The sequence below is a fragment of the Rutidosis leptorrhynchoides genome, chromosome 3 (assembly GCF_046630445.1).
Source record: "Rutidosis leptorrhynchoides isolate AG116_Rl617_1_P2 chromosome 3, CSIRO_AGI_Rlap_v1, whole genome shotgun sequence".
Classification (NCBI taxonomy): Eukaryota; Viridiplantae; Streptophyta; class Magnoliopsida; order Asterales; family Asteraceae; genus Rutidosis; species Rutidosis leptorrhynchoides.
In genome coordinates this window covers 34,092,199-34,164,287 of record NC_092335.1, presented here as the reverse complement: position 1 = coordinate 34,164,287, position 72,089 = coordinate 34,092,199, and the positions used below count along the sequence as shown (strand labels likewise).

At 32.4% G+C, this 72,089-nt stretch overlaps 4 protein-coding genes across 4 annotated transcripts; 3 read left to right on the top strand and 1 right to left on the bottom strand.

Moving 5' to 3' along the window:
* Nucleotides 1-24,919: 24,919 nt before the first annotated feature.
* On the bottom strand, nt 24,920-28,539 carry LOC139899852 (putative BTB/POZ domain-containing protein At5g13600). The gene is made up of 4 exons (XM_071882681.1): nt 28,475-28,539; nt 27,542-27,611; nt 26,038-27,279; nt 24,920-25,477 (listed from the first exon to the last, which is right to left on the bottom strand). Exons 1-4 carry the CDS (start codon nt 28,537-28,539, stop codon nt 24,920-24,922), a joined length of 1,935 nt encoding a protein of 644 aa, XP_071738782.1.
* Nucleotides 28,540-32,624: 4,085 nt separating this feature from the next.
* LOC139899851 (dolichyl-diphosphooligosaccharide--protein glycosyltransferase subunit 1B-like) lies at nt 32,625-36,175 on the top strand. Its single transcript, XM_071882680.1, has 9 exons — nt 32,625-32,753; nt 33,051-33,069; nt 33,156-33,840; nt 34,027-34,174; nt 34,487-34,666; nt 34,760-34,828; nt 34,969-35,058; nt 35,324-35,461; nt 35,923-36,175. The coding sequence occupies exons 1-8, from the start codon at nt 32,625-32,627 to the stop codon at nt 35,444-35,446; spliced, it is 1,443 nt and encodes a 480-aa protein (XP_071738781.1). The 3' UTR covers nt 35,447-35,461; nt 35,923-36,175.
* Nucleotides 36,176-48,519: 12,344 nt separating this feature from the next.
* On the top strand, nt 48,520-49,062 carry LOC139899850 (uncharacterized). Its single transcript, XM_071882679.1, has one exon. It carries the CDS (start codon nt 48,520-48,522, stop codon nt 49,060-49,062), a length of 543 nt encoding a protein of 180 aa, XP_071738780.1.
* Nucleotides 49,063-49,090: 28 nt separating this feature from the next.
* Nucleotides 49,091-51,995, top strand: LOC139899849 (uncharacterized). The gene is made up of 3 exons (XM_071882678.1): nt 49,091-49,627; nt 49,837-50,893; nt 51,250-51,995. Exons 1-3 carry the CDS (start codon nt 49,091-49,093, stop codon nt 51,993-51,995), a joined length of 2,340 nt encoding a protein of 779 aa, XP_071738779.1.
* Nucleotides 51,996-72,089: the final 20,094 nt, after the last annotated feature.

Sequence of the window (72,089 nt, the reverse complement as noted above, 5' to 3'; positions counted from 1 at the left end):
TAATATCATGGTTGTTATCATAGTTATAGAAATAGAAATAACCACAACACGCGCACATACTTATGATAAAAAATCATACATCATACATAGCATCTAACATACATGAACTATATTACACATATAATATAACATGCAAAGAGTCTCAACACCGGAATATAATCATGATAATGATAAATAAACAGATGATATAAAAGAAAATAATCATCCATAACATAAATGAAAATATCCCATAACAAAATTTCCTCAGCAAAAACGCCGTACATCACCAAAATGAATGTATAAAGGACAATAAGTCTATGAAATAAAGAAATCACTCATGAAATATCACATCACATCTGTTTGGAGCGGGTGTGATAAGCTGGTCCGGTATGAGGCTCTTCGGGAGTCTCATACTTCCTCAACTTACCCTTAACTGTCTCCAACTCCGTCTTGAGGCCACGTATCTCACTCTATAAGGCCTCGAACCTAGCGTCCACCTCACGGTTATGCTTACGAATCCCGAACTCAACATTATTCTTGAAGCTAATGAACCCATCCATGGCACCCTGAATCTCATCAAGTCTCTCCACATGCGGCAAAGCATGCATGCAGTCACTTAGAGCATCAATACGAGTCTTCGGCTGGAAGGCTCGAGTCATATGGGTAACGGTGGACATGTAGTAGTTCACCGGGTCATCTATTCGGGGCTGACGCGCACGACGTCGAACAGTAGACGGCGAAACGGGAGCAGGAACCGAATTATTACTTGAAGCCGACATATGCAAACAGAAAAACCACATACCACATACAAATCATAGAGAAACAACATAAGCAATAACTTATAAGTATTTCTCATATGAAATGAAATGCATAATAATACTATATCAAGAAAGTTCGGTCTGTAGACTAAACTCTAATGCTCCCTAATGACCAAGGGTTGACCACATTATGACCGCCTAGTTCCCTACAACGCCGACCTATAAATAAAGCAGATCGATATTAATAACTAACTTAGGTCAAGTCTTAGTGTGATAGCTATAATACTTGTTGCAAATAAGCATAGAACAACACTCAGTATGTTTCAGTATGAACAGGACATCGTATAACACATACTTTCTATTTTTAGAAAGTTTCTATTTTTAGCAGGTTTTCATTTTTGGAAAGTTTCTATTTTGGAAAGTTTCTATTTTGAGAAAGTTTCTATTTTTGAAAAGTTTTTAACTTAGGAAAGTTTCCTTAATTAGAAAAGTCAACTGAAAGTCAAAGTCAACCGAAAGTCACTTAGTTAGAAATAATTACTTTTATGTCATTATGTAATTAATAAATGATATAATTAATATATATCATAAGTCTTCATTAAAAATAATTACTTTTATGTCATAAGTAATTTAATAATAATGAAATCATTATTTATATCATAAGTTCAAATTTTATAACCATAAGTATAATTAAACATTCGTCGGGTCATAACTTGAGCCCCGGGTGTCGATTTTCGACGAGTCTTATATATATCCTCGTTTAACCAAACCACCCGACACCTTAATGTACTCAAGAACACCCTAAAGTCAGTCCCCAAGTCGTGACCTACAACAATGAATCAACTTAGAACATTAATCCGTTCAAAATCTAGTTTTGGCCATTTCGGGTGATCCGTGGCTCGAATTTTGATGACCCGAACATGAATGTTCATCCAATCATCAATCCTAACCCACCCTAGAGCCTTCAAAAATGGTCACAAAGTCAGACCTCAACTGATTACATTCGTTTTTATATTTTAATCTCATGAAAACACTAAATCAAGCACAACTTTTGATCCGAAACTCGAAATAACATGAATCCAAAGTCCAAAATTAGTCTTGATGAGAGGAACTCATCTAAACACTTTATTTCATCATAAACAACAGCCAAGTGTACTGATTTCATCAAAAAATCCGATGTCCCAATTTAATTAAACCGAAAACATACACAATTGAGTATTTCTACGCATACAATCATCAATACAACACTACACAAGTACTATACAATCATAATATCATCAAAATCAGTAAAATTGAATGAAAATAAAAAAGCTAGGGTTAGGGTTTATACCCTAATCGAGAATCAAATGGTATGAACGCGTAGAGGAGAACGAGAGGAATCCGTTTAGGTGTAAAGCCCTATGATCCAAGCACTTGATTGAATGAAGATGATGATGATGTTGATGATGGTTGGCAACGGCACAAGGAGGAAAGGAGAAGGAAGAAAAAAAATAAAGTGGTAGGTTAAAATGAGGGAGTAGTGAGAAAATGCTCAAGTAATTACAAGTTTACAAAATTTGCACCTACACCCCTCCCCTTAAGGGGTTCGGCCGAGTTTTACATGGGGGTGGGCCCCATTGGCCCAATTTTTGATAATTGATAAATTACTTGTGTGACAACCCGGAAATTTCCGAACAAATTTAAACTTGATCTTTATATGTTTCCGACACGATAAGCAAAATCTGTAATGTTGAAATCTCAAAAACTTTGAACTGTTTTCATGTATTTATTTACCCTTCGACTGTTCTTGATGATTCACGAACAATTATGTGTAATATATATATATATATATATATATATATATATATATATATATATATATATATATATATATATATATATATATATATATAACAATTAACGATTTGGTTGATATGATAATAAGTTATGAAATTAACGATTTGGTAGAATAGTGATGTGAAAAGAAAGAAGTTAGATGATTTAGAACAGGCGAGGAAGGTATACAAAGAACAAGTGAAAGAAGTGGATGTTTTAATTGAAAAGAACAAGAAAATTCGACATGAGAAACTGCTCGTTGAGAAAGAAAGAAAAGAATCTGAGCTGAAGAAGAAGAAACTCCGAGCCGAGCTAGCTAAAGCCGAGGCATGGAATGAGATTAATGAATGGTTCAAACGTGAAAGGGTACAAAATAATAATGGTGAAATTTTTTTTTAACTGGTAGGTAATACCCGAGGAATAATTAGATTTCATCTTAATAAGTTACATTGTACATTCGTCGAAGCTAATTCAACAGTCATTTTCTATCCTACTTACAACCACCGATATACGTATCCGTTCACCGCAGAATAACCATTTTCATTCAATTTCATATTTGGATTTTGACTTCCCAGAATCCAACAAGTGGCATAAGAAGAAAACATATGACAAAATAAAATCTGTTAGAAACAAACAAATTAACTATGAAAAATTTTGTTAAGAATCCACGCTAACTGTTCCAGCTAACTGTTCCTAGCTAACTGATTACATTTTATTTATCGCAGTTTATTTATGTCACGACCCGGAAATTTCCGACCAAATTTAAACCTTAAACTCTATATGTTTCCGACACGATAAGCAAAAACCTTAATGTTGAGTCTAGAAAGTTTGAAATCTATATTCGGATAATCAGTTACCCTTTGACTACTTCCGACGATTCACAAACAATTAATTATAAATATATATATATATATATATATATATATATATATATATGGGAAATGTATATATAGATGAGTATATATGAAAATAAGTATATCTTATAAATTAAACTATTTTGTGATTTAATTGTCATGAAGATGACTCAAGATTAGTTAAAACTGTTTATTTAATTATAAAAAGTATATTAAATGTAAAAGTTTATGGACATAATTTGTCAACGATAATAATGTATGAAATGTAAACTTGGGGTTTATTTGATTCAATATATAAATATAATATACTTATTTAGGTAATACAATTTATTAAAAATGTAAGTATAGATATGTTAACTTGAAAATATAAGCATAAATATTATGTTATGTAAATGGATAACTATTAAATAATACAAAATTAATAAATTGTAATATTAATTGTAATTACAAGATAAAATATAATTATTATAAAAGCTTTATTTTTACATTAATAATATTGATATCGGTACTATTTTTAATATTATAATATATAGATGTGAATTTGGTCAAGCATGAATTGCTATGTCAAATATTATTAGAGTTATCTTTATTTATATCATTATTAATGTTGTTAAATATTATCATTTATATAATTACTTGTATTATTATTAAAATTATCAAGTAATACAATTATTAATATTTTTATTAATATTATCGAATTTAGTTATCATTAATATCATTATTATTATTATGTTATTACTTATTAGTGTTTTATGTATTATTATTATTATTATGTTATTAATTATTAATATTATTAATTAAATTCAATAATCTATAAACAGAGTTATAGTCAGTAACTGTAATATTTTTTTTTAAACAAGCTTGTATTCGGTATCCATCTTTATCAAACACATTTTTAATATTTTTTTTTTCTTCCCAAACTGTATACCCGTGATTTAAGTGATGAAGGAATCTTCCTATAAGTAAATCAATTGTATTGAAAATAAAAACCATTTTTTTTAAGAACACAAAACCGGTATCGGTATTCATCCCTTTTTAGCCAAAGTTACAAATCAAACCATTTATCAAAATCCTTAAATGCAACATTGTTAGGAATCATGCACTCAATCTTTCTTCAAAATTTCAAAAACTAATTCATTGTATCGAGTGCGAATTCATGGGTCAAAGTTTTTGAACTAAAAAGTCAAACAATTGTTCTTGATTAAATTCGAAATCGTTGTTACGTTTTGAGTTTAATAGATGATGGAGAAAGTTTTTAGGAAGGATTTGAAATATAATTTGTGTTATAATCTTTGTCTAATTCATAGCCTATCGAAAAATCAAATTTTTTTTAAAACAACCGAAGGCAGCAGCGATATTGCTGTTTCTTTTTATTATTTTTTTTATTTTTTTATTTTTTTTTTTATGTCTGTCAATTTAAACCGCGACTAAGTGATAATTCTGAGTTAATATTACATCGAATGAGAATTTGTGTTAGGAATTAGTGTGGTCTGTCGATTTGGCTATTAGGGAAGGAGATGAAGTCTATAAACATAAAAACAGATACGGGATAAATGTAATTGAGTCTTGAGTTATAACAGAAAAACAGAAATGGTTTGGGGGTTCAAGGTGTTAGTGGGTATCCAGGGGGTCTCGGGTTCGAGCCCGGTCGCGTGCAAATCTTTTTACAGCATCTTTAAAGGGGTATAAACTTTTATATTTTTTTATTACGATTATTATCAATTTTAATATTATTATGGTTGCTATTGATATGTTAAAGTTATTATTAATAATTGTTATTATTACAAGTATTATTAATACTCTTATTAATATCATTAGAATTATTATTAATATATTTATTATTATTATTATTATTATTATTATTATTATTATCGTTAAATATTAGGTATTGTTATCAAAAATTATTATTCTCATTACAATTATTATTAAGTTTATCATTTTTATTAAAAACCACTAATTATTATTAAGACTAACATTTATATTAATAGAATTACTAATGTTATTATCATTAATATTAATATTAGTATTATCATTACTATAACTATTTCTGCTAAAAATTATATTAATATTATTATAATTACTTTCATTATAAGCAAAAGATATATATATATATATACTCATCAATATATTTAATACTTATAACCTAATAAATATTAATATCTTTAAGTATTTAAAATATAAAGAATGAATAAAGTTTTTAATTATATAACTTTGATCAACTATAGTCGTGTGTATTAATAAATATCCAAATGATATAGGTTTGTGAATCGAAGGTCAACCTTATAAGTTACCAATGGTGTTATATGTATTTTTACTACAAAATACATTAGGTGAGTATATAGTCCCTTTTAAACTTTAAATATTTTGGGCTGAGAATACATGCGCTGTTTTTATAAATGATTTATGTTATGGACACAAATGTTTAAAAATGATATTCTGCGGATTGATGTGCTAGGTAATTTAGTTATATGTTATAATAGCATGTAAGCGCGAATCCTAAAGATAGATCTATCGGGTTTAACACCCCCATCCAGTAGGCTGCACTAGACATAAGAACTAGTGGGCGGATGTTTAGTACTTCGAGGATTATTTATACACTTGCGAGTGTACATATCCATCTTTGCGAAGATGACTTATTATATTATTGTTAAGGTTGGTTACTGAGGCCTCAACATAAGCAGAATGATTTTATACACTTGCGAGTGTATTATATTTTTATATATGAAATCTTGTGGTCCATAGTTATTACGCTGCTAGCATTAAACCTATATATCTCACCAACTTTATGTTGACGTTTTAAAGCATGTTATTCTCAGGTACGAATTAAGTCTTCCGCTGTGCATTTGCTCATTTTAAGGACATTACTTGGAGTTGATCAACGCAATGGGACCAACTGTTGAAGATTCCGTCCGGGAGGATTAGTCGCGGACGTTTCAGTTGGTATCAGAGCATTGGTCTTAGCGAACCAGGTCACCCATTAGTGTGTCTAACTGGTAGTTGTTAGGATACATTAGTGAGTCTGGACTTTGACCGTGTCTACCTGTCAAAAAGTTTTGCTTATCAATTTTAGTCGGAAATCGTCTACTTATCATCCTTAGGAAATTTCTTGCTTATCATTCTTAAGTCTAGACACGTCTTACTGCATTTAGTGCATCGATAGTGTATAGACAAAAATTCATATCTTAGCGTATCTGTTACTGTAGAATTGCCTGACATATGTCGTAAATTCCTCCGTAGCCTACGGAATCTTTTAATATTCTATGAAGTTAGAATATCATCCTTTATCCGAAAATCATTTTACATCGAGGATCCTTTTTCATTCACCAAATTGCCCTCTTGTAAATGAACCTGAAGCATTTATCGGCGAACCTGTTCGAGAAACCATTTTCCCTCTCATTTCTAGAGTATCCCGTCATGACTATATACTATCCCATATTTCGAATCTTATTCATCCACTCGTTTCAATCGTCAATCATCCCGACATAATATAAGAAGTTAACGAACTACATGCTCGAGTAATGGCTTTGGAGAATCTGGTGCGAAGATTACAAGCACCAGTAGCAGCACCAGCAGCAGCACCAGCAGCATAATTCATACTACTATCATCAACGTCGACAGTACCCTTATCACCCCTATACCACAACCGCGTTGTAAACCTCAACATCATAACCTGTACCTCGAATATCAACATTACAGGCCTCAATATCACCATCTGTACTTCAAGTATGAACTTCGTTCTACACATTGATCTACATCGATTATCTTCGCTTTACGAATCATTCTAACTCATTTTTCTCATTCGAGAGGGTGATTATGTAATTTCTAAAGTTTTAGAGATTATGTAATCTAGTATTAACAATAAATCAAATGAGTTTTTGACTCATTAAATCCATAATTACATCTGACGAAAATATATATGCAAGTATATTTTCATAAAGATTGTAATTAAAAATTCTTTTGTACAAACTGTTAATGATGAAAATATTTTAACGGGTGGGTAGTACCCGAGGAATATTTAGATTTCACATTAATAAGTTACACTGTACATTCTTCGAATCTGATTCAACGATCATTTACTATCCTACTTACAACTACCGATATACGTATCCGTTCACCACAGAATAACCATTTCTATTAAAATTTCATATTTGGATTTTGACCTATCAGAATTCAACAAGTGGCATAACGAAGAAAACATTGGACAAAAATAAAAAGTGTTAGAAACAAACGAATTAATTAATTGGAATTGTGATAGGATTTCACGCTAACTGTTCCGGCTAACTGTTCCCAGCTAACTGATTAACATTTAATTTATCGCAATTTACATTATCGCAATTTTATTTATCGTCATTTAATTTCTGTTATTTACTTTTACGCACTATAAATAACAGGACACGTATGCAAGGTTTCGACTTATCATATCGACCCATCTATATATATATTTCGGAACAACCGTAGACACTCTATATGTGAAGGTGGGAGTTGGCTATACAGGGTCGGAGTTGATTCCAAAATATATATATACTTTGAGTTGTGATCGACACTGAGACCGGTACACGGGTCACGATAAGTATTAATTATGTATATTAAATTATATATGAATATATTGAATTGTTATTGGACCATTGGACAATCGGACAATAGACTGCTAGCTATGGACAAGTAAAATGAATTAAAATATTGATTATAACATATGAAACTAAACAATTCTTCAAGTTTGCCACTTGATTTTATCCTAAACCTCATTTGTACCTCGACAATTACAATTTGCGTTTAAATCTTTCATGATTCTTGAAAACACCTCGATCGAGAAGTTGAACCAGCCGCACCTCGTATATGGAAGAAAGATTCATGCATACAGTTATGCACCTGAAAAACTTTCAAAACCGAAGTTATAGATAAAACCTATCCGCGTCGAATCCCTTATCATTCATTAGCAAAAACAACCATACGATTCCTTTCAAAGTAGCCAAATTTTGTTACAGCTCCATTTCGACTTCTCAGTAAGACTGCTCTTATTATAATCTCGATGTATACGTTATTCTTTCGCCGTCATTACCAAAGAACCTTTTATTCTGTGACGTCATCAAGAGACGTACCAGCAGCTCGTCATTCCTTTGGGCGAGATTAACAATCAGTATTTTGAAAAATCTCGTAAAACTTCTCTAGTCATACCTATAATGCCTACCCCTAAGAATTACATATTTCGGATGTGAAGTTTCTGAAAAACACCCTGAACTATGAAGTAGTTCTTGAGATGCTGATGAAACAGCAAAAACTGTAAACGACTTTAACAGTCAAAAGATTGACGATAAAGTACAGTATGTTGGTAAAGCTCAGAAAAAGAGAAGGTTGAGAATTGGAAAAACGAATTAAGTAAAGTATGAAGGAGGTTGTGAACACTTCAAAAATTCAAACGATTCAGTGCCTGCTGAAACCATTAGTAAGAACTCTACTTCTTATTTTAAACCTTTCCAGATGATATTCTTCATTATCATCTTATCTTAAACATTATAAGATATCTTCGTATCTTCCATTATACATATTCTCCATCTTTTTAGGAGATATTTTCACAACTATTCTTATCTGAGATCATGTATCTCTCCGTAATGTCTGCATTACAACATAAAAGAAACTGTGTTAGTTTCTAAAACCTTCGATTTAAAATATGAATGTTTTGAAGTAATGTTGGGAACTGATGCATGAATTAGTATAATATAATGAAACTTGATCAACTTCATTATATTACAGTAAGTCATGTTAAGTTTCTAATGGAATATGATGATTCACAGTACCATCATCATGTGCCATGTTACACGGCTCTTACATTCTATTCAATCTCCAAACGTATTAGGAACATATCATCTTGATAGTTCTATTTTCCAGGGTATTTTGGTAATTTAACGAATCAAAATCGTACCAATACCAATTCTTTCTTAGAGCATTACCTATGTTCATTCTGAATTTCATACCTACGAATTTCGAACTATTGATCGCTTGACTCAAGGACGGGAAGATATCAAACTCAACAACCACCCAGGATTTACAAACCGTGTATATCAATACGTAATGCAACGTAAAGACACGGGAGTATTAAAAACATTATAATTCCAAGGAAAGGATAAAAGAGAATAGATTCTTCTGGCGATAGATGAAAGAGAAGAATGAAAGATATGAAAGTTAGAAGTATAACAAGGATTAGAATGGGATGGAGCATATTGGCGAATGTCTTAAAGTAGGAATTAAATAGAAAGAATAGAAGATGTGGGATATGGAAATAAGGAAACGAATGGAGTAGTTTTATAGTGAAATATTCGACAGAGAAATCAAAACAGATGGCCGCATTAAATCAAAGAAGATCCTGATTGCCGAAAAACCGAATCTTATTACGTAAGATTTTTCCTAAATTCTTTAAAATCCGGAAATTTATCATAACCACGTCATCGGTTAAAACAATTCCATATATACTCATTTCACTCTTTTGTGATAGCTTCACTCGTGCGCTTCATATGATCAAATCATTTTATGTATACCTCTCAAAAATTATAAAACTCCATTATTACCTCATATTTGTCATAAAAACATTCTTATTGTTATTTATGACAACCTCTACCAAATTTCGGGGACGAAATTTCTTTAACGGGTGGGTACTGTCACGACCCGGAAATTTCCGACCAAATTTAAACCTTAAACTCTATATGTTTCCGACACGATAAGCAAAAACCTTAATGTTGAGTCTAGAAAGTTTGAAATCTATATTCGGATAATCAGTTACCCTTTGACTACTTCCGACGATTCACAAACAATTAATTATAAATATATATATATATATATATATATGGGAAATGTATATATAGATGAGTATATATGAAAATAAGTATATCTTATAAATTAAACTATTTTGTGATTTAATTGTCATGAAGATGACTCAAGATTAGTTAAAACTGTTTATTTAATTATAAAAAGTATATTAAATGTAAAAGTTTATGGACATAATTTGTCAACGATAATAATGTATGAAATGTAAACTTGGGGTTTATTTGATTCAATATATAAATATAATATACTTATTTAGGTAATACAATTTATTAAAAATGTAAGTATAGATATGTTAACTTGAAAATATAAGCATAAATATTATGTTATGTAAATGGATAACTATTAAATAATACAAAATTAATAAATTGTAATATTAATTGTAATTACAAGATAAAATATAATTATTATAAAAGCTTTATTTTTACATTAATAATATTGATATCGGTACTATTTTTAATATTATAATATATAGATGTGAATTTGGTCAAGCATGAATTGCTATGTCAAATATTATTAGAGTTATCTTTATTTATATCATTATTAATGTTGTTAAATATTATCATTTATATAATTACTTGTATTATTATTAAAATTATCAAGTAATACAATTATTAATATTTTTATTAATATTATCGAATTTAGTTATCATTAATATCATTATTATTATTATGTTATTACTTATTAGTGTTTTATGTATTATTATTATTATTATGTTATTAATTATTAATATTATTAATTAAATTCAATAATCTATAAACAGAGTTATAGTCAGTAACTGTAATATTTTTTTTTAAACAAGCTTGTATTCGGTATCCATCTTTATCAAACACATTTTTAATATTATTTTTTTTTCTTCCCAAACTGTATACCCGTGATTTAAGTGATGAAGGAATCTTCCTATAAGTAAATCAATTGTATTGAAAATAAAAACCATTTTTTTTAAGAACACAAAACCGGTATCGGTATTCATCCCTTTTTAGCCAAAGTTACAAATCAAACCATTTATCAAAATCCTTAAATGCAACATTGTTAGGAATCATGCACTCAATCTTTCTTCAAAATTTCAAAAACTAATTCATTGTATCGAGTGCGAATTCATGGGTCAAAGTTTTTGAACTAAAAAGTCAAACAATTGTTCTTGATTAAATTCGAAATCGTTGTTACGTTTTGAGTTTAATAGATGATGGAGAAAGTTTTTAGGAAGGATTTGAAATATAATTTGTGTTATAATCTTTGTCTAATTCATAGCCTATCGAAAAATCAAATTTTTTTTAAAACAACCGAAGGCAGCAGCGATATTGCTGTTTCTTTTTATTTTTTTTTATTTTTTTATTTTTTTTTTATGTCTGTCAATTTAAACCGCGACTAAGTGATAATTCTGAGTTAATATTACATCGAATGAGAATTTGTGTTAGGAATTAGTGTGGTCTGTCGATTTGGCTATTAGGGAAGGAGATGAAGTCTATAAACATAAAAACAGATACGGGATAAATGTAACTGAGTCTTGAGTTATAACAGAAAAACAGAAATGGTTTGGGGGTTCAAGGTGTTAGTGGGTATCCAGGGGGTCTCGGGTTCGAGCCCGGTCGCGTGCAAATCTTTTTACAGCATCTTTTAAGGGGTATAAACTTTTATATTTTTTTATTACGATTATTATCAATTTTAATATTATTATGGTTGCTATTGATATGTTAAAGTTATTATTAATAATTGTTATTATTACAAGTATTATTAATACTCTTATTAATATCATTAGAATTATTATTAATATATTTATTATCATTATTATTATTATTATTATTATTATTATTATTATTATCGTTAAATATTAGGTATTGTTATCAAAAATTATTATTCTCATTACAATTATTATTAAGTTTATCATTTTTATTAAAAACCACTAATTATTATTAAGACTAACATTTATATTAATAGAATTACTAATGTTATTATCATTAATATTAATATTAGTATTATCATTACTATAACTATTTCTGCTAAAAATTATATTAATATTATTATAATTACTTTCATTATAAGCAAAAGATATATATATATATATACTCATCAATATATTTAATACTTATAACCTAATAAATATTAATATCTTTAAGTATTTAAAATATAAAGAATGAATAAAGTTTTTAATTATATAACTTTGATCAACTATAGTCGTGTGTATTAATAAATATCCAAATGATATAGGTTTGTGAATCGAAGGTCAACCTTATAAGTTACCAATGGTGTTATATGTATTTTTACTACAAAATACATTAGGTGAGTATATAGTCCCTTTTAAACTTTAAATATTTTGGGCTGAGAATACATGCGCTGTTTTTATAAATGATTTATGTTATGGACACAAATGTTTAAAAATGATATTCTGCGGATTGATGTGCTAGGTAATTTAGTTATATGTTATAATAGCATGTAAGCGCGAATCCTAAAGATAGATCTATCAGGTTTAACACCCCCATCCAGTAGGCTGCACTAGACATAAGAACTAGTGGGCGGATGTTTAGTACTTCGAGGATTATTTATACACTTGCGAGTGTACATATCCATCTTTGCGAAGATGACTTATTATATTATTGTTAAGGTTGGTTACTGAGGCCTCAACATAAGCAGAATGATTTTATACACTTGCGAGTGTATTATATTTTTATATATGAAATCTTGTGGTCCATAGTTATTACGCTGCTAGCATTAAACCTATATATCTCACCAACTTTATGTTGACGTTTTAAAGCATGTTATTCTCAGGTACGAATTAAGTCTTCCGCTGTGCATTTGCTCATTTTAAGGACATTACTTGGAGTTGATCAACGCAATGGGACCAACTGTTGAAGATTCCGTCCGGGAGGATTAGTCGCGGACGTTTCAATTTATCGCAATTTAATTATCGCACTTTTATTTATCGTCATTTAATTTCTGTAATTATTTTACGCACTTTAAATATCGGGACACGTATACAATGTTTTGACATATCATATCGACGCATCTATATATATTATTTGGAATCACCATAGACACTCTATATGCAGTAATGATCGAGTTCTCTATACAGGGTTGAGGTTGATTCTACAATAATATATATATAGTTTGAGTTGTGATCGAGTCTGAGACGTATACGGGTCACGACACGTATTAATTAATTCGTATATTATATATTAAACTATATATGAATTATTGGACTGTTACTGTGGACTAATGACATTGGACAATTAAAATGAATTAAAATATTGATTATAACATATGAAACTAAAATTTCTTCAAGATTGCCACTTGATTTCATCTTAAACCTCATTGTATCTCGACGATTACAATCAGCGTTCAAATCTATCATGATTCTTAAAAATACCTCAATCGAGAGGATAAACCAACCGCACTTCATCTACGAAAGAAAAGATTGATGCATATAGTTATGCACCTGAAAAACCCTCGGAAACTGAGTAAACGTTTGACACGTATCTGTTCTAGTTCCTTTGACATTGTTATTACCGAAGATCGTTTTGCAATCCCTTTCCAAAGTAGCTAATTTTGTCACAGCTCCAGCAAGTCAACTCCGACTTTTCATCCGAAACAACTTTATTATAACCGCGATATATATGCGTACTCTTTATTGTTACTGGGGAACCTTTTATATTCCACAATATTACCATCAGCGATTAATCATTCTAAAAAAACACAATTCTCCTGAAACTACCTCGATTTGATAACCGATGACTCAGATCGGTTAACTTTGAAAATGCTGACGAAGCAGCATGTTGTAGATGATCTTAATGGTCAAAAGTTTGATGATAAAGAAAGGAGTGTTAGGAACGCTCGATAGAAAAGTTAGTACCGAAAAGCGAATTATGCGAAACTATGAAGAAAGCCGTGGACAAATCACAAAGAATAAGTTTGCCTTCAAAGAATCCAAATGATTCTGTGCCTGCTGAAATCGGTAGCAAACATCTTATTTCTCATTCTAAACCTTCACAGACAAATCTTCTTCATCATCCATTGATATTAGAAATTCTAAGATATTCTCGTATGTTCTATTATAAATATCCTCCATATTTCTGGCGATATTTTCACAACTATTCTTATCTGAGATCATTTATCTCTCCGTAATATCTGCAACATAAAAGAAACTGTGTTAGTTTCTAAATTCTAAAACCTTCGAGTTTAAAATATGAATGTTTTGAAGTAGTGTTGGGAACTGAAGCATGGATTAGTATAATATAATGACACTTGATCAACGTCATTATATTACAGTAAGTCATGATGAGTTTCTAATGAAGCATGATGATTCACAGTACCATCATCATGTGCCATTTACAGGACTCTTACATTCTATCTAATCTCTAAACATATCAAGAGAATATTTTTCTGGATGACTCGGTCTTCTCCAGGGTATTCTGGTAATTTAACAAATCAAAATCGTTCTATTACCATTTTCTTCTTAGAGCATTAGCTATGCTCATTCTGAATTTCATATCTACGAATTCCGGACCATTACTCGCTTGACTCGAAGTCGGGAAGAGAAAACGAAAGCATGAAGCTCCGAAAAATAATGAAGAATATAAACTTCGATAATAATCCCGAAATTACAAACCGTGTATATCGATGCAGATAGCAATATAGAGACACGGGAGAATTAGAAACACTATAAACACAAGAGTATAGTAGAAGTAAATAGATTCTTCTGGTGGTAGATGAAAAAGAAGAATGACAGATATAAAAGTTAGGAGTATATCAAGAATCAGGACTGGATGGAGCATATTGATGAATGCTTTAAAGTAAGAATCAAGGGAGAAAGAATAGAAGGTGTGAGTCGTGGAAAATAAGGAAACGAAGGGGTGAATTTATAGTGAAATATCCGACAGAGCAATCGAAACAGATTATTACATATAATCAAAGAAGATCCTGATTTCCTTAATCACCAAAGAACCAAATCTTATTGCGTAAGATTCTCTTTAAATCCCTTAAATACCGGAAATCAATCATAACTACGTCATCGGTTAAGACGAATATATTTTACTCATCTCACTCTTTTACGATAGTCTCATTTATATTCTTCGCATAATCGAATCGTTTTATCTACATTACTCAATGATGATAAAACTCCATTATCACCTTATATTTGTCATGAAAACCTTCTTATTGTTATCCATAACAACCTCTATCAAATTTCGGGGATGAAATTTCTTTAACGGGTAGGTACTGTAATGACCCGGAATTTTTCGACCAAATTATACTTATGAGATTAATAATTACATAAATTAAACCATACCAACATGATAAGCAATCCAAATTGTTGAGACTTGTGTTTTTGAAAAGGGTTTTACACAATGTTTGACCGTCCAACATGACCGATGGTATCACGAACTATATAACATACGATAATTATATGTTTGTGTATATATATGTATTTATATATATTTAACATGATCTAAGGATGGTTTAACATCTCATTGTGTACTAATGACAATGAGTTATAAGTATATTTTGAAATTACTAACTTAAGTTTTCAAAACGATAACTATACGTAACATTCTTTGATATATATACTTATAATCTATAATGCTTATACATGTATCGTATATATAATGTATTTAATCACTTTTTAAGGACTTAAATACATAAAACAATATAAGTATATTCACAAAAGATAGCTATATTTGAATTCTCGTTCCGTTTCCTCAAGATTTCTATACGTATATCTAGGGTATATGTACCCGTATCATACCCAGCTTCTATACGTATTTACTATTGGTATATACACATCAAATCAACATCTTAATCAACATTATTACTGCCCTAGATATGAGGTAACTAGAATTTGTCAAGTAGTATGAATTATTAGTAAGAAAACAAAATTAGGAATCCTTTTCTTTCTTTATAAACTAAAAACGTTTTTATAAATGAACACCATTTCTTCACTCCATTTTCTCATACCTACACCCTCATTTCTCTCTCAAAATACTCCTAACTTCATACTTGATCATCTCCAAGCATTTTCCCCATCATTTAGCTTCAATTACAAGCCTTAAACACCATAATAAAACTCTTTCAAGAACACATCAAAATAACCACTCATTTGAAGAAGTTTACTTCCAACCTTTTGATCTAACTCCACCACTCTTTGATTCCAAGATTATTTCTTATCTTTTGCAGTAACTTTGTCCAAGTAACTTGAGGTAGTAACCTTGTTCATAATCTTATTCAATTCATATTCATATAGCTATCTTATTTTGTGGTATAAAATTTTAACAACAAGAACATAGTTTGAATGATTTCAAACTTGTTCGCAAACTAAATAGATCCTTCTAACTTGACTTTTAAAACACTTCAAGACCTGTAATATATCATAAGGATATGCTAACCTAACAAAATATAACTTGGTTTTACAAAGAACATCTTAAAAACTGAATCTACGTCGTCGGAGTGCAACTGGGGGCTGTTTTGGGTTGGATAATTAAAAACCATCTTGAACTTTGAATTGGAAGTTCATGTTCTGGAAAAATGATATTTCTTATGAATATGTTAACACATAAAAATTTCATGGTTTAACTCAAAGTGTAAGTATTTTTAGAAAAATGATCATTAAATGTTGTTTTTATGATGGAAAATGATCACTTTCATAAGTTTCACCAAAGTTTGACCTATAACCTATGATTTTGAATACAAACTAAGGTATTTTCAGTTCATATTCTTAAAATTTGACTCGATCCAAGGAAGTGGCAAGTTGAACCAACAAAAACGAAGTTGTAATGAAGAAACTACGACTAAAACAAGATTGGGTATCCGAAGCTAGTTTAGCGACGAAAATATTTGGAGAAAAAGTAAATTAATCATATCTTTTCTAAGTAATATGATATTTTATATATAATTACTTATGATTTGATTTTATATATTTCAGGACCACCCGTAAACAACACGAGAAGATTAATCATAAGACCTCATGATTGTACGCAACACGTCATTTGACAACACGGTACTTTATGTACGCAACACGTCATTTGACAACATTGTACCATGGGTCGAGATTAATTCTGATCAATACGAATACAATGGGGTCTTTATTTATTTTATTTAAACAACTAATTGTGGACCACTAACATCGGACTGCTAACTACGGACTAAGAAAATATTAAAAGTATTAAAAGTATATATATATGTAACGATTACTTAAAAAGAAAATATGTTGATATATTATATATATGGTTAGGTTCGTGATATCTATCGGAGACCAAGTCGAATTAAATACCTTCAAGGCAAAATGTGAGTTTCATTTGCTCCCTTTTTAATTGCTTTTGCAATATATATTTTTAGGCTAAGAATACATGCGCTGCTTTTATAAATGTTTACAAAATAGACACAAGTACTTAAAAATATATTCTACGTTGAGTTGTACCACTGGCATATTTCCCTTTAGCTTGGTAACTACTATTTACATGGGTATTGTAAACGCGAATCCTGTTGATAGATCTATCGAGCCTGACAACCCCAACCGGATTGGACGACCAGTATTCAACGGTTGCACAGTACTTCGTTTTGGTGACTACACTTAGTACGGTGTAGTGAGATTTCATAATAAAGAGAATATGCGACGTTGATTAAATGTTAAGTATGGTTACCAAGTGCTCAACCACTTAGAATGCTTTACATACACTTGCGAGTGTATTATGTTTATGATTATGAAATCTTGTGGTCTATTAACATATTGAAATGATTGTTATGATAAACCTATGAACTCACCAACCTTTTGGTTGACACTTTAAAGCATGTTTATTCTCAGGTACGAATTAAGTCTTCCGCTGTGCATTTGCTCAATATAAGGACATTACTTGGAGCCGATCATTGCAATGGGACCAAATGTTGATGACTTCGTCCAGGTGGATTAGGACGGGTCCTCTCACGTAGAAACTAACAAACTTCGGCTCGAGTTCTGGCTTATTCAACTGATCAGGGTTAACGACGTTCTGTTTCCACCAACTCTGACGGATCTCGTCTTCTTCAACGTTTTTGTTAACTTTAACCCTATCACGTTTGAACCATTCATTAATCTCATTCCATGCCTCGGCTTTAGCTAGCTCGGCTCGGAGTTTCTTCTTCTTCAGCTCAGATTCTTTTCTTTCTTTCTCAACGAGCAGTTTCTCATGTCGGATTTTCTTGTTCTTTTCAATTAAAACATCCACTTCTTTCACTTGTTCTTTGTATACCTTCCTCGCCTGTTCTAAATCATCTAACTTCTTTCTTTTCACATCACTACTCAAATTGAAAAAGTCACTTAAGGTGTTGAGTGACGGATTCGAGTATGGCTCAAGCGAAGGCATAACACATCAAATTTTCACAAATTTTCACACATTGACGTGCGAGTGAGCCACTTAGATGTGTGAAAATTTGTGAAAATTTGAAATTGCATAAATGGCTCACTCGCACGTTTGATGTGTGAACCGTACGAGTAACCACACGTGTGAGGTTAACCGTACGGATGACCCTGTTCAATAGTGTCCTAAGACATTTGGGTCACACGCACGAGTGATTAAGGTGATACGCGCGGTTGATGGTGGATCGTGTGATCAACCGTACGGTTGATCACGAGAGTATAAATAGGGGTGACGAGCACAGAAGCTCACACTTGTGCACCCAACCCATTTTTCTCTCAAAAATTCGATCATCACCAAATCAAATTTCCACCGCAGCGTTTGCTTACCACTTTTAGCTGACCACAGCACCACCATCTAGGTATGATTTCATCGAGTTTAAGTTGGTTAATTTGTTGTTTGAATGCATCGAAACCCTAAGGGTTTGTAAATCGAATTTTGTGAAATTGATGCTCGTTTTGATCGTTATTTGTTATTGTTTTGAGTTAAACGGAACCTACACATGCTATTGTGATGTAAATCAGTCCCTAAAACGATCAGACATGTAATCTATGTAATTTGAAAAGGCATTTAATACGGGTTTCATCAGACATGCACGAGTGACATCACTCGCACGCGTGAGACATGACTCGCACGAGTCAGTACACGGTTGATGATCAACCGTGTGAACCCTTGAGCTCACTAGTTAAATTTGATTTGGTTGCTCACTCACTTGACAAAGCTGACACGTGTGATTAACCGCACGAGTCACCACACGGTTGACTCACTTGCTTATGAACAGTACCTCAACCGTGTACCATGTCTGAAACCATATTACTGCTCAAACGTGTCAAAAGTGACACGAGTGACTAGATCACTCGCACGGTTGATCACTCAGCCGCACGTGTAACATTATCACTCGCACGGTTTACCATGTTAACAAGTTTATGACACTTTGATGTGAATGCTTTGATATTTTATGATATGTGGGTCGTATTTCTAACATTTCTGTTAATGTTTCAGTTTGTTAAGATATCATCAATGGCTGATCAACAAGTCAATGTTCCAATTGTTAACGTAGAAGGATAGGGGGAGCAACAAGCTAATCCTCAAGTGAATCCAGTTAACCCACCTGCTCAGCAAGAGATTCCTCTAAAGAAGGGTGAACTGAACAATCAAGTTGCTCTCTATGACACTACTCTAGAGAGAGGTGATCATTTTACAGAGATTATAGCTTTCCTTCAGCGTTCAAGATACATACAGCTATTTCTACTCCATGCACGGCCTACTACAGCCATCAAAGAGAATTCTGGAGAAATGCTGTACTTGACGTATCAGAAGATGATGCTAAGATTGTTAGTAAGGTTCGAGAGCATGAGATCATTGTTTCTAAGACAGTGATAAGAAGGATTTTGGGTTTTAATGACGAGAACTGTTCTCACATGACGATCAGTCGAGAAAGAATTCATGGTTGCTTCAAGAGATGTGTTTATTCTGGGTATATTGCTGGCAAATCTGAACTGATGAAGACGCTTCTGCCTCCACAGTTAAGATATCTTGCTCACGTGATCATGCACTGCTTGAGTGGACGCAAATCGGGTTTTGATAAGTTGAATGAAAATTTGCAGAGTATGTTTGTGGCACTTGTCCTAAAGGCTCCATATGATTTCTTAGGATTTGTCTTACACTACTTCAAAGCGAATCTTTTCAGTTCTACTCAGAGATATCTCATTTATGCCCGTTTTCTTCAATTGATCATTAATGACGTTACACCTGATCTACCTAAGCTTGAAGAGGATATTATCCACCTTAAGCCAATGAATCCGATAACTTTTCGAAGAATGGAGGAAACAAGAAATGAGGGTTTAAAGCCTGACTTTAACAGAAAGCTTATTTGTCATCTTGCCAAGGAGAATTATCGATGTCCATCAGGTAATGCTTGGAGGAATGAGGATTCAGACTCTGACTACGAAGTTTCTGATAAGGAAGGTGAGGGTGATAATCAACGAGCTACTGGTGAAGTTCAAGGAGGAGGTAATGTTGATGATGAAATTATTGAAGGTGATGATGAAGCGACAGAGGAAGATGTTAGTTTGATTCAGAGAAAAAGGAAAGGGAAGGAAGCGATGACTTCAGAACAGCCCAAGAAGAAGGAGAAGAGAACGAAACATCATTTTGATTCATCTCAAAAATCATCACAGGGAGGTTCGAAACAACAGGCTTAGAGACAACCTTCCGGTTTCATGAAGGATGCAAGAGCAGCTGTTACATCACCAAAACCTGCCACCACAACAACTCAGGTCACGCCAGCTGAATTCAAGACACAGCAAAATCTACTGTTGTCTTTGATCACGAAAATAACCAATTTAGAGAATCAAGCCATTGAGGAGAAGAAGATCAGTGAAGCTAAGATTGAGTCGTTGGTAGAAGAAAACAAAAGGTTATCTGATAGACTAGACCGTCAGAAGGGAAGGACGGAGAAGTTGAAGAAGAAGGTATTGGCGATTAAGAGTGAGAATAAGGAGAAATTGAAGGAGTTGAACAATAAGATCGAATCGATTACCTCTGGTAAAACAAATGAGTAGGCAGACAGTGGCATATCATGAAGTCTTACGAAATTTATTGAAGTGAATTAAAGCAGACATTTTGCATCGACAAACTCATCATGGAGATAACACAAATAGGGATGGCAATGGATCTAAAAAATTCCGAGATCCGCGGATACCCGCGCCCGTGATGGGTGGATAAAATTCAAAATCTTTACCGGCGGGTGGGCGATGGATGTAATTTTGTACCCGCAGACGGGTCGCGGGTGGGTGATGGATGTAATAGATCTGTTGCGGGTAAAATCCGATCCGAAAATCCGTAATACCCGTTTGAATAATCCGCGGATATACCCGTTCTAAATGAGTGAAAATAACTCTAGTAATTCGTCAACGTACTTTATGATTAGTTTTAGCAACTAAATCTTAATTGTTAATTTTAAACATTTTAACTTCGCATATATTAGTAAGAAAAGTATAACTAATATTATATGTTTTCTCATTTTATTATATCATAAACATGAATATATTATTGGATGATGTTTTTTATGTCACTTTGAATTACGTAATGATATTTATTTTTAAATATTTTAATTTACATATATTTCATGAATAAGATCCGCGGGTAAACCCGTGACCCGCGAATATCCGTGAATACGGGTGATGGATCTAAAAATAAATCACAAGCTCCTTCCCTCAACGATGTTGAAAAGACTTACCTGGAGTCGATCAAAGATTTGGCAATTCCCCAACATCCTTATCCTAAACACATCCTTGTGATGGGTGGAGTAAGGAATGGGAAATTCCTGGCTATATTCATGTTTTGTTTCATGATGGTGAAAGTAGGATTTAATCCTATTCCGATTTATACTTTTGTCTAGACTAATTTTAGACATTTTGTTTCGTTCTTTTTTGCAATGATGTAGCTCAATACTGCCATGGTTTTTTGAAGATCTTGATGACTTCACCCAAGGTAGGGTTGTCCAGCCTAATGCTCCTCAGGTTGCTAATCTTGACTTGGAGGTTGAGGGGTATATTAAAGAGCATCCAAAAGAGCAGGCTGAAGAGGGGGTTGAACAGCACGTTGAGGAGTAAAATATTGTGCTCGCTGATGCTGATGTGCTGGAAATTAAGCCTCCCCTTTCCATCCTTGCCAAAAAGCATAAAGGGGATGGGTTGATTTCTTTAGCCAAGAAAAATAGAGGTACTTTTTCTTGTTATTTTGCATATATTCCTTTTTCTCTTTTTTTTTTTTTTTAAAAAAAAAAAAACTTGCATGTTTACACACAGTATGGTGATCCTAACAAGGGTTAGGAAAGCACAATTTTGGGTGTCGATAATTTCGTGTTTTAGATGTGTAAAGCAATAAAGAGGGTGTAATATTGGGGAGAGGGGGTATAAATGGTGAAAGAGTAAAGATTAGATGGTTAGGGCTCTTTGTTAATTTTTTGTGTGGTTCAAATGATCATCCTTAATTTTTAGAGGTTATGTATATAAGGAGATATGGTTTTAAGTTTGTAATTGTGGGTGAATGGTTTGTTCTTTCTCGACATAAAAGTTTCAGTCTTATCTATGTCCTATTAATGTAATTCTTTCACAAATATATGTCTCCATTATCAGTTTTTTTGTAATTTGTATCCGTGTATGTAATTTTTATCTATGTATGTAATTTATGTATTGTATGCATTCTCTCGTTGCAAACTCAGCAACAAGGCGGGGGTTTTTATGAAGTTGACCTTTTCACGTACTATTGGTGGGGATTCTCCCAGGGTTGTTTTGTCTATCCGATCGCAGATTGGTACTTACTCAATGGGCTCGTTTTTTAGGTTTATCAGATACGGGGGATTTCTTTGATTTGCATGCCTCGGGTTAAGTGTTCTTAGGTTGCCCGGTGATCGTTTTGGTTGTGCAGTTCTGAGGAGTGATAGATGAGGGGTTAAATACGGGATCGAGTTTATATGTTGTTTTAGGTTTGATGTTTGGTGGTTGTTGTCTGAATATTTCTTTCAATTGCAATTCAATTTTATTAATACTCACTCTGGTTTCAATGTTGTAGTCCAGTTTGTACGGAAGCAAAGAGCAAGGGTCTTTGAATTTTGGTCGGTTGTGACCAAGTACTCCAACTACAGATCGTTAGTATCTGCAATGTTGTACCACCAGTTCATTGGACCTTATATACATATATATATATATATATATATATATATATATATATATATATATATATATATATATATATATATATATATATATATATATATATATATATATATATATATATTCACCGAAAAATAAAAACTAAGCATTTGACATTATTCAGCCATAATACAAACCAGTTATATAAATGTGTTTAATTAGGGGTGTTCATCGGTTCGATTTTCGATTTGTTCGATTTATTCAGTTTTGAAATATTTTTGAACAAAACCGAACCGAAAACAGAATTTAAAACTGAAACCGAATTCGGTTCAGTGTCCGTTAAAACCGAAAATCCTAAATAAATATAAACTTAAACCAAAATGATCGATTATACCACCTTTTTGATAGCAAGCACAAAATCCTCCATGAAAAACTTAATAGAGCGGAGAAGTATAGCAATTATGCCACTTTAGAACTACAAACTCATGGAATACACGAAAAATTAAATATCAGTAAATGCTATGGAAGCTTGACAATAATATAGTGCATACAATTATAGAAAACAAACCTACCACTCCGTATAACCACAAGCCAATGCAATTCACTGTATATGAACAATTAAAATGCAAATAATAAACTTTAAGAGATTATATGAAAAAGAATGAATCTGAAGATAAGAATAAACATATGCATACCTGATACCAACTTTCCAAACCATACTTTTGGGTTACTGTATCTTTTTCAGAAAATCGTAGATGATTTAATTTGGTGTTTGCATATTAAGTAAGTGTGTTTGAATTGAGTTTTGGGTTTGGTGAAATATATATATATATATATATATATATATATATATATATATATATATATATATAGTAGTATAATACAGACTACAGAGTACTCTTTAAAAATTTGGGAGACCGCGTCAGTAAAATGAGCGGGATCTGAATATATTTTGGTCAAAAGTTACCGCCAAATAATAAAAAATAATAAATAATAAAAAGTAATATAATATATACTCCGTATATTATTAATATTATTATATTATTTTGAATTCGATTTAACCGAATTTCAAAAATTTCAAAACCGTACCCAAGATCGAATTATAAATTCGGTTTCGATTTTAAACAATTCGAAAACCGTTTATAAAATTCGGTTTACTTTTTATCATTGAATACAATCCTGTTAACGTTTACTTTCTTTAACCTTATTGACCATCTTTATTTTTGTTGTTAAAATATGATCAGTAACATGTTCAGATTTGATATATTTACTCGTGTACTAAGCATTAGACATAATTCAGCCATAATACAAACCAGTGAAGGTGTTTATATAGATGTTGTTAATGACTCAAAAACTTCATTCAATCCAATATGCATGTTCTGAAATATCATTCATCCATGTCTATTTTCTTGAACTTGTTTGCCGAAAACTATTATCTTTCTTATATGGTTTTCTAAATTCAAAAGTTTTAACAAATTAATAACAACACCTGAGAAAAATAGTATTAAATTTACTTAAATAAGATCCAAAATCAACTAGTTAATTACACCAGCAATCCAACATATCAATTTAGAATTGATGACTCCCAGTTTACTTTAGAATCACATTACAAAAAAGTTAACGTGATAATTATTTAATCCTGATTCTAATCCCCCCTAAACTCAATTACCCAACTGAACAATTTCTTGACATTGATACTTTCCTTTTTGAACATCCTTTATTCTTGATGATTGCGAGTGCCTCTTGCTGCCATGATCATTGCTCGATACAAAACCATCTCGAGACTTGGATTTCAACCTTAGCCCAACCCCAAACATCTTACACATATTGTTCCAATTGACCCCTTTAGTCTTCACCAGCTTATCGATATCTTTCTTCATAGCCAAACACTCTTTCTCGAGCTCAGAAACCCGACCCCGCATATCATCCACTGCCACGACCTGCCGATCGCTTTCTCCATTGGTTAGAATCTGCACATTTCCACTTTGTGGGCCCACCATGCTGCTGCTTAGGTGAGTATGTGAGTTTTCAGAGACGTATAAGCATCCGGCTACAGAGGTGCGTAGCCGAAGCTGTTCGAAAAAGAGAACTTGGATTATGAAACGTAGCGGTAGTCTCTCATTCTGGGCAGCATGTGTGCTGGCTTCTAGTGTCAGTTTCTGGCAGTCCATCAGCCTACAGAGTAGCTCCCGGTCTGAATCTGTTAGCCATTCATGTGCCTGCAACTCATGTTAGTTTCTATTGAAATAACATAATTAATGTTTGTATTCATATTTGAATCTAGCTATATATGATAAGTAAGGGTGCGTTTGATAAATTGAATAAATTAAGCACGTTGAATGGTTCATTTCTGAATGATTCAAAGGTTCTAAATGAATCTCGTTCTGAATGACAATAACATGTTTGTTAATCATTCTGACTGAACACTCTCAATGACGTATAATTACCCTATTAGCTTTTAAGATGAATAAATAAAAAAATAGCGAGTATAATCGTTTGATAAATGATCTGAATAATTTAATAAGGATCTTAAAAAATGAAGGTGCTTAATGATTAAAAAGATATATTCAACTATGAATGGTTCAGAACAAATTTTTGTCTCATCCAGCACCACATGTCATTTAGAGGTTATAAACAAACATGTTGAAATGTTGAACAATTCAGCACTGAATCATTCCATTAAGAAGAGACAATCAAACGCACCCTAAAAAACTTATGAAAAGAAAGTTTATGGGTTAGCCCAAATATTTAACCCTTCTAGTCCTGTGCTTTATGTTACCTTGAGATATATATCGATGGAGCGGTATATTCCATCGTCCATTGGCCGTGCATATTCAGGAATGGTAGCAGCCAAAGACTGAAACTTTTCAAGCTTTAAGTTAACATCAGAAGCCACCTCAGCAAGGTAGTTGTCAACAAGATTAGCCACCATGGTCATTGGTGTGAGTGAGCGAGAATTCCCTATCAACTCATCATCATCGTTGTCTTCATTGAAGCCCGATTCCGTAATTTCACTTCCAGCGTGATCCTGATCCCGAACCATGACCATGAAGTGATCAAGAATCCTTTGGACACAGTCGATTTCATAAAGTGTCTCACTTGTATAACCGATATTAGGAATAAGTATATCTTCAATTGAAGCTTGATCCAACTGCATCCCAATTCGTCTTTCCAAATTCTCACGACACAACGGGCTACATTGTAGAATCATGGATGTCCTTAGCATCCTAAGGAGGAGTTTTGTTGGTATAACTTGTTTTTGGCTCGGAAGCAAGCTAACTATCTCTTCAAGAAGATTCTTTTGATCTAAATTTGAATCAAACGAAGAAGAATAAAGATTCCCATTTGAAAATGTTGATTCTCTACCAAGTAAAGGAAGATGCATTTTAGCATAGAACATGAGGGACCCGGCTATCCGTTCTTGATCAAGATTAATTGACTTAATCGCTAAGATGAATCGTCTGTAAAGAGGTAACTTAAGTTTTGAAACGTCCTCGTACCACCAATCTTGACTTGTGGAAGTGGTTTGGATCCCGTTCCAAATGACAGTAGCAAAATGGTTATCTTTTGTAGTTGAAACGGGCCAACCGAACAAATCTTTGTCAAATGCACAAGCTTTTGATGCAAGAGACTTAATGCATCTCGAAACTATATGAAGCTTTTCCGCAAACTCTATAACCTGTTCGCACGATTCAAGCGCTTTTAAGGTATCACTCCAGCTGTCGAACACTTCACCGAGGAAAGATTCCATATGATTAATCAGATTTCCTTCTCCATATTCTTCGGTCATTTGAAGATACTCGGATGCACATCGAAGAGAAACTATATTACTTGAGTTGACTTCTAGTTTGACTCCATAGCAGAATTTAGCAATGAGCAAAAAGATTTTTGGCCCTCCTGGTAGATCATGAAGTTTAAGAACACAAGATCGTTTTTCATTATCAACTTTCGTCTTTTTCTCATCATCAGAAGATTCCTCGATGAGATTTTCCAATGTTTTGCTCCTGGATAATAACGGGAACTGCAAGTTATGCCGAGCAACATATGGTTATTTCCGTTCCGTATTATGATTCATCATAATCAAAGTTGAGTATGCACATCTAAATACCTTTTAATGGTTACGATAGTTACACAGTTAGGACGATAGTTTTCCTTAATATGTGTGTGTGTACATAGCTAAATTTGCAAAATATTAGTGAAGAACAAATAACTGAAGTCTATCTGATTTTTGTTTTGTTACAACTAATATGTTATTGATCCTAAAAAAATGAGTAGAAACATACCTTGTGAAGAAGGAATGAAACATCTCCAACTTCAATGGTAACATCACTTGGAAGGCCAGATGAGCAGATCCTGCAAGAAATAGATGTAATTTATGTTGCTTTAACACTTTGGGGGGTATGTAAATGTAACAAAAGTACCTCTAGTTTTAGATCATACAAAATGCGACAAAATTCGATATATTATGAAACGTTAACACACAAAGCAAATTTATTATGTATGCTTCTCAATATGTGCTTCATATTTTGATCATTATGCCACATTCAAATGAAAACATAAAACCTGTAACTAATGTTTTATGCTTAGAGAGCTTCCTTTCTGTTCATGACATTTAAACACCCTGATCAGTTTGACTATCTAAAGTCAAAGTTAGTCATTTCGAATGAAGCTTAATATGTACTTTATTTCAAATTTATCAATCATGTGTATAAATTCTCATGACTTTATTATAGGTATCAATAAAAATTCCTATAATTTTTTAAGTCTGAACTGGTAGAACCAAAATTTCATGCAAACAAGAATCTGTTTGACTTAATAGTGTAACTTAATTTCTAAAATGGTGATACTAACATTCCCAGTCAATGAAAATGTATATACATATATTCCTAATTGTTCTAAAAAATTACTGCTTAATTAATAAAAATGTTCCCAAATTAAAGCCACAATGCTAGAACACTGATCATGAATCTGTAGCAAACCCTGAAAACAAATAGATGAATAAACGAAATTCGACTTCTAATGTGGGTAAGAAAACAAGCCCATAAAACAATTAAATGAAAACATCTAAAACCCCGGTAATAGGGCATCGAATTCACAATTTGGGACAACAACAAAAACGAAAACTTTAAAAGTGGGTATCAATCAAATCGATAAACATGAAATACCCCATTAATCAATATTCTCAAAATGATCACAAATTAAGAAAACCAACTTACCAGGTATTGGAATCTCGATCGAAATGAAAAATTTCTGATTTCGACCCTAACTTGATACATGACATCGCTATTGTACGTAACGTTTCAAGCTTTAAGTATAATTTATAAATGCAATGCTGTTGGAATTGGTATTTTAATATATTACGGAGTAGTACTTAGTATATATACACAAAAGAAATAAAGAAAGAAAGATGGTGTGCGTGTGTGATAGATATGATGAATAAGAATGTGTGGGGAGCAAGGGGGCAAAGTGTAATGAGTAAAAACGCACTCTTTATGTGTTTATGTAATTTTATCTTTCTTGTGGGTTGTGAGGATTGAGGTAGGTGATGGTCCCTAGTCTACAGGGGAAATATATTAGAATCCCAGAGGGATAGAACAATCTGTGCTTGCTATTGCAGTTTTGCATTCCCATTTGCACCATTGTTATATCCAGAACCATTTTTCTGTTTTTTCCCTCGATAAATAACTAAATAGCAAATTTAGTCCTTTTGAGAACTTTTACTTCTATTTTAGTCCGTAGATACATTCTTTTCCCTTTTGGGCAAGTTCAGACTCGCTTTGTGAACCGACTAATTTCGAGCTGACAACATGCTTTGCAAGTTGTCCGGAGTTGTGTATATTTCGCGGCATGAATGCTCGTAGATACATTATGAGTGATATAGTTCTAGTAATAGTACATTAATTGATGCTTAAAACAAATAGAAATGATATAATTTTCATTATAGTGGGGGAAAAAACTTCTACATACTCAACGACTCTTGGATATGTATTTTCTGTTTAGAAAAGCAAGAAATTTTACCAAATATCAAGATATATAATTTCATCTGCGCACTGGCGGAACTAGAATTGTTTTCATCGGGGCAAAAAAAATTAAAACCCTACTAAATTTTTGAAAAGATGGATATTTTTGGTCAAAAAATTGAGTTGTTTAGGCAAATTATGGAGTTTTTGAGTAAAATTTGACGGTTTTTGAGTAAAATTTGACGGTTTTTGAGCAAAATTTGACGGTTTTGGAGCAAAATATGTAGATTTTAGGGGGAAAATCCACTGGGGGCGGGCGCCCCACCCTGGCCCAAGTAGTTTCGCCCATACATCTGTGTGGCTTGGCCCAGTAGACAGTCGAGAGGCCCAACTGACATAACAAATAATATTATAAAAATGGGATATATGTGCAGGCATGTAAACATGTGCAGGCGTCTCTATTGTCCTTAGATGTACGAGCCGAAGTACGAACTCAACCAATACTGATACGTTAATTTGTTGACGAGACGTAAAACCGAGGTTGATTAGTCATTGATGTCACATAATCGAAGCTTAATTTCTTTAATCTTTTTGATATCCAGTTAAACGTTTGAAGTTGATTTTTGAAGAAGATCATGTTAGGGGATCACTACTTGTTACGAAAAACTTTTGCGTTTCTAGATTTCCAAATAATGTAAACACATGTCCACTTTGTAGCTTGTCATATGATTTTTCTTATTGCTGTTTGCCATATGGTTTTCCCGACTAAATGATGAGGTCTACAATACCTACAGCTTAAAAACTTTCAGACATTGCTAAATAAATTAAATTAACTTAAAGAGGTTTTTAACATAAATTTGACTTTTTTTTATTTGATGCAAGTACAAAATTTATTTTTTATGTGAGTTATGATGAAGTTTTTAGATTGAAAGATGAACCTTTTTATGGTCTGATAGCTTCACGGTGGTGATCATTTAATGATTATACTGTAGTAAATAGCAAATGTGTAATGGTAGTATATACATATATAGATTTCATAACATAATTTATATACTTTACTGTATTTCCTAGTGCTTTTAGTTTTAGTCATGCAAGTTCAAAAAAAAAAAAAAAAGCAACGTTAAAAGTTAATCGATTTTTTTACAAGCTAACCCAAGCTTTTAGGAAACATAATAATATGACAAACCAAGTAACCAACATATGACTGTAAATTATGAAGTTCTATAAATTAAGTTTTGATTTTTGGTAAATAAATGTCAAAATAGATTTTATAACATAATTTATATACTTTGCTGTATTTCCTAGTGCTTTTAGTTTTAGTCATGCAAGTTCAAAAAAATAAAAAGCAACGTTAAAAGTTAATCGATTTTTTTACAAGCTAACCCAAGCTTTTAGGAAACATAATAATATGACAAACCAACATATGACTGTAAATTATGAAGTTCTATAAATTAAGTTTTGATTTTTTGTAAATAAGTGTCAAACAATATGCTGATTTCATTATCGATAATCGGGTTGAAGAGGCCACCCGTTGTCGGAGCATGTGGGGGGACCAAACAAGCCTTTTTGTAAAAAGGTGGGTCTTGTAATTTGTAAATGGCACCTTTGTAAATTAAGGACATTGGGTCTTACCATTTTATTTTAGCCCGTAATTCATTAACTTGATTAGTTTATAGGATTTTTATAGTTTCTATTAGAATTCTATAGTGATGATGTCATTATTAGACTAATTTATTTGTTAAAAAAAATGAAAATAAAAATAAAATCTAAGCTCTTAAGTTGATATCACTGATCTAGCTAAATAAATTAAATCTACATATTTAGTTATTTCAAGCTTTTAGGGAAAAAAAATTCGCTCTCATTAATTATTAATTATTACGAGTAATTGTTCACACATGCATTAAGCTAAATGAAAATATAGATCAATAATTAGAAATTTATTGAATTAAGAAGGTGTGTGTATGAGCTAAATTAGTATTTTAATTCGATGATTAAATGTATGACCGACGATATTGTGTGTAAATTTTTATACATTGGGCATGGGGATTATTGATTTGTTGACTTGTGAAGTTGACTTACCTCAATGATCATATTTACAATATTTGAAGCCTTATGTACAACCATATAATAAAACACGACCATATATACAAACTTTAAAAAACACGACCATATATACAAACTTTAAAATAAGTTATACAATCTTTTACAAAACACTCCATAAACACATTTACAAACTCTGAAGCATATTGTGCAACCTTCATATAATAATTGTATTTTAATTTTTGATAAAATTCAAGAGGCATTTGATATTACTAATAATTATTATTAAAAATAAAAATACTCAATTATGAGCCAACTTTATTATTATTATTATTATTATTATTATTATTATTATTATTATTATTATTATTATTATTATTATTATTTATAATTGTAATTATAATTATAATTATAATTATTATTATATTATTATTATTCAAATTCAAATATGAATGATTAATTACGTTATATATGTATGCAAAATAACGTCTTAATAAAAGGTTGTAATGTAGACTTTTATGATAAGAAAAATAGCAATTGTAATAAAAATTTGAAGATGATAGTGAGAGAATAAATGTAGTTCATTTATTCCGATCAAGTTAAATACATCAATGTGTTTGTAAAACTACGATAAGTTTCTTAGACGGAATTCATCGGGTCATTAAACTAAATGAATTTAGCGTTTAAATTCACTTAATACCTAAAATATATCATTAAACTATTTCGTTTAAACAAACTCGTGATTCCACGGGTCATTTTACTAGTATTAAATTAAATGATTAAAAAATTATACAGAATCAATTTTTACCCTTTCGCAATTAAATATGATTAATAATATTGTGTTGTACAATATAAAAGATTTAATCAATTTTTATCCGTTTGCAATTAAATATGATTAATAATATTGTCTTGTACAATATAAAGGATTTTTCTAAACATTGTCCTTAGGACTATGATTAAAAATTAAATTAAGACATAAATAACTTGCACATTGATGTAGTTATGAGTAGTGAGTGGTTGATTATTATGAAAGTACAAATAATATGTGCATGTCTAAGTTTTTTAAAGATACCGTTAGAGAGAAAAATCCATTAATAAAATATGTTTCATCATTGAATTAAAAGTCTCTGTCTTGGTGTTCAAAGTGGTGTAGATTTTGAAAGTGTGTTGAGTTTTCGTACACAAACAATTGTAAAACAAAGTCGAATTTGTAACATCATAATTTACATAATCTGTTTGTGGGTCAAGTTGACCTCACCCACTCCAGCCCATAAGATAAATAAGTTTGGGTCAACTTTAGCCCATAGTCATGATCAATGCTTCAACGACTTGAGTCAATTCAGTTACTGCTGAGAGACAAACAAAAATGGAGGTTTACAAAGCCAGATCTCATTTAACCCTAAATTTTGCACTGCTCGCTTCGTTATCCTTATGTTTCCTATCGTCTTCTTCACTCGCTTGGCCGGAACTTCAGATTGTCACTGCCGAACGCAGAGTAAGATTCCGTTAATTAATCATCATTTCTGTTATTAGTTCGCTAATTCGATTTTACATGTTACGATTTTGATTCAAATATGATTAATTGAACTGATCAGTGCTGGATTTTCGAAAATAACTAATTCAATTTTGAACTGATTGATACAATATTTCGTTTATGATTTGCGATATGTTTGTGTAGTTATTGTAATGAACTAATGATAATATGAATATGGTATATATCATATGGATGTGGTAGCTCGTTTTAATAGTTCTGATTGCTGTTGCAGATTGATTTGGCTTCACACATTATTAGGGTTGTATTGACTTAGAAGGTACTCTTCTATATAGCTACAACTTATTCCCTCAATACATATATGTTATATCTATCTATACATTGAGCCTTATTGTGTCTCTGCAGATATCAACTGCTTATTTTTAATCATTTTTTTAATTAAATGTTGGACTTTTCAGGTACAAAATGATGGTGCATCACCTGCTTCAGATGTTTTTCTTGCCTTTCCGCCGCAACAAGTGAAGCATCTGTCACTAATTCAAGCTGCTGAAGTTGCTGGAAAAAAGAGGAAGAAATCTGTACATCAACTTGATGTGAAGTCAAGCGACCAAGTTAACGGGCCAAATGGAGCCAAACTCTACTCCATTTCGTTGAGGAATCCGTTGAGCACTGGTGGATCTGTCTCACTCGAAGTTTCATATGTATTGACCCAATTACTTGAACCTTTCCCTGTAGAGATAAGTCAATCAGAACCACAATTGGTTTTATACCGTGACAGTGCCTCAATATTATCACCGTATGTAATCAAACAACAGACAACGGTTATTAGGATTCCAACTACAAAAGTGGAATCATTTACAAGAGTCGAACCGTCTACCCATATGCGTTCTGAGCTGAAATATGGCCCTTATGAGGACAAGCCTTCGTATTCGTATACTCCTATAGTTGTTCATTTTCAGAATAACAATCCATTTGCTGTGGTTGAGGAACTTGTGCGAGAAATTGAAATTTCTCACTGGGGCAACCTCCAATTTACAGAGCATTACACGTTGGTGCATAACGGTGCTAAACATAAAGGCGGGTTCTCAAGGTCAGGTCACTATTAAGTACACATGATATATGAGGCCATACTTGTGTAACATATTGCTCATTCATTGTACAAATTTTTGTGCCGTCGTTGAGTGTTTTTAATATTTACCTCCACCCTGATTTATTATGTATTGTTACCTTTTTTACTTCTAGCAGCTTTTGACCTTTTCCACTCTAAATTTTGCAGGGTTGAATATCAATCTAGGCCATCTATTAGTGGTGTCTCTTCATTCAAGCATCTTGTGGCAAAATTACCCCCAAGGGTTCACTCTGTTTACTACCGTGATAACATAGGCAATATTTCGACATCACATTTACGTACAAGTTACAGTAAGGTAGGTTTTATATGCTCTTAGTCTTACCAATTACATGGTAATTTTTTTGGTTTCATTTCACTTTATCTTTCTATTGTTGCATTCTTTCACACCATCTTCCTTAATTCTTTGTTCTCTATTTTCTAATATTCATCTTCAATTCTTCTCGCATCAAATTTACAGAACCCATTACCGCTCTTTTGCGTGCCACTTAGGATCATAATCTCACCTTTTCGAGATCTAAAACGGTGAATCTAATTATAAAAGAAGTGAAACAAAAACATGAACATATCAATATAGTTCATATGTATATGACAAGTTTTGTGCATGCAGTCTGAACTGGAAATTGAGCCACGTTACCCTTTGTTGGGAGGTTGGAAAGCTACTTTTGTCATCGGATATGGGCTTCCGCTGCAAGACGTCCTTTTTGAGTCAAGTGATGGTAAGCGATACCTGAACTTCAGTTTTGGATGTCCTATTGCTGAAACGGTGGTAAACAAGATAACAAATAAGGTGCACGATCATGAAAAATATGCATTTTAATAATTTTTTGGATGCTTGCTCTTGTTCTTCACTGTTTTATAAAATATTAGAATGCAATTTCAGGTTGTGTTGCCTGAGGGATCAAAGAACCCTCATGTCGTTGTTCCTTTCTCAGTGGAACGCAGCGCAGAGGTAACATTCATAGTTTTATCTGTACCACATATATAAGTTCACGCGACAAGATTATGCTGATGAATTAGTTGTGTGGTAAATATATATTGTTTGATGCTATTGCAATATGTAAACCGAAGCTTCGTTTTTAACCTCTGCAGACCAAGTATACGTACCTTGATATAGTTGGAAGACCGGTGGTAGTGTTGGAAAAGGAAAATGTAGTTCCCGAACACAACTCTCTTTTCCAGGTGATTACAAAATGCTTAAATATGTTATTGTTGTTTGTTCATTAAAATTCTCTTTATATATATGCCAGAAAAATAAATAAATATAATAACACTTGTTGGGGTTAGCTTTCCTGCTTTCCGATTTATCTATATTTAGTGAACTTTTGCTGGATGATGCGAAATTATGATCCTTGTTCCAAATAGTCCATAAACTGGAGTATATTCTAAAACATGGTGACTGTTATGTATTTCTCCATGTCCATTAACCATCTTTATGGTTTTGCAGGTTTACTACGATTTCCACCCAATGTTCATGCTTGCAGAGCCGTTGATGTTGACATCTGTATTCTTCTTTTTGTTCGTTGCTGCATTGGCTTACCTTCACATGGATATCTCCATAAGAAAGTGAAGACCCAGGCAGCAGGTATGTTGCATGACGATTAGTAACAGATAGACCACTTCATGAAGCCAATTTTAATTTAAGAATGGTAGGATATATTTGGATTATATGTGAAAATTGACCCATTTTGCATTATACTTGAGGGAACCATCAGTGTGAAATGCGAACTCAAAATAGCTACAAAGGATTGAAATGTTTCCTAGATTTTTCTGAAACATGAAGAATGACACCTTTTTGTAGTCTGATCGAAGAATTAAAGATTCTACTTGTTTAAATCGTAAAGTGATAGTAGCCATTTATATGATGTTCTTTTTCTTGTGTATTGCTATAAAAAAGGTAAACAAACACAATGTATCGTGCTAAAAGATTATATATGCGACTTATAAAATTTTTGTTCAATCATCACACCACCTCTATCATACATATGACATAACATAATGTGAGTTTGCATGGCCAATGCTAAGCCGACTTTGTCTTGCTTGCAGCTTACCGCAAGTTAACTTGTATGAAATTCGCCAGCCGAAGGCCGAAGCTACTGGTAGTTCCATGGGGACGGACTCCGAACACATGAAATCTGCTTAAAAAAGCTTTCAGACACATGAAATGTATGTTCAGACGACTATACGGCTTAAAAAAAACATTTGTATACATACTCATTGAAATTACTATTAGTGCTACTTACAGTATATGTTAATTATATCAAACATCATCATTATTTGATGTTGATGTATTTTTCTTATCGTCGTCGGGCAAATAAATTAGGAATGTTTATTATATATGTTGTACACCTAGATGTTTGTAAACGCGTGAAACTCGTCATTCGCAGGGACATGTGGATGAAAGCACGCCTGTACGGATGAGTCAATATCCGTACGGACCAAAGACTTATTTAGGCATAATGTTTAATCCATAAATTGACTTATCCATACGAACCAAAAGACATCTATATAAATAATGTAAACCAGTAGCCTATAAATACGGGTCTTTTTGTTCATTTAGGGTTGAGTCTTAGTGTTTGTCAACCCTATTCTGGTTTTGCTTTGAGCAATTTCAAGTGCTAATGGGAGATTATGCTCAATCTTTTGTGGACAAACTGTTTTTGTTTAAATGGATATGTAAAACGACATTTATTCAATGATATCGGTTTATACTTGATTCACTGTGTTTTCTCTTTCGTCTTTTGATCTTGCTCGTTTGTTGTATAAATATCCGTATAACAAATTCACATTTCGTATTTCAAGTTATTATTATATATTATATAGTTTCGAATATTCATTTATCATTGTGGGTCAAGTTGTGAAGCCCAGCTAGTCCAGCCCATTTGATTAACAAGTAGTGAAAAAGTGGTAGGTTTCATTTAGTTGATCAATTTAGTAAGTCAATTTAGTCCAGCCCATATGATTAACAAGCCCAAAAAGGTTCATTTAGTGGGTCAATTTTTCGCCCATAGTTTGTAACACTCCATTTTTTTTTTTTTGGCAAAAAACAATGAAACTATATAGATATCAAAGCAAGCCATCAAAAAGATGGCTTTGCACATTACAATAAAAGCCCTCTATGTATCACTTATACATTGGAATAGAGGCTTTGAAAAACTTAAACATTGAAAAAGCTAAAATAAATTCAAGTAATACAATGACTTAGAATAGGTAGAACCGAATATGAACTAATGCTTCAAGCAGTGAACTTAGGCGTGTAAATAGATTAGTATCCATGTGTTTGAATCCCAAATATAACATTGAAGAGGAAAGCATGATTTAGTGTTTGTTGCCCATTCAATTTACTTAACTTTGACTTTCTTAACGATCGAAGCCCAACAAGTTGTTAAAAAGAGCATTGATCCGTGCTAACCAAATATGCCGAATATTAGCTGGCCCGATTAAACACCACATTTTCTCGGCTTTGATATCCAATTTTCCATATCCGAATACACTCTTTGAACCCTCTAAATTCATCTTAAACAAATAAATCTCCATGTCTACGTATATTAACAAGCCGTCGATTCTTGATGAAAGAGAACGAATACGACACAGGTTGCCCACCCATTAACATTAAACGAGTAGTCGTTCGTCTGGTAAACAAGAAGAATGAAATCGCCCATCACGCACAGCGGATCATTCCAGTACACAAATACGTAACTTGATTCCAAAGATAGCATTTAATTTTTTTTTTTTTTTTTTTTTTTTTTTTTTATCAATTTAAAGGAGTTGACAAATTGAAAATAACCCTCCGGACCTGCCCACTGCACCCACTTGAACACCACTAAACCGATGAATTTACCATATTACATTCAAACCGTTCGACCTCAGTCCTTATAACTGAGGCCTCTCGTGTTCCAAGACGTCAATCTCAATGATTCTTTTTGTTTGGTGGAGTAGGAGGCTCACCGTATTGATAGAAATCAGATATAATTGACTGCCAGATTCGTTCTTGAATCGTGTAATCACTGTCTCTATAAAGTATTTCGACCCTACGATTGCCTTGGTTGCACGAAATCTTTACAGCGATAAGATAAGAACGCAATCAGTGTTTTGGCAATGAAATCACTGATCAAATTGTTAGAGAATATGTATGTGTTTTCTGTTTGTTGTTGAATGCAGAGTTGATGGAGAAAAACGTCCACCAAACTGTTATATGAAAACAGTTAAAACCGAAAGGGTGTATCCCTTCATATTTGGCGGGAAAATCGGTTATACAGAAAAGGTATAACTGTTGGAATGCACCTTTTCATTGATAACGAATGGTGCAATTTCGGTTGAGGTTGGAAAGCAAGTTATCCTTGAAATTGCTCACGTTATCCTTTGTTGGGAGGTTGGAAAGCAAGTTTTGTAATCGGATACGAGCTGCCGCTGCAAGACGTTCTTTTTGAGGCAAATGATGGTAAGAGATACCTGAACTTCAGTTTTGGATGTCCTATTGCTGAAACGGTGGTAAACAAGATAAAAAACAAGGTGCATAATCATGAAAAATATGTATTTTAATAAATTTTTGGATGTTTATCCCTTGTTCTTCACCGTTTTATTTAATATTAGAACGCATTTTCAGGTTGTGTTGCCTGAGTGATCAAAGAACCCCCATGTTGTGGTTCCTTTCTTAGTGGAACGCAGCGCAGAGGTAAAATGTAACTTTCATTGTTTTATTTGTACCACATTAAATTTCACGTGACAACATTATTGTGATGGAAAACTGTGTGTACTTTTATAATCAGATTAACGCAGGGATAGTTAAAATAATAATCTTTTATTATTTTATGAACAAAATTTTACAAGATTAAATATTCACTTATTTAATGAAACATGCACACGATTAATCTTTCCCAAATGATCCAGTTACACCACTAATAATTGTCAAAATATGTAATTCACAAAGTGAGTTAACGATATACATTTCTTGAAGAAACTGATGAACGGAGAGAAACCTACGATCAAAAATATGACCGTCTCTTAGGATAGTCCACACTACACTGCAAACAACCGTCAATGGATGCTAGTGCAAAAACAAGTAACTTATTAATATAATCCAATTATATTAATAAATCAATAATAATTAATCCTCCGTATATGGTTTCAATATGAACCAAAAATTAACCATGAGCTAGTTTGGTTTTTGTGATACAATAACAACAGAAAAAGATTTTGGATTTTCTTGTTTTCGTACTCTAAACAAGAATGTGTGTGTGTTTTTTTTTTCATTATCTCTTCCTTTATAGAAATATTCCATATCCATATATGTAATATATGAAATCTAATAAGTTAAACGACTTTTGTAAAACAAGTCCAAAATTCGGTAGAATAAAATATTGCAAAATATTGCAAATATCTGATTCCCTTTTATATTATATATCTTGTACGTAATATCGTTTTAAAAAGTCGTATTTCTCAAATACTTTAGGAGTATGTTATGTAACTTATAATTAATAATTTCTATCATGTCGATTTCATGTGAATAGTAAATTAATTAATTTCGTTTCATTTACTATTCATATGAATAGTAAATGAATTAATTTCGATTTACTATTTTGTTACTTGAGTAATATATATACATCATATATATATTTTATTTGACGTCTCGGTGTATATGTGTGTGACCCCGAAGGCTCAAATGAAGTTGGCCATATAGTTATATGTTGTTCATTGCACATTAATCCTACATATTGCTCATGTTATTTTCTGCTCATTTTAACTGCTGTTATTATATTGATGAGTTAGCTTTGTAGTTGTAGTAAATATATATTACATGATCCTAATGCAATACTGTAAACTGAAGTTTTTTTTTGTAACCTCTGCAGACCAAGTATACGTACCTTGATATAGTTGGAAGACCAGCGGTAGTGTTGGAAAAGGAAAATGTAGTTCCCGAACACAACTCTCTTTTCCAGGTGATTACAAAATGCTTATATATTACTCCGTATTAAGTTTTTCTTCTTTCATATCTACATTTTCATTTTTTATGTTGTTCAACAATTTTTGAGACTAGCTATTCTGCTTTTTTATTTATGTATATCTAGTGAACCTTGTCCGGATGATATAAAATCCATTTTATGGAGTATACAATAAAACATGGTGACTCTGATGTATTTCTCCATGTCCATTAACCATCTTTACGGTTTTGCAGGTTTATTATGATTTCCACCCAATGTTCATGCTTGCAGAGCCATTAATGTGACATCTGTATTCTTCTTTTTGTTCGTTGCTGCATTGGCTTACCTTCACATGGATATCTCCATAAGAAAGTAAAGACTCATGCTGCAGGTATATTGCATGCAGATTAGTAACCGTTAGACCGCATCATGAAGCCAGTTTTAATTTAAGAATGGTAGGATAACTTTAGATTATATGTAAATAAATTTGACCAAATACTTCCGCCATATACTTGAGGGAAACATCAGTCTGAAATGAAAACTCAAATTAGTTACGAAGGATTGAAATTTTCCCTAACTAATGATTAGAATTGCAGTTTTTGCCTGTTTCACTCGTCAAGTGTTGTTGAAGGCTTGAAGCTGCCGTAAACACATTCTAGCTAGATTATGTTTTGTCTTGTTATATGAACTCACCATAATGGGATAGATATGTATGTAGAAATTAATAACGGACTAGTATTTCTTCTGTATTGCAAGCAAACAAGGTAAACAAACACAATGGTTCATGCTAAAAGATTTATGTTCGACTTGTGAAACATATCTTCGCAACAAGGTTTTGAGATCAATCTACGAGATTTAACAACCGAAGCTACTAATAGTTCCAATTGGACGGAATCTAAACACGTGAAATCTGCTTTGCAAAAGCGTCCACGCACATGAAATGTTTGTTCAGATATAGCAAAGTCACCCCTAAAGTTTATAATGCATATTGCAAGGTCAACCCCTAATGTTTATACGAGTATACTGTACATATTAGACCATTTTTAACGCGGCGTCAGAGGGGTCCCGTCAGGCTCGCTGACGCCCTATGACGCCCATAACGCGGCGTCAGGCGAAATGCCCATGAGGCGTCAGTCCGATTTTTCACGGAAAAAAGGGCGTTTGGCGACGTGGTAGTTTTTGATTGGGCGAATTTTGTAGCCGTTGGGTAACGGATATTTTTGATTTTTTGTTCTTTTTTTTTTTTTTTGTTTTTTTGTTTTTTTTGTTTTTTTAGATTTACTTATATTTAAATCTATATAAACCCATCAAACCCAATCATTTTTAACACATCAAACTCTTCATTTTCTCTCATTTTAACACTTTTATTCAAAAATTTTATATAACTAGATGACATCGTATTTACTTAATTCGGAATCCGATTATTTCTGAATATCTCGAGGTATTTTTGATTTCGATAGTCATAATATTCCAGATTATTTTACGTATTTTAGGGAACGTTTTGATTCTATCGGTAGGCCGACTTTTACAATATTGCAAAAAATGACTTCGGCTCTACACAAGTTGGCGTATGGAACCGAATAGAGGACGAGATCAAGACGTTATCATCCGAGAGATTAGAGATAGGATGGTGCACGACCAACTAACCGATGATCTTGTTGAGCATATTTGGAACCTTCCGCCCACATTTCGCACTACGAACTAGTTTATTTTACACTAATTTATGTAACGGTTAGATTGTGATGACCCGGAAATTTCTGATCAAATTTAAACTTAATCTTTGTATGATTAACATTTCCGACACGATAAGCAAAGTCTGTAATATTGATTCTCAAAATTTTTGAACTAATGTTATATATTCAGTTAACCTTTGACTATTGACCAACGATTCATGAACATCTATTTGAAAATAGATATATATATATAAATTGGAATATTAATTATTCATAAATAACTTGCAATGTGTATTTAAAAACTGATTTATGTATATTAAAAAGATATATACATATATATAATTTCAAGTTATTTAGTAAACGATAGTAACATTCGTTTATTGATTCGATTGATATTTAGATAAGTTAACTAAAGCGTTTAAGATGAACCAGTAAAACACTAATTTGCTACAGTATTTTCAAATTGCTACAGTACTCAAAATGCTATAGTGTTTTCGAAAATCACTATTTGCTACAGTGAAATTAACTTTGCTACAGTGAATTGCTACAGTAAACACTATTTCAAAATGAAAATGTATGTATTATATGTTAACAAATAGCGAGACGATGATTTATAGAAGTAAATGACCAAAACACTCAAATGTATAAGTTATACCTCGAGTGGTATAGTTTATGGATGATTTAAGACTATATTTTGACAAAGGTACGATTCACGAAACGTAAAGTACAAGTTTTCTCAGTATACGATAGGACGTTCGAAAAACCGGAACCGGGACATAAGTCAAGTGATGACGTACGACTTATCGGAATAAAAATTACAAGTCAACTATGCACGTGAATTTAATATAATATATAATTAATTATATAAATTATAAATTATAAATATAATATAAATAAATATGTCGACAAGAGTCATGACAAAATCATATGTGAGCTGGAAAAGCTTCTCATGCGATCGCATGGGAATTACACTGTCCAGCCATGCGATCGCATGGCAACCCTGGACAGGCCACATCTATAAAAGCCGATCATTTTTGGTTCTGAATTCATTTAAATTACTCCGTAAGTATTTATTTTATTTATATTATTATTATTATTATTATTATTATTATTATTATTATTATTATTATTATTATTAATCTTATTATTAATCTTATTATTATTATTATTATTATTATTATTATTATTATTATTTTTATTATTATTATTATTATTATTATTATTATTATTATTATTATTATTATTATTATTATTATTATTAGTGTTATTAGTAATATTATACATAAAATACTACGACGAGGTCTTGAGCGTGTCACTTTCAAAATGGTTTTCAAGCGGGATAGAGCTAAGGAAATTATGGGTTATTGTCAAGGAGGTTATGGGTAATGTTCGGGGGTATATTTGTGAATCAAACCTAGTGTTTATCATCTCCGTTACTTCTACGTACTATCCTACAATATTGAATCTCAATATTGATACGTAAGCACTCATATTTTATCTTTTATATATTAATTGTGTATCCATGTCTAGTGCTCGAGTATATATATTTATACATAATTGTATGCTAAATTTCGTCGTTAAATAGTTTAAAATAGATCACGAATTAAATACATATATTACTGGTAAAAGGTATATGATATACATGTTTTTGGAAAGCTGGTGAAAAATCAATAACTTTTCATTTAGATATCGAATAGTTTCGATGAACGGATTAAAAGATATGATCAACTGAATTATAATTGACGTTAATTGGAATTGCTTTTGAATCTGCAATTAATATTTAAACAACTTGGTTGTAAGATTGATAAATTGAATTTTTGAGTATTACCAACCGAGTAAATGAATCTTTATACTCCGTATAAGATACGTCTCGTTTTGTTGAACTATTGTCAAAATTGACTTTTTGAAACAACTTTGGATAACTTTTGTATGTCGATCTCGAGCATTAGGATTGTGATACACTATGACCTGACCTAACTTGATAGACATTTATTGACCAACATATGTTCTCTAGGTTGAGATATATGGTTATTTGGTAATCCGTGTTTCGGTCACATTTTGGTGAACGACTTTATATGCTGCTAAGGTGAGTTTCATTTGCTCCCTTTTTAATTGCTTTTGCAATCTATATTTTTGGGCTGAGAATACATGCACTTTATTTTAAACGCAATGGATACAAGTACATACTAAATTCTACACTGAGTTTGAACCGAAAATCCCTTAGCTTTGGTAACTAGTAACTGCCAGTTATAAGAACTGGTGGGCGCGAGTAGTAGTATATGGATCCATAGGGCTTGATATCCCCGTCCGAGCTAGAGCACTAGCCTTTTAACGGATGTATGCTATTTGAGAAGCGTATACGTTGGTTTGTGTGTATTATTAAGATGATTATACAAAGGGTACAAATTATATATACGTTAAAGTTTAGTTACCAGGGTGATCAATTTCGTAGAATATTTTGATAAACGTTTCTGGATGAAACAACTGAAATCTTGTGATCCACCTTTATATACAGATTATACGAAACATTAAAACTATGAACTCACCAACCTTTGTGTTGACACTTGTTAGCATGTTTATTCTCGGGTTCCCTAGAAGTCTTCCGCTGTTTGATTATATGTTACACAAGCTATGTGCATGGAGTCTTACATGGCATATTTTTTCAAGGAAACGTTGCATTCACCAAATCATCACCATGTATCTTATTTTGACTGCATTGTCAACGGAAGTACTATTGTAAACTATTATTTATGGTGATTGTCTATATGTAGAAATCATCAGATGTCGAAAACCTTTGATTTAAATATTCATTTATGGTGTACCTTTTCAAAAGAATGCAATGTTTACAAAACGTATCATATAGAGGTCAAATACCTCGCAATGAAATCGATGAATGACGTGTTCGTCCATATGGATTTGGAGCGATCGTCACATAGATTTTTAAGTATTGTTGAATTATATTAATTTATGTAATGGTTGAATTTTATGAAATATTATTTTGTGATGTTTTTTATATTTTATATGCATTTTATTTTATAAAATAACTTTGTATTCATATTTAATATAAAATAAAAAAGAAAAAATAAAACTGATAGGACCCACAGTTGGATGACACAGAAAAGGGGCTCCAGGGTTATTTTGTGTCAGAAACTGACATGTGCTACGTCACAGACAGATTGTACTTTTTGGCAAAAAAGTGTACAATCCGTCTGTGACGTCACATGCAGGGTTATTCACGATCTTAACAAACGTTAATAAACACTTTGATCTGTAATCATTAATTGGTGGGCCTAATATCGTTTGTGGGTTGAGGTAGAACTCAGAGTTTTTAATGGTTTGGCCCAATTTTGTTTGTTTCAGGGGGAACCCTTGGCCCCTCGGGTAGTTTGCCAGTTTGGCAGTTTTTCTTTGTTACTTTTTCAAAAATATCTAAGAGTATAATCAAAATGAACTATAAGAACTAAATTTAATAGAAATCAAAGACAAATTTATGAATTTTTAATATTTAAACCAGTTCATTTGCAATCCGTGCTTTGCATCTACGCAATGAGCTAGTTATTATGTCTGAAATACGCCATGCCAGCAAATGAAATAAATAATGACAATGCAAGCACAACCAAACTAGGCATAGGCATGTGTAGTAGAACTAAACAACAAAATTAAATGAAGTAAAATATAAAAATTTTAAAACCGTTTGATAATGAAGTAATTGGTCTATAAAACGTTCATGTTCTTAGATTTCACAGTTTGATTGCTCTTTATAAACGAGATCGAAAACTACAAACAATTTCAAAAATCTACATCGGCTATCAGGGGCTCAATATCAAAAAAAATTTACAATTTCCAATGCACAGTGTACAAATTACCGATTTAATCTCAATCTTGGGAAGTAACAAGTACCTAAGATTAGGATGGACGAAGTTAAATTAAAAAAAAAAAAAAAAAAAAAAAAAACCCTCATAGGATTGATGTGATTGTGATAGTGAGGAAATGTCTTTTATCTTTAAAGGTGTATGGATATGGCTAGGTTGGCTAGCATGGGCTGAAATTCATTAGACACATGGTCCACAGTTCTTGACATTTAGCAACATCAATAATTAGGTATGAATGAGCCATGGACCATGGTCCAGCCCATGGCTATGGCTGGATTAGGTGCACACCTCCATTTCATTTCCTTCATCTTTCATCACAAATAACCTACTTTTGTTAGCATCTCCACCATTTACTTTCCCCTCATCATATGTCTTTCATGAAATAATATCTTTTAACTTTTTAGCGCCAATTTATGATTTATGATTACGTTACGTGTGACAATATCTGCCTTTATTACATTACAATATCAAGAATGACTTCAGTGTCGGTCTTGAAGACAACAAGACAACAAAAAAAATATTTAAGTTACTTTCAAACTTGCTCTTTTAATGTGATAAAATAATATGGAGTACTAGTAAAATAGACATGCTATAGAAATCTCTCGTAGTAGCAAAAAAAATGCTCTCTTCATCTTCTACTGTTCCATCGCCTTCTCCAACGGTTACATCGCCGGCATCTTTCTACGGTATCTGCAACTAGTTTCATCTCTTGTTTTCTTTGTCTTATTTACAGTCATTATAATCGCTATATAAATCTTCAACATGTTTCACATCCCGACTTCACCTTTTACACCTATCTCCTCCAATCGCCGCCACAATAAATCCGGCACCACCACCGATCATATCCATTACAGACCCATAAACGAAGGTATCTGGGTTAAGGTAGAACATGGTAATCGTAAAAACCTATCTTCTTCCCATAACCAAACCGACTCTCATAACCCTAACCCTAAAATCACCAATCTCAACTCATCTTCTAATCTTATTTACAATCATTTCAAACAACGCGAATCAGCAAGAAATCTTGTTAAACAATTCGGTATTAAGAATCCTAACACACCACCCCTTAAACCGATCGACAAGAATCGAATCACTTCTTACTTGTTCTTCAATTTTCCTGATAAATGGACATCAGTGGATTTATGGGCAATTTTCAAAAGTTATGGGAATATACATGAGGTTTACATCCCTAAGAAAACTCTAAAAAATGGCAAAAGTTTCGGTTTCGTTCGATTCATCGATGTCCCCGAATATCATAAGGATTCTTTGGCTAGAAGACTCAATCTTTTTGTTGCTGGAGATTGTTTACTTAAGGTTTATAAAGCTTGGGATAAGAAACCAAGTGATATCTCTAACCCTACTCCTCAGCCTGCACCTAAACAAGACAACAATCGTGTTCCTAACGCTAGCATTTCCAAAACGATTGATAAAAGAAGTTTTATGGAGGCATTTTCGAACAAGGAACCATACGGCACCAACACCCCATCGATTAAGGTAAACCCGAATGAACCATTACTAGATTTACTTGGTCACGATGTTATTGGTAAGGTTAAGGATCTTGAATACCTCGAATATTTTCACGAGATTTGCCAAAGCGAAAACTTAGATGGTTTCACAATCAAATATCTCGGCGGCCACGACATTATGCTTGTTTACGATGATAAAAGACCGGCCCTTGATATGTTTAATAACCAAAGTCGCCCTTTATGGAATTGGCTCGATGATATCAATCCATGGGACCCTGAAGAATATTCGACTTCAGGTCGTCTAGCTTATGTTAACATCTTTGGGGTTCCGATTACATGTTGGTTAGAATCCACCTTTCGTGATATTGCAAACAATTGGGGTCAAGTTATCGACACAATCAACTGTTCTATCTCCAATGAAGATAACCAAGACCTATCTCATGGTTCGGTAATCATAAAAACCAACGACTTTAAACCTATCGATTCACATGCCATTATTTATCACGATGACTCTAAGCACACGTTGGTGTATGTCAAAGAAGTTCAAAATTTTTCAATGTTTAATTACCATGATACCACACCTTCTGATTATTCCTCGAGCGACGATTCGGATAACAATGAACCGATTTCGGACGAAGAATCTAACATGGATGATGAAGATTCGATTGAAGGTAACCCTCCTAACGTTCATCCGCAGCAAAACCTAGGAACGTTAAACACCGACAACAACTCTGATCAAAACTCTTCGACTCCTTACTCAGGTAATACCAAACGAATGGAAACGAATAGTCTCGACATTAATAACTGCCATGATTGTAGCAACAGCTTGAATCAATCTAATATTAATTGTCCCAACGGCTATGGTTTTAATGAGGTTATCCCTGAATCACCAAGTCCCGATCCCTCTCCTCTTCCCAAAGCACAATCTGATACGCCTTTAACTAATCCCAGTATCCCTTCTACCCAACCCATTTATTCAGATCCACCTACTGATCACATCCCATCAAGCCCAATACCTTCTCAGCCCATTAATCTTCATAACCGAAATACAAGCCCATCATTAAATTCCCCATCTTATTTTAGTCTCCAACACAAGGACAACCATGGCACATCTATGCCTGACTCGACTCCTAATGACCCCCCATCACCTAAACAGACTCGACCTATATCTCCTATGAACCTCATGCCTGACCCACCTCCACCCCATACCGCCACCACTTCTTCCGATCCATTCAACCTTAATGAGCTTCTCCACACCGGTAAGAACAAACCCAAAACAAAACAAAAGCTCTCCGATAAATTTAAACCGAAATTGATCCCTAAAGAAAAAGATCACCCTTTTAAGAGAAGCATCAAAGACGATATACTAAAATCCAAATCGACCCGCACCACTACCGAGATCCCCATCCCTAATTCGAAAAACCGGCCAAGATCTAACATGTTGTACATCAAACATCTTGCGAGAAGTGGCCAAAAACTACGTTTTTCACAACTCTCTAAACGTTGTAAATCATCGTCTTTAAATGAGGATAATGCATCGGGTCATACTCATGTTTCTGCTACTGCTCCTGGACGTGGTAATAACAAAAAAATATCGAGCTCCTCTAAAGACAAAAGCTTGGACACAAATGAATTTGTACATAATGTTGGTATCCAGTGGAATATCCGGTAACCTCTCTCCTTCTCTCTCGTTTTTTATCTTAATTTTATAATGTGTACGATATCTCTTAACATTCGGGGACTTGGGCAATTGGGTAAAATTACTTGGCTTAAACGTATTTGTAACAAAGAGAAACCTACTATACTTGGACTACAGGAAACTAAATGTGAACACACTCATGATAACATCATTGAATCATTCTGGGGAAACTCCGACTTCAAATTCGTCCAAAAAGATTCGGTTGGGGCATCAGGGGGAATCATCACTATTTGGGACTGTAATACATTCGTCTTCGATCACGCTATTGAAGGCGAATTTTTTCTTGCAATTTGCGGATCATGGGTGGGTTATGATTCTAAGATTGCATTCATAAATGTATACGGCCCACACTCCTCTTCCAAAAAACAAAGACTATGGTCTGAGTTATCTTCCCTTATAAACTCCCTCACAATTCCTTTCATCATATTCGGTGACTTTAATGAAGTTAGAAAAGCCTCAGAACACATGAATTGTGAATTTAATCAACAATGGGCCACTAATTTTAATAACTTCATTAATAACTTCGGACTAATTGACATCCCCCCTTGGCGGTAAAAAATTCACTAGAATCTGCATTAAAAGAATGAAATTCAGTAAACTAGACAGATTCCTCGTTTCAGATGACATCCCAAAAATATGGCCTAACATCTCCTCCAAAACTCTCGACCGTGATCTATCTGACCATTGCCCCATACTCCTTAGGAACACTTACTTCAATTCTGGTCCTAAACCAATTCGTGTCTTTAACACTTGGCTTGACCTCAAAGACGCTGATTCGATCATCACTCGGGCCTGGTCTATCCCTATGACTGGAAATCGTCCGGACTGTATCTTCCGTAACAAACTGAAAAACGTCAAATTAGAACTTAAAAAACATAGTGCTCAACTTGATAATCTTGATACTCAAATTCTAGATCACTTAAAAAATATTAACGAATGGGAAGCCTTAGCTGAAACTAGACCTCTATCCGAATCCGAGAAAAACAATTGGCTTGAAGATAAATTTTCACACCTAGATAAAGAAAAAAAGAAAGCTAACATGTTAAAACAAAAATCTAGAATTAAATGGGCTCTCGAAGGAGATGAAAATTCGAAATACTTCCACAATTTCATTAAAAACGTAATAGTAAAAATAATTTACATGGTTTATCTCTTAACGGTACTTGGATTGAAGATCCCAATGTCATAAAACATGAAACATATCTTTACTTCAAAAATCTATTTAAATCTAACAAACTTAACAATCACTGTCCTTTTGATAATGCACCCCACCTTGAATTCATTTCCACACAAGATAACCTCTTTCTTGAATCCGAATTCCTTGAAAAGGAAATTTGGGATGCTATCCACGACTGCGAAAGCTCGAAAGCACCTGGCCCTGATGGTTTTAACATGAAATTCTTCAAAAAATATTGGGAGCTCATAAAACACGATCTCATTAAAGCGCTAGATTGGTTCTGGTCCAACTCCGAAATTTCAAAAGGTTGTAATGCATCCTTCTTCACCCTCATCCCCAAAAAACCTAACCCTATTGGCTTGAACGAATATCGCCCTATATGTCTAATTGGAAGCTATTATAAAATCCTTACCAAAATCCTCTCTAACCGTCTTGCCAAAGTCATCCACAAGGTCATTGGGGCTGAACAATCAGCCTTCCTCAAAGGTCGCAACATCCTAGATAGTGTGCTAATCGCAAATGAAATCATAGACGAACTTAAACGAAAAAAACGTAAAGGTCTCATTTTCAAAGTCGACTTCGAAAAAGCTTTTGACTGTATCGAATGGGACTTCTTATTTAACACCATGCACTACATGGGGTTTGGCAATAAATGGATTAGCTTCATTCGTGCTTGTCTCTCTTCCTCATCTATCTCCGTTTTAATCAATGGCTCTCCCACTGACGAATTCTACCCCGAAAGAGGTATTCGCCAAGGTGACCCAATCTCGCCTTTTCTTTTCATCATCGTTGCCGGAGGCCTTAACATCCTCACAAAACGGGTCTTATCATGTGGTCATCTACGTGGAATCAATGTTGGCAATGACAATATCTCTGTCACTCATCTTCAGTACGCTGATGACACGATTTTTTTCGGAGAATGGAGTAAAAGAAATGCTAAACACATTTCCAAACTCCTCAAATGCTTCGAGAAAATCTCTCGTCTCAAAGTTAACTTCCAAAAAAGCAAACTATACGGTGTCGGTGTTTCTCCCCAAGAGATCGAAGATATGGCCAATTATATTAGCTGTTCTTCTGGCACCTTTCCCTTCACTTACCTTGGTCTTCCCATTGGTGTGCCTTCATCTCACCCTTCCTCCTGGCAACCAATTGTCGAAAAGTTCGACAAAAGACTTTCTGACTGGGTGGATAAATCGATCTCTTTCGGAGGTCGACTAACACTCATTAAATCTATCTTAAGCAGCATACCACTCTATTATTTCTCCCTCTTCCATGCTCCCTCCTCCATCCTTAGCCTCCTTGAATCTAAAAGACGCAAATTTTTTTGGGGTGGGTCATCAACTGAAAATAAAATAAATTGGATAAAATGGGACCAAATTCTATTACCCTATGACAAAGGTGGTTTAAATGTTGGTTCTCTTTTTAGTAAAAACATCTCATTACTTTGTAAATGGTGGTGGTGCTTTAAAAATGAGAAACACGCACTTTGGGTAAAAATTATTTCCAGTATCTACGGGGTGGGGGGGGGGGGTTGGAATCTAACGTTTCTTGCAGGAATATTTCAGATCGCACGGTTTGGAAAGAAATTATTAAAGCTGGAAAAATTGCAGACAGCACAGGTGCTTCATTCTCCTCATCCATCACAAAATGTCTCGGGAATGGCGCCTCCATCAATTTTTGGAATGACACATGGTTCGGTTCGGAACGATTTTGCACACTTTTTCGCAGATTATACATGCTTGAGACAAATAAAGATGCTTCAATTGCTGAAAGAATTATACATTGCAACGAATCCTCATTTGGTAATTGGTATTGGTCAAGGCCTCCTTCTGGTCGTGCTACAAACGACCTCATGGAATTAAACAACATTATATCTTCCGTAACTTTATCCGACAGACAAGACTCCTGGAAATACAATCTAGACCCCACAGGAATTTTCACCACCAAATCTTTGACACTTTTGATCAACTCTCTAAAGTTAGGGAGTAACGCTTTAATTTTATCGATTCCCCGTAACAAACTCCTTCCACAAAAAGTATATATATTCATCTGGCGAGCCATTCAAAAAAAGATCCCGGTACGATTCGAAATTGACAAAAGGGGCATTGATCTTGATTCCACTTTTTGCCCTTTATGTGAATTGGATATCGAAACCACCGAACATATCCTCATTTCTTGCCCCAAAACGGCACTCATATGGAAACTTGTTCTTGATTGGTGGGCCCAAGATGTCTCTCTAATCTCCAATCTTAACGACGCCATTATCAATAATCAACCGTTCGCTCTCAACAATTTCGGCTCTACACTATGACAAGCAACCAAATGGATATCTTGCTACATAATTTGGAAACATAGGAACCAGAAAGTTTTTTCCAAAAAAACGTGGTCCCCTGGTTCGATTCTTTCCGAAATACAAACCCAAAGTTATAGTTGGATTTCTAAAAGATCACGTAAAAAGAAATTAATCGAGTGGCATCAATGGCTCATAAATCCTTCCTTCTTTGTTGCAGATTTTCCCCAACGTGTCGGGATTGGCTAAACTTCTAATAACACTTACGAGTAACCCACGGATTCCATTTCTTCTATTGAGGGTTTGATTAATCGGGCTAGTTTGTGTAACTTTGTTGGCGCTAGATCGTCACTGTTATCCTCTATAGTCCGGCTTGTTTCTTTCAAGTTCTTATTCCCTCTTTAATTTTTTTGGTATTCGTTGGTTCCCGCGATTTTTTAGCCTCCTTTTTGTATTTCCGTTTCATCAATGTATAGATATGTATAGGGCCTTGTAACTCCATTTTTTATTAATGATATATATTCTTGCTTTTCAAAAAAAAAAAAAAAAAAAAAAAATATGGAGTACTAGTACTAAAATTTATTCACGTTATCACACGTATCTTTGGAACCTTCACGATCCCTTAAAATTCGTTTATTTAATTTCCCATAGTTTGGTAAAACTTAAATTAATAATAATAATAATTATAATTATAATAATTATAATAATAATAAATAAATAATAATATTTAATAATAATAATAATAATAATAATAATAATAATAATAATAATTATTATTATAGCAAAAAATTATAATACTACTACTACTACTACTACTACTAAGCTGAAGTCAAGATCAACAAAGCGGTTAACTACAAACAAGCTCATGGTAAATTCTTCAAGCCGGATTATCGAGGTACGAAGGCTTCTCTGACGGCGGGGAAACTTGGTGTTAGCTAGGAGTTATGTGTCGATTTGTTTTCTCTTCACATGTTCTCATTATTTGTTAGTGATCATGTTTAGGGTTCTTTGGGTGTGGATGTAGTGTTGCTTGTTTTTGTTTTCGTTCTTTGTTTTGTTTGGCTCGCGCCCAGCTTGTTGTGTTGTTTTTTGTTACGACATTTAGATTTGATTTTGTTGTTTGCTAGGTACGATTCAAATATGGATCGGCTTATTGGTTCTTCTTATTTGTTGGGTCCTTTCATTTTTTATAAAAAGTTATAGGTCCTTATATAAGTTTCGTGTTTTCGTAAAAAAATCGGTAATAATAAGACAATCTTGAGGGTCTCCAAAACAAAGTGAGAACTAATCTTTTTAGGAGCTCTGCAAGTTGTCTAACCCTCTATTACTATATGCAAAAGGAAATTAGGTTTACCACTGTATATGCTGATTTCTAATCTTAAGGTAGGATAACACCCCTTCTCTTGGAGTCCTTTTGCAGAGTTCTTTTAATGTATACATTATATAAGGCATAACTCAGTGGTCACCGAGTTCGTGTGAAGCAGCGGGTTTGAATCTTGAGAACGCTTAAGATCGAATTAAAATGAGTCTTGACCGGAGGGGAAGATGGTGTGCGTAATTCACCCGGTTACGAGTCTCGTCGCTTGTGTGGCTAGTCACTCAGGAATTTTACTCGCTAGTTAAAACCCAACGTGGTTGTTGCTAGAGATATTTCCTCTAAAAAAACATGTAATACGGAGTATAATATTGCTATTATTATTATTATTATTATTATTATTATTATTATTATTATTATTATTATTATTATTATTATTATTATTATTATTATTATTATTATTTGATAATTTGTCAAAGCAATTAAATCGCTTCAGTAATCATATTGACATATTGCGAATGAAAATAACTTAAACGAGGTAATTTCTCAATAACATAAATTATATTTTGGATTATGCTAATAATATTCTTTAGAATTGTTGTTAACGTGCATAAAATGTTTGCACGTGACGATTAAAAGTTGACTTTATAATGGCGGTTAGTGATATGTACAATACTTTAATGTACGCTAACGACAACTTTAAGCGCTGTCGTTAATAAAATCCCGCTTTTAAAGACATTTATTTCATTTTTTTTTCCAAACAATATTATTGTTATATGATTTTAATAACAAAGTTTTCTAACAAATACATATAATTATACAATGATTTCGGACTGATTACAAAGCGGGTAGTCACCCTGAAATTAGTTAGTTCGTAAAATAAGTTGGATAATCAGGTTAATAAGACCACTTATAACAGTCCGTCAGTTTGAGGTGTTACATGAGGTGTAACCAACATGGCAAAACTAACGGAAACTGACGGAGCAACGGGGCGTCAGTCAGAGGCGTCAATTGGACTTATGACGCAAAAAAAGAAAAGAAATGTACTTCCTCGTTCAACCAATCACTGATTTTTCTTATTTAATACATATATATTTTTTGTAATTAATTTATTTTTTCTCATTCAATTTACAATCAGATTTTACCACATCACCCTACTCAATAGTTAACACAAAAAACTGACACAATAGTTAAAAAATGTCAGACGCTAACATTGCCTAGTCACAGACAAATTTACTTTTTGACCAATAAATGCATAAACTTTTCGTGATATCACATGAACCATTAGCTAAAAATGGTTTTTTTTTTTTTTTTTTTTTTTTTTTTAAAAAAGGTAGCAACTCCTTTCAATGCCTTTTCTCCAAAACTACAGTTCATTTTAATACATTAATAAAAATAAAATAATACCTTTATTATTGATTAATTAATACATAGTATTAAATCTTGCATCATATTTTTGTACTATTTGTTCTGGTTATACTCCATTAATACATATATGACAGATAACTAAACTACTCGAGTACTCGACCATGATCCTCATCCAAGCAATATCCAAGTATGAAAAGAATATATATATATATATATATATATATATATATATATATATATATATATATATATATATATATATATATATATATATATATATATATATATATATATTTGTATTTTTTGTTTCTAGTTGTCTCTAAAAGCATATCACAAAGTAAACGATGACAATTGCATAATATTCTACTTTGAAAGATAATAAAATTCTTAATTTCTTGACCATGAGACACTAACTCATTCAATATAGTTGATTAATGATAATAATTAATAATGAGTAACGTTGACCAAGGCCGCATGGGGTGAGGAGCGAGGGGCTTAAATTCATTAAACAACAAACACATAGGCGATGCCGCCGTGCACGGCCATCGGTGACGCCTACATCGGCGGTGGAACCGTCACGTGACAACCATCAATACCCATTAATTATGACCATTTGCTTTTTACATAAGACATGTCCCATGCATGCTTTCCTTTTTAACTAAATGTAAAATGTTACTAGTAAATATGTTTGCAAGATATATTCATTTTTATAAGACAAGTTACTACATGTTTTATATCTTTAAAATTTGTAAATAAACAAGTAAAATACTCCGTACAATGTTTACATCAGTAGATCATTATAAACATACACTTGCATGTCGCCATGTCTTTCTAAGACGATTAGAGTTCTATAACTTTTTTTGTACAAAATAGCAATTATAAGTGTTAGTCCTAATAGCTTATGTAAACAAATAAGGTATTATCTGGTTAGGGTATCTGAGGAAGAAAATAATTTACTCAAATACTTTTTTATATGATGAATTCCATTTCCTTTCTTTGAGTTTTCAAAGACCGGTTCTAAATTGTTTATTTGACGAATGGAAGCCCTTATGTCTAATGATAAGATTTCCTTTTCTTTTGTTGCAACTCAATTATTTTTAAACAATTAGAACATACGTTTTTTCCTTAAATTAAAAATCAAATTTTATATATATATATATATATATATATATATATGGGCAGGATCAATGGGGAAGTAACCAATCGGGGGGAAGCAAAATTTTTTTTTTTTCTTCGTTTTTTTTGAATTTTTTTTCCGGCATCAAGATCACACAAAAATATGAACATTTAGAAGAGACACTTCGTGATGAATGTTATTATTTAGGCGGGAAAACGATCAACAAAAATAACATTCAAGATAATATTGTTCGTGAAGAATATGAACGTTTTTTTTTAATGTTTTGTGAAGTAAAATTTAGCCCGATTTAGAGTTTAGGGTTTAGGGTTTGGTGTTTTGGGTTTATTCCATAAACCCAAAACACCAAACCCTAAACCCTAAACCCTAAACTCTAAACCGTTCGTGTTAAAAACTCAATCTAAATCCTAAATCTAAACCCTAAATCTAAACCCTAAACCCTAAATTTCTAAACCCTAATATCTAAACCCTATAAACCCTAATATCTAAACCCTAATATCTAAACCCCAATAGCTAAAACCTCAAAATACGCTCGAAAAACACGATAATTGTTATATATTACTTCTTCGAGCGTTTTCCCGCCAAAATAAAAACATTTATCACAAAGTGTCTCTACTAAATGTTCATATTTTCATCTCATCTAGAATGTTCGTGAACAAAGTTTTTTTCAAAAAACGAAAAAAAAAAGTTTTTGCTTCCCCCCGCTTCCCCCCGAATAGTTACTTCCCTCTTGATCCTACCACTATATATATATATATATATAGCCAAAAGTTCAAGCGAGAACCATAAAAAAGCGAGAACTGCTAGAACTTTTGATTTATAAAGATTTTTGCATTTAACTAGATTGAATCACACATAAACCTTGATGAAGAGTATGAATGAACATACAATAGTTGAAAAACACTTATATTTTACCTATATAATTAAATATATAGTTTCTCATTCACATGTGCATATTTGTTTCTGAACATGTGAACAGTTTCATATAATTAACAATTTAACATGTAATTTGAGGTAATGAACATATGTTTGTTAATGATATGTGCATTGTAACACCCTCGAAGCGGGTCTAGCTGTTAGATTACTATTTTGCCCTCAGGTTGTGTGGATAGGACCATTTTGTGACAAGGGTCACAGAACAGGTTTGTTTATTTAATTTGGACTCCGTTAGGGCAGTCAAATTAAGTACGAAAGATATCAGATAACTGATAAATACCCGTATGTTGTACAGTGTGAGATTTTAACCCACTTTAGATGACTAGTGCTTCCATTTTTTCTTCACTTTGTTTCCAGAATATTCACACACACAAACACATTCGTATCTTCATCCTCACCCACATCAAACCCTAATCTTAAATCCTTGTTCTCGAGCTCAAATCTTTTACATTAACTTGTTCTTTGTGATTTAGTGATTCTATCAAGGTAAGAATCACAGGCTTTCATGCTCTAATCTTTGAGAAAAATGGGTTTTTTGTGTTAGTTTTTACAAAGTGTGTAATTTGGGTCAAAATGGTTAGATTTGATTTTGTTTGAGTCAAAATTTAGTGGGTTTATGTTTCTTCATGCTTAGTGTCTTCGATTTGGTCAGTTTTGAGGTTGTAATCGAGCTCTAGAGCAAGAAATGGTTGATTTTAGGTGAAACCCGTAGCCTTGTTCTTCAGCACCTGCAGATAAACACAGTCAGCCGAGTGTCTTTAGACACACGACCGACCAACTCGACCATTGACCGAGTGTGTGAGACCCACGGCCGAGTGTGTCTGCGAGAGACCATCGATCGAGTGACTTGACACTCGACCGAGTGAGTGTAGACAGTCGGCCGACTGTCTCTGACAGTCGACCGACTGTCTCTGACAGTCGACCGACTGTCTTTGGCGGTGAAATATTTTACTAAGTGTTGATTTTTTGCCGTTATGCTGCCCGTTTGTATATTGATGATCATGATATTATAACTAACTTGTGAGTATTGTTTTCAGGTGATACAGACGAGGAGAAGACTCAGTGACATTAGACTACCGAGTGATATCGGTATCGGTGAGTGGGACTAACTGGAGAATATAGTATAGAGTAGCATGTTATATTATGATTGCCATGCTTGTTAGATATACTTACTGTTGTGGTTAGTTAGTACGTTGTGATGACTGCATGTTAGTTGATGCTTGTCTGCTGGAGCCCATTGTGTCCCTATTGTGTGGTAGCCTCAGTATGAGAGATCAACCTGCGGGTTGGGTTCCTCATGTGGTAGCCTAGACAATCGAGGTGTATATATATGTGAATGACCCGTCCGTCTCGTGTGAATTATATATATACATACGGTGGTGGAGGAACTTCTAGTAAGCCCCAGTCCGATCAGCTGGTGGTTAATGGTTTGGCCGAGCCGCCAGAGTCTCTGTAGACGGCACTTGGGTGATGTTTATGTGTTAGACAATGTGACATGATTAGTATGACGGTTCCTGTATACTATTGCATGTAGTTAGTTGCACTAACTTAGCTTCTTGCTAATCCCCCACATCTTCCCTGCAGGTTATGGATTTGTTGTATGCTAGTTATCAGGGTGAAGATGGGATGTTGGAAGATATGTTTGACAAAGCCAGAAACTCTGATGTCGTGTCTTTTATATTTAAAGTTGTTGTAATATTTAATATAACACCCAGACTTTTAAATATTAATGTGTATACTATAATCAAGTGGATTTTATATGATATATATATTATAACCAGGTCTTCCGCTGTATTTTAAAAAAAATCAGGGGTGTTATAAGTTGGTATCAGAGCGTAGGTTTAGCAGCTTGTGCACGGAATGACATGTTCTCAAACCGTGTGTCGAGTCAAACATATCTTGGGGGTGGATTAAGTGAGTGAAGTATGAAATGTCCCGTTCATATCGATTATAAACGTTCCATATTAATTGATTTCGTCGCGAGGTTTTGACCTCTATATGAGACATTTTTCAAAGACTGCATTCATTTTTTAAAACAAGCATAACCTTTATTTTATCGATAAAGGTTTAAAAAGCATTATATAGATTATCAAATAATGATAATCTAAAATATACTGTTTACACAAGACCATTACATAATGGTTTATAATAAGAATATATTACATCAAAAATAAGTTTCTTGAATGCAGTTTTTACATAATATCATACAAGCATGGACTCCAAATCTCGTCCTTATTTTAGTATGCAACAGCGGAAGCTCTTAATAATCACTTGAGAATAAACATGCTTAAAACGTCAACAAAAATGTTGGTGAGTTATAGGTTTAACCTATATATTATCAAATCATAATAATAGACTACAAGATTTCATATTTCAATACATCCCATACATAGAGATAAAAATCATTCATATGGTGAACACCTGGTAACCGACATTAACAAGATGCATATAGAATATCCCCATCATTCCGGGACACCCATCGGACATGATAATTTCGAAGTACTATAGCATTCCAAATTCCAGAATGGGGCTTGTTGGGCCCGATAGATCTATCTTTAGGATTCACGTTAATTTGGGAGTCTGTTCCCAAATTCTTAGGCCACCAAGCTAAAAGGGGCATATTCGGCTTCGATCATTCACCCATATAATGTAGTTTCATTTACTTGTGTCTATTTCGTAAAACATTTATAAAGTTGCATGTATTCTCATCCCAAAATATTAGATTTTAAAAGTGGGACTATAACTCACTTTCACAGATTTTTACTTCGTCGGAAAGTAAGACTTGGCCACTGGTAGATTCATGATCCTATAACAAATATGTACATATATATCAAAGTATGTTCAAAATATATTTACAACACTTTTTTAATACGTTTTAATGTTTTAAGCTTATTAAGTCAGCTGTCCTCGTTAATAACCTACAACTAGTTGTCCATAGTTAGATGTACAGAAATAAATCAATATATATATTATCTTGGATCAATCCACAACCCAGTGTATATACGTCTCAGGCTAGATCACAACTCAAAGCATATATATTTTTGGAATCAACCTCAACCCTGTATAGCTAACTCCAACATTACTGCATATAGAGTGTCTATGGTTGTTCCAAATAATATATATACATGGGTCGATATGATATGTCAAAACATTTGGATACGTGTCTATGGTATCCCAAGATTACATAATATATTAGAATACATGTATAATACAATATAAGTTAGCTAGGATATGATTTGTATAGAATTGTTACAATATTTCCCGTAGCTACAACAATAAAAAAATATCCAATCTTGTTTTACCCATAACTTCTTCGTTTTAAATCCGTTTTGAGTGAATCAAATTGCTATGGTTTCATATTAAACTCTATTTTATGAATCTAAACAGAAAAATTATAGGTTTATAGTCAAAAATATAAGTTACAAGTCATTTTTGTAAGAGGTAGTCATTTCAGTCGAAAGAACGACGTCTTGATGACCATTTTGAAAAACATACTTCCACTTTGAGTTTAACCATGATTTTTTTTATATAGTTTCATGTTCATAAGAAAAATCATTTTCCCAGAAGAACAACTTTTAAATCAAAGTTTATCATAGTTTTTATTTATCAAACCCAAAACAGCCCGCGGTGTTACTACGACGGCGTATGTCCGGTTTTACGGTGTTTTTCGTGTTTTTTGGTTTTAAATCATTAAGTTAGTATATCATATAGATATAGAACATGTGTTTAGTTGATTTTAAAAGTCAAGTTAGAAGGATTAACTTTGTTTGCGAACAAGTTTAGAATTAACTAAACTATGTTCTAGTGATTACGTTTTCATATCTTCGAATAAGATAGTTATTTATATATGAAACGAATGATGTTACGAACATCATTACTACCTCAAGTATAGTAGGTAAACATACTGGAAATGATAAAAATAATCTTGAGCTTGAATGGATCTTTGATGGCTTGGAAGTTCTTGAAGCAGAATCATGACACGAAAACAATTTCAAGTAAGATTATTACTCGAATCAAGATAGTTTATAGTTATAGAAATTGAACCAAAGTTTGGATATGAGTATTACCTTGAATAAGAAAGATAACCTACTGTAATTAATAAAGGTCTCTTGATCTTAGATGATTACTTGGAATGGATTTGCAAGATTAAAAGTAAACTAGCAAACTTGAAAGGATTTTCGAAGTGTTCTTGAAGTGTTCTTCCTATGATGATTATAGCTTGATTCTTGAAGTAATTTTTGATGAAGATGGTGATTAGTTTACTGGAAATTTCGTTCCTAAGTGTGTGTGTGTGTGTGTGTGTGTGTGTGTGTGTGTTTAGAGAGAATTAGAAAGAGAATTGAAAGTGAAATGGATTGATTGGTGAGTGGTGAATGATGAGTGATGAGTGGGGTTAAAAGGAGCTCTAGTTAGTTGACTAGTTCATGGTAGAAGTTAAATTTGATTAGTCATGTATGACATAATCAAGAGTGGAATCCTAGCCAGGGGCTCTGCCCCTTAGACCCCGCCAGGGGTTGCCACCCCTTGGACCCCGCTATCGGGGGCGCTGCCCCCGAACCCCCGTCATAATCAAGATAAGTTCAAACAATTGTACACTCCACACTTTCCCCAAACTTGTTCGGTATTTAACAAGGTTATTTTGGTTAACAATTTAATCCCATTACAATTAAATCATATTGGTGACACAAATCACCAACAATGAATATATCTTGATATGATATATATACTTTAAAATGTCGTTACAACGATAATCGTTACATATATGTCCATATATATATATCAACATATAGTTTTTACAAGTTTTAACGTTCGTGAATCACCGGTCAACTTGGGTGGTCAATTGTCTACATGAAACTCATTTCAAATAATCAAGGCTTAACAAGTTTGATTGCTTAACATGTTGGAAACATTTAATCATGCAAATATAGTTTTCATTTAATATATAATCATGGAATAATCATGGAAAAGTTCGGGTCACTACAGTACCTACCCGTTAAATAAATTTCGTCCCGAAATTTCAAGCTGTTGGAAGTGTTGACGCATCTTCTGGAAATAAGTGCGGGTATTTCTTCTTCATCTGATCTTCTCGTTCCCAGGTGAAATCTGGTCCTCTACGAGTATTCCATCGAACCTTAACAATTGGTATCTTGTTTTGCTTAAGTCTTTTAACCTCACGATCCATTATTTCGACGGGTTCTTCGATAAATTGAAGTTTTTCGTTGATTTGGATTTCGTCTAACGGAATAGTGAGATCTTCTTTAGCAAAATATTTCTTCAAATTCAAGATGTGGAAAGTGTTATGTACAGCCGCGAGTTGTTGAGGTAACTCAAGTCGGTAAGCTACTGGTCCGACGCGATCAATAACCTTGAATGGTCCAATATACCTTGGGTTTAATTTCCCTCGTTTACCAAATCGAACAACGCCTTTCCAAGGTGCAACTTTAAGCATGACCATCTCTCCAATTTCAAATTCTATATCTTTTCTTTTAATGTCAGCGTAGCTCTTTTGTCTACTTTGGGCGGTTTTAAACCGTTGTTGAATTTGGATGATCTTCTCGGTAGTTTCTTGTATTATCTCCGGACCCGTAATCTGTCTATCCCCCACTTCACTCCAACAAATTGGAGACCTGCACTTTCTACCATAAAATGCTTCAAACGGTGCCATCTCAATGCTTGAATGGTAGCTGTTGTTGAAGGAAAATTCTGCTAACGGTAAGTGTCGATCCTAACTGTTTCCGAAATCAATAACACATGCTCGTAGCATGTCTTCAAGTGTTTGTATCATCCTTTCGCTCTGCCCATCAGTTTGTGGATGATAGGCAGTACTCATGTCTAGACGAGTTCCTAATGCTTGCTGTAATGTCTGCCAGAATCTTGAAATAAATCTGCCATCCCTATCAGAGATAATAGAGAATGGTATTCCATCTCTGGAGACGACTTCCTTCAAATACAATCGTGCTAACTTCTCCATCTTATCATCTTCTCTTATTGGCAGGAAGTGTGCTGATTTGGTGAGACGATCAACTATTACCCAAATAGTATCAAAACCACTTGCAGTCCTTGGCAATTTAGTGATGAAATCCATGGTAATGTTTTCCCATTTCCATTCCGGGATTTCGGGTTGTTGAAGTAGACCTGATGGTTTCTAATGCTCCGCTTTGACCTTAGAACACGTCAAACACTCTCTTACGTATTTAGCAACATCAGCTTTCATACCCGGCCACCAAAAATGTGATGGCCCGGGAATTTCCGACCAAATTTAAACCTGAATCTTATTTGATTTCGATACGATAAGCAAAGTCTGTAAGGTCGAGTCTCAAAAAGTTTGAACTGTTTTAAATATTCAATTGACCTTCGACTGCCCTCGACGATTCACGAACCATTAACTGTAAATAGATATGTGTGTGTGTGTGTGTGTGTGTGTGTGTGCATATATATATATATATATATATATATATATATATATATATATATATATATATATATATATATATATATATATATATAGGTATATATAATTATTTGAAATATTAAAATACAATTTAATCAATTGAAATTAAAAAATGTCAACTAATGAACAGAATAATTAAGTTGCTATAAAAATATATATCTATGAAATTTATATATAAGCAATGGTATATATATATAGTAATATAAATATATAAGTTATAAATATTCAATATTTGATAAAAGATAATATATAATATATATATTACATACCTATTAAATATTACATCAAAATAATTACAAGTTTAAAATATAATCTTTATGACAAATATTAATTTCATTAATTTCAATAATAGTAATATTTATAAATATTAAATATTAAAATTTTAATAAATTTAATGTAATGATTATCAACATAAATACTTAAAATATGAATATTACTATAAGAATGATTAAAATTATTATTTAGTTGTAATTTAGATATTATTAGCTAAATATGATTAATACATGTATCATTTATTAATTATTAGTGATATTATTATTACTAGTATCATAATTATTATTAATGTATTAATTATTATTATTATTATTATCATAGTTATATGTTTCATAATAAATTTTATTTAAAAATATTATATTTATTAAAAGATTAATCATAAACTATAAATATAAATATATAAATATAAGGGTATTATAAAAATATATATATATAAATACAGATATATGGAAATCAAAATGCAGATATACATAAGAATACATATATAAATACAGTTCTATATATTATATACATATATGACTTCAGAGATTTATACGCGTAATTTTTTTTTTAAAACATCTGATATATTTTTTTTAATTTTATTTCTCTTGTCTGCTTCTGATTGTTTCTTCTGATTTGATTCTTGTCGATCTTTAGTATACAATGCTTATCCGTGATTTAACAGTTCTCCTACTTCAATTATCAGTTATCATAAATAAACACTTATGATTGAGGAGTCGATGAAAAAAAAAAGAATGCTGTATATGCTCGACAACCTGTAGGTAAATTTTTTTCTCATAATTTGATTCTTAACTAAACTTCAAAATCTAAAAGTGCTGTTTTGTTAGGAATATAATAAGTGATCTTTCTGCAAAAATTAGTTTTTCAATTCATCAAATTGAGCTTCAATTTTGGAGTCAAACATAAGGTCTAAAAAGTCAAACATTATGTTCTTGATAAAAATTCAAGTTCGTTTTTACTTTTTAAGTTTAATTGACGATCCAGAACATTTCTAGGATCGATTTAGAATGTATTTCATTCAGGAAGTTTAGTCTAAAACGTCTTTAATCGAAAAATCAAGAATTTAGTTTATTTATTTATTTTTTTTCAAAATAACAGGTCTGTTCGTAAAAAAAAAAAAAAAAATTCTGATTCGTTTTATATAAATACAAGATAGTATTAATGATTATGTATAATCCTAATAATCTAATAAACTTGAATGAACGATTTGAAAATGGTACTGTTTCCTGGTCGACTAACTATCAAGGAGAAGAAGGAGATGAAACAGAATATTGGGTTAAATAAATAAAGGTATCGTATAATAACAGATATGGAACGATGGAGAGATGGGCTGAGTGTGTGTTGTGTGTGCAAGTGGTTGAGGGTTCGATTCTGCTCTCTGCCAGTTTTTTTTGTGAAAAATGATTTAAGGTAGTTTTTGTATATTATTATGATTATTATTATTATTATTAGTATTATTATTATGTTATAATTATTATCTACTAGGATTATAGTATTACAAATTATTATCATTATTATTAATAAAATGGTTGTTAAAAGTATTATCATTTATATAGGTTATATTATTATCATTGTTAATATTATTAGTATTAACATTATTATTGTTCGTAGTATTATTATTGTTATTATCAATTATTATGATTTCAAACATGTTAATAACAACTATATTATGAAGCGAGTAATAAAAGTTGTTAAGATAAAATTTGGAAACTGGTTATAAATAATATGAATACCTGTATAATTATGAATATAATTATGAGAATTAAGTTATAGAAACTATGGATATAAGTCTAGATATTTAACACGAGGTTTGTAATAGAAAACTTATTATTAACAAAGTTATTATTATCACCATTCTATTATTAAAATGAAGTACCATTATAATTAAAAATTTATGAAAGATATTATTATTTTAATTTATTAAAACTATCATTTTTTTTATAAAAATTAGTAAAGTTATTATTATTAAAAATTAATACTATTATTTTTATTACTATCATTAGTATTATCATCCTTATCGTTTTAGTATGATTACAAATAGATATTTTTAATATAAAAATACGTTATAATAATATTAATATTACATATCACTATATTCTTGTTATTAAAATAATATTAACTAAGCTATATTTAAATATATCAACTAATATATAAATATATATTTTATATAAACCTTAATATAAATTAGTATTATTAATATGTTATAACGAATATTAGTTATATGAAATATATAAATTTAATATATTAAACTTATCTATATAACACATAATATAACTAGTATGATCATTAATATATATAAACTTATTCAAATACGATTATATGTTTTAATATATATATGAATAATATAGGTTCGTGAATCCAAGGCCAACCCTGCTTTGTTCAGTTGTTCAATATAGTCATATGTATTTTTACTACAAAATACATTAGGTGAGTTTCATTTGCTCCTTTTTTAAATGCTTTTGCAATATATATTTTTGGGACTGAGAATACATGCACTGCTTTTATAAATGTTTTACGAAATAGACACAAGTACTTAAAATTACATTCTATGGTTGGATTATTAAACCGAATATTGCCCTTCAAGTCTGGTAACCTAAGAATTTAGGAAAATGACCCCTGATTGACGCGAATCCTAAAGATAGATCTATGGACCTTTACAAGTCCCATTCAGGGTACGAATGCTTTAGTACTTTGAGATTATTATACAGACGAGAGGTTCTGTTTTGGGAATATTCTATGCATTAAGTTAACGTCGGTTACCAGGTGTTCAATCCATATGAATGATTTTTATCTCTTTGCAGTTTGCGAAATGCCTGATATGAGAATGATGTTTATGAAATATGAAAATCTTGTGGTCTATTAAAATAATGGAAATGATTATTTATGTTAAACTAATGAACTCACCAACCTTTTGGTTGACACTTTAAAGCATGTTTATTCTCAGGTATGAAAGAAATCTTCCGCTATGCATTTGCTCATCTTAGAGATATTACTTGGAGTCATTCATGACATATTTCAAAAGACGTTGCATTCGAGTCGTTGAGTTCATCAAGATTATTATTAAATCAATTATAGTTAGATATATTATGAAATGGTATGCATGCCGTCAACTTTCGATGTATTGAAAGATTGTCTTTTCAAAAACGAATGCAATGTTTGTAAAATGTATCATATAGAGGTCAAGTACCTCGCGATGTATTTAACTGTTGTGAATTTTTTATAATCGATATGGACTTCGTCCGGATGGATTAGGACGGGTCATTAGAGTTGATATCAGAGCGGAGGTCTTAGCGAACCAGGTCTTGCATTAGTGTGTCTAACTGATAGTTGTTAGGATGCATTAGTGAGTCTGGACTTCGACCGTGTCTGCATGTCAAAAGTTTTGCTTATCATTTCTAGTCGGAAATTAACTGCTTATCATCCTTAAAGTCTAGACACGTCTTACTGCATTTAATGCATCGATAATGTATAGACAAAATTCATATCTTAGCGTATCTATTACTGTAGACTTTACGTAACAGCTTTCGTAGATTCATCCGTAACTTATGGGACTTTAGTATTATATATGCATATGTAAATTATGTATTGCAGGGTACTAATCTACATACTATAATCTATTTCTTATCGAAAATCCTTCATCTGATCGTACGAGATGAATCCCTCAACCAGTTCAAGTTCGTCAGATGCCGATAACTATTCCGATATGGATTTTCACTCAAGCTCCGAAAGCAATGTTACCGGAATGGATCAACCGATTAGACATCATCTGTTCTGGATGAATTGGGGTTGGGTTCGTGGCCTCCTCAATCATTGGAGACAAGAAGAAGGTGATCCTTTTCATCCACCACATTACCCTCTTGGCGAAGAACCTGAAGCACTTACCGGCGAACCTGTCCGAAACACCATTTTCTCTCTCATTTCCAGAGTATCTCGTCATGATTATATACTATATCAAATTCTAGATCATATTTATCCGCTCATCCGAACCGACAATCACCCCGGTATAATAGAAGAAGTCAACGAGCTTCGCGATCGGGTAGTAGCATTGGAGAATATAGTGCAAAGGTTACAAACACCCGCAGTAGCACCATCAGCATAACCATTACCACCATTATCAACGCCAACAGTACTATTACCACCAACAACAACAACCGCATAGCAAATCTCAACTTCACAATCTGTCACACGAACACCAACGTCATACGCACCATAGATACCAAGGAGTACCAACAATAATGAACGATGAAGTATTAATTTATAACTTCATTGAAGAAATATTCTGCGAAGAATATGTGGTTTCTAAAAGTTTTAGAGATTATTTATTCTAGCTCAAACCGAAAATCAAATGAGTTTAATATCATATCGACTCATTAAATTCATAATTACATCTGAAGAAAATATATATGTATATATATTTTCATAATGATTGTAATTGAAAAATTCTTTCGTACAAACTGTTAATGATGAAAATATTTTAACGGGTAGGTAATATCCGAGGAATATTTAGATTTCACATTAATAAGTTACACTGTACATTCTTCGAATCTGATTCAACAATCATTTACTATCCTACTTACATCCAAAAGATAGACGTATCCATTCACCGCAGAGTAACCATTTGCATTCAATTTCATATTTGGATTTTGATCTATCAGAATCCGACAAGTGGCATAATGAAGAAAACATTGGACACAATAAAATTTGTTAGAAACAAACAAATTAACTATGAGAAATTCTGTTAAGAATCCACGCTAACAAAATCCTAGCTAACTGTTCCTAGCTAACTGATTACATTTTATTTATCGCAATTTAATTATCGCAATTTTATTTATCGTCATTTAATTTCTGTTATTTACTTTACGCATTTTATTTATCGTCATTTAATTTCTGTATTTATTTTACGCACTTTAAATATCGGGACACGTATACAAGGTTTTGACATATCATATCGACGCATATATATATATTATTTGGAATAACCATAGACACTCTATATGCAGTAATGATCGAGTTCTCTATACAGGGTTGAGGTTGATTCTATAATAATATATATACTTTGAGTTGTGATCGAGTCTGAGACATGTACACGGGTCACGATACGTATTAATTAATTCGAATATTATATATTAAACTATATATGAATTATTGGACTCTCAACTGTGGACTATCGACTGTGGACTAATAACATTGGACAATTAAAATGAATTAAAATATTGATTATAATATATGAAACTAAACAATTCTTCAAGTTTGCCACTTGATTTCATCTTAGATCTCATTGAATCTTGACAATTATAACCTGCGTTCAAACCTTTCATGATCCTTGAAAACAACTCAATCAAGAGGATGAACCAACCGCACTTCATCTACGGAAGAAAAGATTGATACATATAGTTATGCACCTGAAAACACTCAGAACCTGAGTAAACGTTTAACACGTATCTGTACTAGCTCCTTTGACATTGTTATTACCGAAAATAACATTGCAATTTCTTTCAAATTAGCCAATTTTGTCACAGCTTCAGCAAATCAACTTCGACTTCCATTCGAAGTAGCCTTATTATAATCTTGATATATAAATTTGCCTGTCGTCATCGTTACCGGGGAACCGTTTATATTCCACCACATTAGCAGTAAACTTACCAACAACTTCAATGAATTTGGATTTTCTGAAAAATCATTATATTCATTGAAACCCCATCGTGTATTCATCTATACCCTGTAACAATAATTGCCAAACCAATTACCGAAAATCAGCAATTCTGTATTGTGTGTATCGCAACATTTCCACATCAACAGTTATATGTATCCATATAACATTTATCTCTTAGAACTATGATCTTCCATTCTGAAATTCTGAAAAGCACCCAGTCTGCGAATTAATACTCTGAATGTTGAAAAGTTGAATGAAGCAACAAAAACTGTAAACGACCTTAATCATCGGGAGTTTGATGATAAAGAATAGTATGTTGGAAAAGCTCAGAAAAGTTGAAACTGGAAAATGGATTGAGCTAACCACGAAGGAGACCAAGGACAAATACAAGGACCATACCCTATATTCAAAGAATCCAGGCAATTCTGGATCCGTTGAAATCTTTAGAGAATATCTTGCTCCGAAGTCATGTTAAAATCTTGCGGAAAATCTTTCTCCATCAACCATCGAACTTAGAAATTCTAAAATATCATCATCAATATCTTCTATATTTCTGAGGATATTTTCATAAATATTCTCGTCCGAAATTATATACCTCTTCGTGCTTCCTGTGTTTCATTATATTGGAAACTTCTGAAAAATCTAAGTTTAATTTATGAATAAATCCTGGAGAAATATAAAGAAATTGATGCATGAATTAGTATAATATAATGACACTTGATCAATGTGATTATATTACAGTAAATTATGCTGAGTTTCTAATGAAACGTGAGGATTCACAGACCCTAACGTCATCATGTGCCATGTTACATGACTCTTGTATTCTATTTACCCTCAAAAAAAAAAAATATCAAGAAAATATTTTCTTGATGATTCGGTCTTTTATGGATATTCTGGTAATTTGACAAATCAAATCGTGCTATTACGTTCTTTTTTGCTTAGAACTTTAAGCTCATTCGGAACTCCATACCTACAAATTCAGGACAAATACTTGCGAAAAGAACACAAAAGCATGAAGCTCCGAAATATAAAGGGTGTATAAATCGCAGCAAATAAGAGAGAGCATTAACTGTGGATGACAATGATTATAGGAGACAGAAGCAGGAACACCAAAATATAAGAGAAAATATAAAGCCCAATAACAACACGGAGATTACAAACCGTGGATATTAGTACGAATAGCAATATAAAGGCATGGGAGTATGATAAGCACAATAACTCCAAGAGCATAGTAGAAGTAAACAGATTGCTCGGGTGGTAGTTGAAATAGAAGAATGACAGATATAATAGTTAAGAAAATATCGAGGATTAGAACTGGATTAAATATTTTCACAGTCTTTTGGATATATGAGCTAAGAAAGAAAGTATAGGAATGGTGAAAATAATGGAACGGAAGATTTAATCTATAACAAAATTATTAGACAGAGCAATCGAGGTAGATGATCACATCTAATTAAAGAGATCTTAATTTCCTTAATCCCAAGGAAATCAGATCTTATTCAGATTTCAAAGATTTTCTTCAAATCCCTTGAATTCCGGAATTCAACCAAGACAACGTCAAAAGCTAAGACGCACCTTATTTTCTAAATTCCACCGTGACTACGTCAAAAGTTAAATCTCTATCTAAATCTATTATGACAGCTTCATTCATACGCTTCACCTAATCGAATCATTTTTATCTATATTAGTCAATAATGATAAAACTCCATTCATCAACTCATATTTGTCACGAAAACATTTTTATTGTTAGCCATGACCACCTCACTCAAATTTTCGGACAAAATTTCTTTAACGGGTAGGTACTGTGATGACCCGGGAATTTTCGACCAAATTTAAACCTGAATCTTATTTGATTTCGATACGATAAGCAAAGTCTGTAAGGTCGAGTCTCAAAAAGTTTGAACTGTTTTAAATATTCAATTGACCTTCGACTGCCCTCGACGATTCACAAACCATTAACTGTAAATAGATATGTGTGTGTATATATATATATATATATATATATAAATAGAGGTATATATAATTATTTGAAATATTAAAATACAATTTAATCAATTGAAATTAAAAAATGTCAACTAATGAACAGAATAATTAAGTTGCTATAAAAAAATATGTCTATGAAATTTATATATAAGCAGTGGTATATATATAGTAATATAAATATATAAGTTATAAATATTCAATATTTGATAAAAGATAATATATAATATATATATTACATACCTATTAAATATTACATCAAAATAATTACAAGTTTAAAATATAATCTTTATGACAAATATTAATTTCATTAATATCAATAATAGTAATATTTATAAATATTAAATATTAAAATTTTAATAAATTTAATGTAATGATTATCAACATAAATACTTAAAATATGAATATTACTATAAGAATGATTAAAATTATTATTTAGTTGCAATTTAGATATTATTAGCTAAATATGATTAATACATGTATCATTTATTGATTATTAGTGATATTATTATTACTAGTATCATAATTATTATTAATGTATTAATTATTATTATTATTATCATAGTTATATGTTTCATAATAAATTTTATTTAACATTATTATATTTATTAAAAATTAATCATAAACTATAAATATAAATATATAAATATAAGGGTATTATAAAAAATATATATATATATAAATACAGATATATGGAAATCAAAATGCAGATATACATAAGAATACATATATAAATACAGTTCTATATATTATATACATATATGACTTCAGAGATTTATACGCGTAATTTTTTTTAAAACATCTAATATATTTTTTTAATTTTATTTCTCTTTTCTGCTTCTGATTGTTTCTTCTGATTTGATTCTTGTCGATCTTTAGTATACAATTCTTATCTGTGATTTAACAGTTCTCCTACTTCAATTATCAGTTATCATAAATAAACACTTATGATTGAGGAGTCGATGAATAATAAAAAAAAAGAATGCTGTATATGCTCGACAACC

Excerpts from the sequence above, each read along its gene's own strand:
- LOC139899852 (XM_071882681.1), bottom strand. The coding sequence starts at position 28,539 with ATGTCATGTATCAAGTTAGGGTCGAAATCAGAAATTTTTCATTTCGAT. Across the intron at positions 27,612-28,474 it reads GATCGAGATTCCAATACCTG|GATCTGCTCATCTGGCCTTC; the intron begins GTAAGTTGGTTT and ends TATTTCTTGCAG. Across the intron at positions 27,280-27,541 it reads TTTCATTCCTTCTTCACAAG|TTCCCGTTATTATCCAGGAG; the intron begins GTATGTTTCTAC and ends CATAACTTGCAG.
- LOC139899851 (XM_071882680.1), top strand. The coding sequence starts at position 32,625 with ATGGAGGTTTACAAAGCCAGATCTCATTTAACCCTAAATTTTGCACTG. Across the intron at positions 34,667-34,759 it reads TAAACAAGATAACAAATAAG|GTTGTGTTGCCTGAGGGATC; the intron begins GTGCACGATCAT and ends ATGCAATTTCAG. Across the intron at positions 34,829-34,968 it reads CAGTGGAACGCAGCGCAGAG|ACCAAGTATACGTACCTTGA; the intron begins GTAACATTCATA and ends TAACCTCTGCAG.
- LOC139899849 (XM_071882678.1), top strand. The coding sequence starts at position 49,091 with ATGAAATTCAGTAAACTAGACAGATTCCTCGTTTCAGATGACATCCCA. Across the intron at positions 49,628-49,836 it reads TCCACAATTTCATTAAAAAC|GAAATTTGGGATGCTATCCA; the intron begins GTAATAGTAAAA and ends TTCCTTGAAAAG. Across the intron at positions 50,894-51,249 it reads TAAATCGATCTCTTTCGGAG|ATCGCACGGTTTGGAAAGAA; the intron begins GTCGACTAACAC and ends GGAATATTTCAG.
- LOC139899850 (XM_071882679.1), top strand. The coding sequence starts at position 48,520 with ATGTGTACGATATCTCTTAACATTCGGGGACTTGGGCAATTGGGTAAA.